Source organism: Notolepis coatsorum (genome assembly GCF_963971535.1).
Source record: "Notolepis coatsorum genome assembly, chromosome: 19".
Lineage (NCBI taxonomy): Eukaryota > Metazoa > Chordata > Actinopteri > Aulopiformes > Paralepididae > Notolepis > Notolepis coatsorum.
The window spans coordinates 16,254,099-16,326,187 of NC_140183.1; the positions used below are offsets into that span (position 1 = coordinate 16,254,099).

Sequence of the window (72,089 nt, forward strand, 5' to 3'; positions counted from 1 at the left end):
GCAATTAAAAAACAGTTTATACATAACATATACTTATTAGTATGTGTTAAAAACAAGATGGACAAGTACACAGGGATAAAAATAGCTAAAATAGGACTAAAAAGAGCTAAAAATGTGGTGTAAAAGAAAAAGAAACAAGTCCAATCATGAATGTGTTGTTAATTAATTAAATTAATTTGTTACTCCACAACCCAGCTCCTCCAGTCCACGGCAGTTGGCCCGTCCTGGTCCTGCTTGGTTGTGGAGCCTGATTGCCACGGGCACAAAGGACTGCCCAAAGCGCATGTATGTCCCTATGTCATAAATGTCACTAATAATTGAAAATGGGGGATTGATTGACGGGGGGGGGGGGGGCGTTCTCATCACACTCTATTTTGGTGCGATCGTGCTCTGATTCAACCCTGAATGGCTAGTATGATAAATAAAAAAAATAAATAATAAACTAGGTTTGGTCCAAGTCTTGTAGTGTACCTGCCTTTTAGAGAGAGAGAGAGAGAGAGAGAGAGAGAGAGGGACACACACAGAGACAGAAAGAGACTGAGAGACACACACACACAGAGAGACAGAGAGAGAGAGACAGACAGATAGACAGGGAGAGAGAGCCACAGAGAGAGAGAGAGGGAGAGAGACAGAGAGGGGGAGACACACACATAGACAGGCACAGAGACTGAGAGAGACACACACACACACAGAGACAGAGAGAGAGAGAGACACACACACACACACACAGACTGAGAGAGAGACACACACACACACACAAAGAGACAGAGACTGAGAGAGACACACACACACAGACTGAGAGACACACACACACACAGAGACAGAGACAGAGACACACACACACGGAGACAGAGACAGAGAGAGACACACACAGAGAGACGGAGAGAAAGAGACAGAGAGACAGAAAGAGAGAGAGACAGAAAGAGACAGAGAGACAGGGAGAGAGAGACAGGGAGAGAGAGACAGAGAGAGACAGAAAGAGACAGAGAGAGAGAGAGACAGAACGAGAAGGAGAGAGAGAGAGATTCCAGGCTCATCTGTCCCTCCTCAGGCTTGGTGTTTGCCACAGACCCATTTGAGGCGCGGCAGCTCTGTGAGGTGGGCCAGGTCTCTGGCTGAGGAGCAGCTGCACTGGCAGCTATAGGCCCGCGTCCCTCTCCTCCTCTTCAGCTTGGCACGCAGCCTCTCACGGTCCGGCATGTTGTTCCTGTTCGCAGAGAGAAGGGGGCAGGTCAGTGGGAAGAAGGGCAAACTCATTACCGGTACATGGGCCGACTGATTTTCCCTTCATCCGCGCCTCGTGTTTTTTGATTGCAACGCCTGTGACCAGCGATGTCCCCATCTCGTTCGCTCTATCGCTGATTGGGCTTTGTCCACACCTGGGTCACCTCGACCGCGGACTGAATAGAGCACAATAGAGCACAACACCTAGGACGCCTCCTCTCTGGAGAGGCGGTATGGACAATGCCCGATCAATCAGCCACCGTCAGCCACTCAGCCTCAACAACTTGCTGATGGCCACAAACACCCACATGTGTCTTTCTGAGTGTTCTTGTAAGCATATGGTGTTACATTGTTTCATACTTACATGAATAGACATATGGTGTTACATTGTTTCATACTCACATGAATAGACATATGGTGTTACATTGTTTCATACTTACATGAATAGACATATGGTGTTACATTGTTTCATACTTACATGAATAGACATATGGTGTTACATTGTTTCATACTTACATGAATAGACATATGGTGTTACATTGTTTCATACTTACATGAATAGACATATGGTGTTACATTGTTTCATACTTACATGAATAGACATATGGTGTTACATTGTTTCATACTTACATGAATAGACAAGTGTTACATTGTTTCATACTTACATAAATAGACATGTGGTGTTAATTGTTTCATACTTACATAAAGAAATGGTGTTACATTGTTTCATACTTACATAAATAGACAGAAGTGTTACATTGTTTCATAATTACCAATAGACAAAAGTGCCTCTAATAGGTAGCATGCATGTATGCAGCTATTTTGCCTCGAGTCCTTTGTTGGAGTACAAACTATTGAGGGTACAAGAGATGTAAGTACTGTAATTGTCTTTATGTACCTTCACTACCATGTATATATATGTAGCCTGTGAATATATAAACTATGAAATGTAAGATTTACTACAATTTGATTGATGGCAATTCGTTGTGTTTGTAGTATGGTCCATGGGTATTTAAGATGTGTTTGCAGTATGGACTATGGGTATTTAAGATGTGTTTGCAGTATGGACTATGGGTATTTAAGATGTGTTTGCAGTATGGACTATGGGTATTTAAGATGTGTTTGCAGTATGGACTATGGGTATTTAAGATGCGTTTGCAGTATGGATTTAAGATGTGTTTGCAGTATGGACTATGGGTATTTAAGATGCGTTTGCAGTATGGAGTATGGGTATTTAAGACGGTGACTATTTATTAGTCTGAGGAAGAGCCTTGTGCAGAAAAATCCTTTAATTAAACGGGAGCTCTTTGGTCTCCCCACCAGTCCCATTGGGTATTGGCACGTGCATGTTTTTCAACAAACTGGAAGAATCACAACATTCCTCGTTAACGTGACATCTGATACTAGCCGCATCTCTCACCTCCGGAAGTCATTCTCCGAATCCACGATATCTCATCAAATCATAAGTCACTTGTGGGATAATTACTATCCTCCGATCAGCAGAGGACCAGGATCATGAGTTAACCGAGAGGCTCTGAGGTATTCTCACCGAGAGCCCCCTGGCAGCCTCGCCGAGCCCACACGCTGTCCTCTGGTGATTGGCTAACGGTCGTCACGACGCAACACCGACTGTCACCCGGGCTGAACAACAAACAAACCAAGGGCGCGCAGCCAGGGAGATGAATAGCCGTGTCCCTGGGGAGACGTACAGCTGGAGTCAGTGTGCGACTTGCCAGCGGAGGGGTGGTGGGGAGTTCCTTCTCTACCTCTGTTCCTTCATTTCTGTCGCCGGTGAGGATATTCAATTCAATTCAATCGTTATCTAATCTCGAAGGACCATCGAGAGCAAGCTCTCATTTGCAACGACGTCGAGAAATACAACACATAATGAATACAAAGAAAGAAAACAGAAACATTCGACAGTCAATCAATTAAACATTTAAAATAAGACTAATAAGACTGTGGTGAAGTGGTTTGCAATTAATTATTTAAACTGACCAATAGATGCTAATGAATTGAGTTTTAAAGTGCATTGCAAAACATTCCATGTTTCTGGGGCACAGAAGCTAAAAGCTTCCTAATTCAGTGCAAACTCTAGGAACCTTAAGTGTAAAAGCCAGAGTGAGTATGATAAGGATATGATTTGTCCTCCCTGCTGGTAGTTTATAATATACCATCGTTCATTCTTGCATTGAATTAAATATATGGCTTTCTCAGAATCATCAGCAGCCTACACACCAGTTGCTTGCGTGCCCTCCCCTTTCCGAGAAGCTATGTGAGCCGTGTTGTTGGCCGCAGTTTGAGTAACTACAGCCCAGCACTTTCAGTTTCACTGGCCTCTGCACGACAGCTGAAGATGCACCCTGCGGATCTCGTGAAGAGTGAGATTCAAGTCAAAGTGAATTTCTCTCCGACATGCCAAGAGTTTTAATAAACGTCCTCTTTGTCAGAAGGCTCTAAGCAGAAAGGTTAGGTACCGAACTCGGTACCCGAGTACCGATTCATGCTAGATCAGACGGTACCAAATCACGGTACCTTTACATGTTTAGTATAAGAGTGTACTATATTACATTTACATTTAGTCATTTAGCTGACGCTTTTAGCCAAAGCGACTTACAAGTTCTGTACGACAAGTCATCAGGAAGGGTACAACTCTATCAGCTTTAACAATGTTCATCGAAGTGTTGCGTGTTACAGTGTAGGTTAGTTTATTAGTTTATTATAAGTGCATGACAGTAAGGTTAGTTATGGTTAGATATTTTTTTAATTATTACTTTCTTTTATTATTTCAGATAATGGTTGAAGAAGTGCGTCTTTAGTCGACGGCGAAAGATTGGACGGGTTTCGGCTGTCCTAACTGGGGTGGGTAGTTCATTCCACCATTGTGGGGCAAGGACTGAGAATAGGCGACTTCTCTTTGATGACCCTCCCGGAGCTTGGATAGGAGTAGGTCTGAGGCAGCCAGAAGATGCAGAGCGTAGGGGTCTTGAGGGTGTGTAGTTAGAGACCATTGACCGGAGGTAGGCGGGAGCGGTTCCCTTTGCCGCACGGTATGCTAGGTCGAGGGCCTTGAAGCGGATACGTGCAGCAATGGGGAGCCAGTGCAGGTCCCTAAGAAGTGGGGTGACATGGGCCGACTTCAGTAGGTTTTAGATCAGGCGGGCTGCTGCGTTCTGAATGAGTTGAAGAGGCTTGGTGGCAGTGGCCAGGAGGCCAGCGAGCAGTGCGTTGCAGTAGTCGAGGCGGGAGATGACTGTTGATTGGACGAGGAGTTGGGTGGCTTCTTTTGTCAGGAAGAGGCGGATCCTTCTGACGTTGCTCAGGAGGAATCTGCAGGTTCTGGTTGTTGCTGCGATGTGAGCAGAGAAGTTCAACTGGTCGTCGAGGACAACACCAAGGTTCTTGGCGGTCGGGGACGCGGTCACAGCTGCATTCTCGACTGTGATGGAAAGGTCGGTCAGGGGGGAGGATTTGGCCAGCAGGTGAAGCAATTTTTTTTTTGGCTTAGGTTCAGTTTGAGGTGGTTGGTCGTCATCCAGGCGGAGATGTCGGACAGACAGGCCGAGATCCGCTCAGAGACGTGGATATATGAGGGAGGGAAGGAGAGGAAGAGTTGAGTATCATCGGCATAACAATGATATGAGAAGCCATGAGACGTGATAATGTTACCCAGTGATTTAGTGTAGAGGGAGAAGAGAAGGGGTCCTAGGACCGAGCCCTGGGGGACACCCGTCCGCAGGGGGCGGGTGGCCGACAGGGTCCCTCTCCATGACACTTGGTAGGAGCGGTCATTAAGGTATGATGTCAGCCATGTCAGCGCAGCGCCAGCCACTCCCATTCCTGCGAGGGCCGCGAGGAGGATCTGGTGGTTGACTGTGTCGAAGGCTGCAGATAGATCTAGGAGAATCAGGACAGAGGAGAGGCCTTTCGCTTTTGCTAAGTGAAGTGCCTCTGTGACCTCAATGAGGGCCGTTTCTGTGGAGTGGCCAGGGATGAGGAGGGTTGGCAGAATAGAGATGTTCAGCTCTGTGGCTCACTACTGCCACCTTCTGCACAAATTACAAACCATCATCAAAAGGAAATGGTGTATCAAAGAAAATATATAATAATAATAAATGTGGCTAAATGTGTTTTTGACTACTTGTCATTTAAATTTCATTGCTATACTCCACTATATTCTATTTATCTCTAGACTCTTTCACCCAAAGTGACTTACAGCTGTGCAAATTATATACCAAAGCTGACAAATTATATACCATAAATGACATCTGGAAACATTAGGGCTGTAACGATGAGTCCATGCCGCCGACCGTGAAATTTCGCCAATTTGCATATTCATGACCAACGCATCGTATCATTACTTTGCCATGGAAATGACAGTTCAAAGTCATAACATGCGCAACATGTCATCTAACTAGTGTGCAATGAATTAATGAATCAGGTTGAAAATATAAATAACTTCTCTTAAACCACTGTTGGTGATTCTGCCTGAAGCCAGGACTCGACAGTGTGATTCTGTCTAAAGCCAGGACTCGACAGTGTGATTCTGTCTAAAGCCCGGACTCGACAGTGTGATTCTGTTTAAAGCCAGGGCCCTCATTTATCAATGTTGTGTACGCAGATATGTGCGTAACCCGTGCGTATGATCATTTCTAAGCAAAGTGTGGGACTTATCAATTTGAACGTGTGCTTGACTTTGTGCGTATATCTACGCACAGCTCCGACCGTGCGTACCTGGCGCCCGGTGGTAGAATATGGACTGCCGACACGGAAATAAGCTTTCGTGCATTACTTCCAACACTGGCGCGTGTTCTGTATGAACCGTAATTCATTATAGTTCATTGTAAAATAGCGACAGTAGTGTAATTATAACGGGCTCACGCGCGAACAAGAGGTTGGCCTGCTTGTTTGGCACGGGGGGGCAGACGCAGAACACCCACCTCCAAACGCGATTAAATATTGTTTAAAATAAAAAGCGAAATACTATTATTTTGTGTGTCATGTTTCCAAATAAGATTGGTCACAACGAAATGCTTTCTACTTCAATTCAATTTACAGATAAATAAACTTCATGGCTCATCTCCTACTCTGGGTATTCAGTAGGTGGTGTCAGAGCGGCAACTACCCATGTGACCTAAGGATAGTAGTACCACACTGGAAAAACATGACAATAATTTTGAAATGTTCAATTGCAAATGTGATCAATTGTTGTTGTTTTTTCTGGTAAACTAATTGTTTAGCTCGACTAATCAATAAAATAATCAACAGATTAATCGATAACAAAATAATCGTTAGTTGCAGCCCTAGGAAACAGCGAGAGGGACACATCACGTCCGTCCAACTTGTCAAACAGCATAACATTGTTATATGTCGAGGACTTGGATAATTTTGTCCTCTAGTGCTCTTTTGTCCTCTGCTTTTAACGACGGCTCCCCAAGCAAGATCCTTCTGGCAGAGTTAGCGAGTGGTTCCCAATTCTCCATGCTACGTACTATGGTATTTGCACATGATTTTCAATAAGGTATGTGTTATTACGCAAACACTGTATAGTATGAATACTAAAAGTAACATTTGAAGTATGGAGTGGAGGCTACACGATTGTTTCCATCCCACAGTTCTTTGCACCGGGACATTTCCCATGTTGTTTCTGTTTTCAGGTCAGCGAGAAAACTAAACGCAGAGAGGTGGTCTACACCCTCCCCAGACCGACGGAGGAGACATCTGGTAGTCTACACCCTCCCCAGACAGACAGAGGAGACATGTGGTAGTATACACCCTCCCCAGAACGACGGAAGAGACATGTGGTCATCTACACCCTCCCCAGACCGACAGAGGAGACATGTGGTCGTCTACACCCTCCCCAGACCGACGGAGGAGACATCTGGTAGTCTACACCCTCCCCAGACCGACGGAGGAGACATCTGGTAGTCTACACCCTTCCCAGACCAACAGAGGAGACATGTGGTAGTCTACACCCTCCCAAGACCAACAGAGGAGACATCTGGTAGTCTACACCCTTCCCAGACCAACAGAGGAGACATGTGGTAGTCTACACCCTCCCCAGACCAACAGAGGAGACATGTGGTAGTCTACACCCTCCCCAGACCAACAGAGGAGACATATGGTAGTCTACACCCTCCCCAGACCAACAGAGGAGACATGTGATAGTCTACACCGTCCCGAGACCAACAGAGGAGACATGTGGTTGTCTACACCCTCCCCAGACCGACAGAGAAGACATGTGGTAGTCTACACCCTCCCCAGACCAACAGTCTAGGAGACATGTGGTCGTCTACACCCTCCCTAGACCGACAGAGGAGACATGTGGTAGTCTACACCCTCCCCAGACCAACAGTCTAGGAGACATGTGGTAGTTTACACCCTCCCCAGACTGACAGAGGAGACATGTGGTAATCTACACCCTCCCCAGACCAACAGTCTAGGAGACATGTGGTAGTCTACACACTCCCCAGACTGACAGAGGAGACATGTGGTAGTTTACACCCTCCCCAGACCAACAGTCTAGGAGACATGTGGTAGTTTACACCCTCCCCAGACTGACAGAGGAGACATGTGGTAATCTACACCCTCCCCAGACCAACAGTCTAGGAGACATCTGGTAGTCTACACCCTCCCCAGACCGACAGAGGAGACATGCGGTAGTCTACACACCCTCCCCAGACCGACAGAGGAGACATGCGGTAGTCTACACCCTCCCCAGACCGACAGAGGAGACATGTGGTAGTCTACACCCTCCCCAGACCAACAGAGGAGACATGTGGTAGTCTACACCCTCCCCAGACCAACAGAGGAGACATGTGGTAGTCTACACCCTCCCCAGACCGACAGAGGAGACATGTGGTTGTCTACACCCTCCCCAGACCAACAGTCTAGGAGACATGTGGTAATGTCTACACCCTCCCCAGACTGACAGAGGAGACATGTGGTAGTTTACACGCTCCCCAGACCAACAGTCTAGGAGACATGTGGTAGTCTACACCCTCCCCAGACCGACAGAGGAGACATGTGGTTGTCTACACCCTCCCCAGACCAACAGTAGGGCAGTGCAACGACCAGGGGGGAATTGGCATAACAACTAAATTGGGAATATGGGAGAAAATGGTCAAAAGAAAAAAAAACGATACAAAACACAAACAGAAGGTGGCCGCTGAAGCCTCCTGGGGTGACAGTGACACAACTCTAACGTCCAAATGGAAGCTCACCTCAAGAAGAGGTAATCACAGGAGGGGTCCCACTCATAGTCATCGAAGGTGAGCACCCGGAAGTCACAGGACGTACACCTCAACTGGTCACACGTCCTGTGTGTTGACAGACACAAAACAGCTGGTCAAATATGATCCATTACAGTGTGTGTGTCGGAATCAGAATCAGAATCAGAAAGGTCTTTATTGCCAAGTATACTTTTCACTTGACTTACTTTTGCTTTGGACGTTACTGGTGCGACATTAGCGGACAGACATTAACAGACAGATAACACAATAAAGTGGTGGAGTAAAATAAAATGAAATATGAGCTAAGTTAAGCACAATAGAATAATATAATTATGAAATAAAATAAAATATAGGCTAGGGCTGTACAACTGTATATAAGAGGTTGAATAAAATGATATGGGATATAAACTCAATTAAATATAGCACAATAGATATAGTACAATTATAAGTAGAAAATAAAATAGGAATAGGTCAGGGCTGTACAACTGGGCAGATGTGGTCAATTATATACACTAATTAGAATGAAGTAACAATACAGTGGGCAAGCATATAGTCCAGTAGGGTGTGTTAATGTAACACAGTGGGGGGGGGGGGGGGGGGGGGGGGTTTCAGTGAGGGTCCCGAGCCTTGTTGATGAGGCTCACTGCAGGCGGTTAACCTTTCACTACCACACTACAGAAGGTTAACCCTTTCACTACCAAGGTTAACCTTCTGTAGTGTGGTAGTGAAAGGTTAACCGTCTGTAGTGTGGTAGTGAAAGGTTAACCGTCTGTAGTGTGGTAGTGAAAGGGTTAAACCTGTATTGTGTTCAGTGCCGCAAATCCAATGCAGATCTCTACGGCAGATATCTCCTAAAGTCTGCAAATAACACAGAAACAATCTTGATGGATAGACGGCATGAGGGGGAAATCTGTTTTTAATTTTGGTTCATTTGGTTTATTGACCTAAAAAGTTAAAGTTCTTGGTTTGTTTCTGGAATGATAAGAACCGGATGGATCAGCGTAGTCAGAAAAAACGTTAAAATAAATGTCCTCAACTCCGCCCTCTTTTCTTGATCCTCCAATAGACCACCGCAACGCTTCCGGGATTCTGAAATCAGCGAGGAGATAGCGGGGGGAGCAAATTAATGAATGTGGATGAGAACCTTGATGTAAGTGGTTGCAGCTACGGCTGTAGGGGTGCTAGAGACATGATCCAATAGACTTTTATGCGCCCGAGTCTCCTGAACACGGCGCAACCAATTACAAATCGATCAGAACTAAATCGGCCGAGCTAAAGTCCCTTTTTCAGCACCTACTCCCCATATACGCATGTGCAGATTGCCAACAGAGTCTGAATGGCGCACGAATGAATGTTGAATGTTCCATCAGAGGGGGGAGCTTGTGGTGGTAGTGTGAGCGGCTATAGACCACTGCACTTAAATATAAACATTAGTCTACCTGGAGACTCAATGAGGTAATTGTAGATGATGGAACATTCAACATTCATTCGGGCGCCGTTCAGACTGCGTTGGCAATCTGCGCATGCGTATGGGGAGTAGGTGCTGAAAAATGGACTTTAGCTCGGCCGATTTTGTTCTGATCGATTTGGAATTGGTTGCGCCGTGTTCAGGAGACTCTAGGGGTGTAAAGGTACACGTATCCGTACCAAACCGAACCGTTTCAGTGTGTACCGTACCGTACCAAACGGCTGTGTAGTGTACCGAACAAATACAACGGCATGTTAACCACTAACGACCGCCCACCGGGGGCTGTTTTTTTCACAATCTAATCTAATTATAATTTCTTTTATTTTTTTACAAGTCGATTATTAATTTCAATATAGAATATTCGTTGACAGCCCTACAAGTACAATTAGTTACTGCACACTACATCACCCCTGAGTGGAACATGGAAAGCCAAACGTTCCCCCAATGTACCGAAAACCCGTACCGAACCTTGACTTCAAAACCGAGGTACGTACCGTACCGTGGTTTTTGTGTACCGTTACACCCCTAGGAGACTCGGGTGCATAAAAGTCTATTGGATCATGTCTCTAGCACCCCCACAGCCGTATACAGCTCCTCCCTGATTTCAATGCAACGTGGAACTGCAGTGGTCTATGACAACTGTTGCTTGTCAGAGGAAAGCAACAGTTGTGATTGGAGGATCAAGGAAAAGAGGGCAGGGTTTGAGATAGGTCAGGAGTGGCATTCTTCCAGTGCTGAACGACTCCTGTGAAGATATGACTACATAAGACTACGGTACATGCATGCATGCACACAGACACACCTAGAAACATATGCACATACACATTAGGGATGTCCGATATTATCGGCCTACCGATATTATCGACCGATATCGGCATTAAAATGTGATATCGGAAAATATCGGTATCGGTTTTCATTTTTCTTTTTTACATTTCTATAGAAATAGGGCGGCTACGTGGCGTAGTGGGCAAGGCGCTCGCCACGAATGCGAAGACGCTGGGCTCGCCTGTTCGAGCCCAACGCTCCACATTGCTTTCAGTTTAGCTGGTCGTTCATACTAATACACATTGGCCGTATTAGGGGGTGGGAAACTGATGGGTGGGGATCGGGCGTTGTGGACAGCGACTCCTACAGGTCGGTTGGTGCGCCTGCACAGTAGAATCAGGAAGTGTCGGGGGCAGCGTGAGCCTCCCACGCGTTACTCCTCGCCACTGAGAGATCGAGCTGCGCAGGTGAAAAGATGCGACTGCTGTTACCTCAAGTACCGGAGGGGACTTGTGCTATGTATGACTTAGTCCACATTGCAGCCGGCTTGTGGGAGGCAAGAAACAGCGTTCGTGACAGGGGAGGGTTGAATTAGATGATACGAAATTGGGATGGGAGAAAAATATAGAAAATGGGAGAAAAAGTGGATAAAAAAAAACATTTCTATAGAAATGATGTCCGATATTATCGGCCGATATCGGCATTAAAATGTGATAACGGTTGATATCGGTATCGGAAATTAAGAGTTGGACAATATCGGTATATCGGTATCGGTAAAAAAGCCAATATCGAGCATCCCTAATACACATATATTGCCATGAATCAGGGATTATAAATACATAACAATGTTGAGAATGAGAAGTTTGGACTTTTTTCTTCTTTTTTTACAACTGAAATATATATTTTTTGTTATTAGTACTTAAGAGTTAAGTACAGAAAAAAACTTTGGGTACAGATACAGAATTCCAGGAACTGGTACTGGTATCGGTTCAAATGTGAACGGTACCCAACCCTACACCCCAGTCACATTAGAAAGGTTAAAGTTAAAATTAGATAGAAAAATACATCTTTAGGATTTGAAGTGAATCCGCGCACCTCTGTGAGATGGCTGTTCCCACGCCATTTGGAACAGAGCTTCCACCGAGGAAGACTGGACAGCACCTGCATTCAAAACAAACAATACATTACACTCAGTGTGACTGGGCAATGTGTCTCGTCAACTAGGGCAATGTTGTCTCGTCAACTAGGGCAATGTGTCTTGTCAACTAGGGCAATGTGTCTCGTCAACTAGGGCAATGTCACTGTATGGCTGGAGATTATTCTTCACATAGAACAACATTGCAATGTCTCAAACAAATGACAGGCCATCAGGATGCTCAATGTGGACTCACTGTAACATTAACTCAGCCATTCTACACTCACTGCACACGACATCCACACACTCACTTTAAACATCCACCTTTAACATTCACTTTAAACACTTTTTAAACATTACACCGTATTTTATCTATTTATTCTTACAAATTTGCAATACCTCATTTTTGTATTTTGTACATTTTAGTTTTGTATATTTTGTATAGTGTTTGTGCTTCATAAGAGTAAAAGACCAATCTCAGGAAGGTCATACAGAACATTTCACTATAATGTACAGTATATAAAAGCAAAACTTGAATGGGTGGGTCTAAGATGTGTACAGTATATGTTTTTTTGTATCCACTTTTTCTCCTCCTGTTTTTCTGTGTTTTTCTCCCATCCCAATTTAGTCGTGCCAATTCCCCCCTCCCCTTCCTGGCCGTTGCTCGCATGTGCCCCCCACTGGTCGGTCTAGGGAGGGTTGATAGATACTATCGCATGTCCCCTCCGATACATGCGGAGTCAGCCAGCCACTTCTTTTCACCTGCCAGCGCGGACTCTCATTGGTGAGGTGTAACGTGTGGGAGGCTCACACTACCCTCACCATCTCCCTTCCTTGCTGTGCAGGCGCCCTGACCGACCTGTAGGAGTCGCTGTTTACAACGACCAGATTACCACCCACCGGCTTCCCTCCCGCTGACTCTGCCAATTGAGCCAGTATGACGGCCGGCCAAGCCGGAGGCAATGCTGACAGCCGGATTCGATACCAGTGTCTCACGCGTTGGTGACGAGCGCTTAGTCCGCTGCGCCACCCAGATGTGTACAGTATATGTGTAGTCATATGTATATGTCTTAGGACAGCAACTGTTCAACTGTTCATTACTCCCTTACTTCTCAAGTAGACCTGGAAATTAACCAGGGACCCTGTAAGCTATTCTCATTAAACCATTGTCAAGATGTTCATAGCTACTGATGAACATTTTGTATTCAGAATTTAAACAGGGGAATGCTGCCCATTTCAGGAAGCCGCATATGTTCTTCCTGTGCCCCAGAACAGTTAGGTCAGTATTTGTGAACACTCCAATCGGGGATGTCACTGGTGATGTCACAGTGGTGCCAGGCTAATAACCTCTCTCGCAATGTTGACCAGACCAAGGAGCTGGTTGTGGATTACAGGAGGGGGAGGCCTGACCCCATCAATATCAACAGGTCTGCTGTGGAGAGAGCCAGCAGCCTCTAGTTCCTCTGTGTTCACATCAACAGGTCTGCTGTGGAGAGAGTCAGCAGCTTCTAGTTCCTCTGTGTTCACATCAACAGGTCTGCTGTGGAGAGAGTCAGCAGCTTCTAGTTCCTCTGTGTTCACATCAACATCAACAGGTCTGCTGTGGAGAGAGCCAGCAGCTTCTAGTTCCTCTGTGTTCACATCAACAGGTCTGCTGTGGAGAGAGTCAGCAGCTTCTAGTTCCTCTGTGTTCACATCAACAGGTCTGCTGTGGAGAGTCAGCAGCTTCTAGTTCCTCTGTGTTCACATCAACAGGTCTGCTGTGGAGAGAGTCAGCAGCTTCTAGTTCCTCTGTGTTCACATCAACAGGTCTGCTGTGGAGAGTCAGCAGCCTCTAGTTCCTCTGTGTTCACATCAACAGGTCTGCTGTGGAGAGAGCCAGCAGCTTCTAGTTCCTCTGTGTTCACATCAACAGGTCTGCTGTGGAGAGAGTCAGCAGCCTCTAGTTTCTCTGTGTTCACATCAACAGGTCTGCTGTGGAGAGAGTCAGCAGCTTCTAGTTCCTCTGTGTTCACATCAACAGGTCTGCCGTGGAGAGTCAGCAGCTTCTAGTTCCTCTGTGTTCACATCAACAGGTCTGCTGTGGAGAGAGTCAGCAGCTTCTAGTTCCTCTGTGTTCACATCAACAGGTCTGCTGTGGAGAGAGTCAGCAGCTTCTAGTTCCTCTGTGTTCACATCAACATCAACAGGTCTGCTGTGGAGAGAGCCAGCAGCTTCTAGTTCCTCTGTGTTCACATCAACAGGTCTGCTGTGGAGAGAGCCAGCAGCTTCTAGTTCCTCTGTGTTCACATCAACATCAACAGGTCTGCTGTGGAGAGAGTCAGCAGCTTCTAGTTCCTCTGTGTTCACATCAACAGGTCTGCTGTGGAGAGAGTCAGCAGCTTCTAGTTCCTCTGTGTTCACATCAACAGGTCTGCTGTGGAGAGAGTCAGCAGCTTCTAGTTCCTCTGTGTTCACATCAACATCAACAGGTCTGCTGTGGAGAGAGTCAGCAGCTTCTAGTTTCTCTGTGTTCACATCAACAGGTCTGCTGTGGAGAGAGTCAGCAGCTTCTAGTTTCTCTGTGTTCACATCAACAGGTCTGCTGTGGAGAGTCAGCAGAGTCAGCAGCTTCTAGTTTCTCTGTGTTCACATCAACAGGTCTGCTGTGGAGAGTCAGCAGCTTCTAGTTCCTCTGTGTTCACATCAACAGGTCTGCTGTGGAGAGAGTCAGCAGCTTCTAGTTCCTCTGTGTTCACATCAACAGGTCTGCTGTGGAGAGAGTCAGCAGCTTCTAGTTCCTCTGTGTTCACATCAACATCAACAGGTCTGCTGTGGAGAGAGCCAGCAGCTTCTAGTTCCTCTGTGTTCACATCAACAGGTCTGCTGTGGAGAGAGTCAGCAGCCTCTAGTTCCTCTGTGTTCGACCTCACCTGGGACGAGCTCACCAGACATCACAGAGGACCTCACCTGGGACGAGCTCACTGGCCAGGTGGGGAAGAAGCACAACCCCTCTTTCACCTCAGGCGGCTAAAGAAATTCAACATGGGGTCCTTACTGGTCTTCTACAGAGACACAACCAAAGCATCCTGACTGGTCTTCTACAGAGACACAACCAGAGCCTCCTGACTGGTCTTCTACAGAGACACAACCAAAGCATCCTGACTGGTCTTCTACAGAGACACAACCAGAGCCTCCTGACTGGTCTTCTACAGAGACACAACCAGAGCCTTCTGACTGGTCTTCTAATGAGACACAACCAGAGCATCCTGACTGGTCTTCTAATTAGACACAACCAGAGCCTCCTGACTGGTCTTCTACAGAGACACAACCAGAGCCTCCTGACTGGTCTTCTACAGAGACACAACCAGAGCCTCCTGACTGGTCTTCTACAGAGACACAACCAGAGCATCCTGACTGGTCTTCTACAGAGACACAACCAGAGCCTCCTGACTGGTCTTCTACAGAGACACAACCAGAGCCTCCTGACTGGTCTTCTACAGAGACACAACCAGAGCCTCCTGACTGGTCTTCTACAGAGACACAACCAGAGCCTCCTGACTGGTCTTCTACAGAGACACAACCAGAGCCTCCTGACTGGTCTTCTAATGAGACACAACCAGAGCATCCTGACTGGTCTTCTAATGAGACACAACCAGAGCATCCTGACTGGTCTTCTACAGAGACACAACCAGAGCATCCTGACTGGTCTTCTACAGAGACACAACCAGAGCCTTCTGACTGGTCTTCTACAGACACACAACCAGAGCATCCTGACTGGTCTTCTACAGAGACACAACCAGAGCATCCTGACTGGTCTTCTACAGAGACACAACCAGAGCCTCCTGACTGGTCTTCTACAGAGACACAACCAGAGCCTTCTGACTGGTCTTCTACAGAGACACAACCAGAGCCTCCTGACTGGTCTTCTACAGAGACACAACCAGAGCCTCCTGACTGGTCTTCTACAGAGACACAACCAGAGCCTTCTGACTGGTCTTCTACAGAGACACAACCAGAGCCTTCTGACTGGTCTTCTACAGAGACACAACCAGAGCATCCTGACTGGTCTTCTACAGAGACACAACCAGAGCCTCCTGACTGGTCTTCTACAGAGACACAACCAGAGCATCCTGACTGGTCTTCTAATGAGACACAACCAGAGCATCCTGACTGGTCTTCTACAGAGACACAACCAGAGCATCCTGACTGGTCTTCTACAGAGACACAACCAGAGCCTTCTGACTGGTCTTCTACAGAGACACAACCAGAGCATCCTGACTGGTCTTCTACAGAGACACAACCAGAGCATCCTGACTGGTCTTCTACAGAGACACAACCAGAGCCTCCTGACTGGTCTTCTACAGAGACACAACCAGAGCCTTCTGACTGGTCTTCTACAGAGACACAACCAGAGCCTCCTGACTGGTCTTCTACAGAGACACAACCAGAGCCTCCTGACTGGTCTTCTACAGAGACACAACCAGAGCCTTCTGACTGGTCTTCTACAGAGACACAACCAGAGCCTTCTGACTGGTCTTCTACAGAGACAACCAGAGCCTCCTGACTGGTTTTCTACAGAGACACAACCAGAGCCTCCTGACTGGTCTTCTACAGAGACACAACCAGAGCCTTCTGACTGGTCTTCTACAGAGACACAACCAGAGCCTCCTGACTGGTCTTCTAATGAGACACAACCAGAGCATCCTGACTGGTCTTCTACAGAGACACAACCAGAGCCTCCTGACTGGTCTTCTACAGAGACACAACCAGAGCATCCTGACTGGTCTTCTACAGAGACACAACCAGAGCATCCTGACTGGTCTTCTACAGAGACACAACCAGAGCCTCCTGACTGGTCTTCTACAGAGACACAACCAGAGCCACCTGACTGGTCTTCTACAGAGACACAACCAGAGTCTCCTGACTGGTCTTCTACAGAGACACAACCAGAGCCTTCTGACTAGTCTTCTACAGAGACACAACCAGAGCCTCCTGACTGGTCTTCTACAGAGACACAACCAGAGCCTTCTGACTGGTCTTCTACAGAGACACAACCAGAGCCTCCTGACTGGTCTTCTACAGAGACACAACCAGAGCATCCTGACTGGTCTTCTACAGAGACACAACCAGAGCCTTCTGACTGGTCTTCTACAGAGACACAACCAGAGCATCCTGACTGGTCTTCTACAGAGACACAACCAGAGCATCCTGACTGGTCTTCTACAGAGACACAACCAGAGCCTCCTGACTGGTCTTCTACAGAGACACAACCAGAGCCTTCTGACTGGTCTTCTACAGAGACACAACCAGAGCCTCCTGACTGGTCTTCTACAGAGACACAACCAGAGCATCCTGACTGGTCTTCTACAGAGACACAACCAGAGCCTCCTGACTGGTCTTCTACAGAGACACAACCAGAGCCTCCTGACTGGTCTTCTACAGAGACACAACCAGAGCCTTCTGACTGGTCTTCTACAGAGACACAACCAGAGCCTTCTGACTGGTCTTCTACAGAGACAACCAGAGCCTCCTGACTGGTTTTCTACAGAGACACAACCAGAGCCTCCTGACTGGTCTTCTACAGAGACACAACCAGAGCCTTCTGACTGGTCTTCTACAGAGACACAACCAGAGCCTCCTGACTGGTCTTCTAATGAGACACAACCAGAGCATCCTGACTGGTCTTCTACAGAGACACAACCAGAGCCTCCTGACTGGTCTTCTACAGAGACACAACCAGAGCATCCTGACTGGTCTTCTACAGAGACACAACCAGAGCATCCTGACTGGTCTTCTACAGAGACACAACCAGAGCCTCCTGACTGGTCTTCTACAGAGACACAACCAGAGCCACCTGTCTGGTCTTCTACAGAGACACAACCAGAGTCTCCTGACTGGTCTTCTACAGAGACACAACCAGAGCCTTCTGACTAGTCTTCTACAGAGACACAACCAGAGCCTCCTGACTGGTCTTCTACAGAGACACAACCAGAGCCTTCTGACTGGTCTTCTACAGAGACACAACCAGAGCCTCCTGACTGGTCTTCTACAGAGACACAACCAGAGCCACCTGACTGGTCTTCTACAGAGACACAACCAGAGCCACCTGACTGGTCTTCTACAGAGACACAACCAGAGTCTCCTGACTGGTCTTCTACAGAGACACAACCAGAGCCTCCTGACTGGTCTTCTACTGAGACACAACCAGAGCCTCCTGACTGGTCTTCTACAGAGACACAACCAGAGCCTCCTGACTGGTCTTCTAATGAGACACAACCAGAGCATCCTGACTGGTCTTCTAATGAGACACAACCAGAGCCTCCTGACTGGTCTTCTAATGAGACACAACCAGAGCCTTCTGACTGGTCTTCTACAGAGACACAACCAGAGCCTTCTGACTGGTCTTCTAATGAGACACAACCAGAGCCTCCTGACTGGTCTTCTACAGAGACACAACCAGAGCCTCCTGACTGGTCTTCTACAGAGACACAACCAGAGCATCCTGACTGGTCTTCTACAGAGACACAACCAGAGCATCCTGACTGGTCTTCTACAGAGACACAACCAGAGCCTCCTGACTGGTCTTCTACAGAGACACAACCAGAGTCTCCTGACAGGTCTTCAGAGACACAACCAGAGCCTCCTGACTGGTCTTCTACAGAGACACAACCAGAGCCTTCTGACTGGTCTTCTACAGAGACACAACCAGAACCTTCTGACTGGTCTTCTACAGAGACACAACCAGAGCCTTCTGACTGGTCTTCTAATGAGACACAACCAGAGCCTCCTGACTGGTCTTCTACAGAGACACAACCAGAGCCTCCTGACTGGTCTTCTACAGAGACACAACCAGAGCCTCCTGACTGGTCTTCTACAGAGACACAACCAGAGCATCCCGACTGGTCTTCTACAGAGACACAACCAGAGCATCCTGACTGGCCTTCTAATGAGACACAACCAGAGCCTCCTGACTGGTCTTCTACAGAGACACAACCAGAGCCTCCTGACTGGTCTTCTACAGAGACACAACTAGGGGTGGGAATCACCAGTTTCATCATGATACGATACGATATCGATTCTTTGGACAACGATACGATATTTGCCGATATCACAAAGTCTCTCACGATACAATACGATACGATTAGATTCAGGTGCCTGCGATCGATATGAGATGATATCATATGCCCATTTAACACATCAGTTATGAGACTCGCCACAGGATTTTCAAAATAAGAGTATCGATATGAATCGATCTTATTACATCGCATCGATCCGATTCGATCGTTGATAATTACATCGATGTATCGATCTGGATCGATGTATCGTCCCACCCCTAGACACAACCAGAGCCTCCTGACTGGCCTTCTAATGAGACACAACCAGAGCCTCCTGACTGGTCTTCTAATGAGACACAACCAGAGCCTCCTGACAGGTCTTCTACAGAGACACAACCAGAGCCTCCTGACTGGTCTTCTACAGAGACACAACCAGAGCATCCTGACTGGTCTTCTACAGAGACACAACCAGAGCCTCCCGACTGGTCTTCTAATGAGACACAACCAGAGCCTCCCGACTGGTCTTCTACAGAGACACAACCAGAGCCTCCTGACTGGTCTTCTACAGAGACACAACCAGAGCCTCCTGACTGGTCTTCTACAGAGACACAACCAGAGCCTCCTGACTGGTCTTCTACAGAGACACAACCAGAGCCTCCTGACTGGTCTTCTACAGAGACACAACCAGAGCCACCTGACTGGTCTTCTACAGAGACACAACCAGAGCCTTCTGACTGGTCTTCTACAGAGACACAACCAGAGCCTCCTGACTGGTCTTCTACAGAGACACAACCAGAGCATCCTGACTGGTCTTCTAATGAGACACAACCAGAGCATCCTGACTGGTCTTCTACAGAGACACAACCAGAGCATCCTGACTGGTCTTCTACAGAGACACAACCAGAACCTTCTGACTGGTCTTCTACAGAGACACAACCAGAGCCTTCTGACTGGTCTTCTACAGAGACACAACCAGAACCTTCTGACTGGTCTTCTACAGAGACACAACCAGAGCATCCTGACTGGTCTTCTACAGAGACACAACCAGAGCCTTCCGACTGGTCTTCTACAGAGACACAACCAGAACCTTCTGACTGGTCTTCTACAGAGACACAACCAGAGCCTTCTGACTGGTCTTCTACAGAGACACAACCAGAACCTTCTGACTGGTCTTCTACAGAGACACAACCAGAGCATCCTGACAGGTCTTCTACAGAGACACAACCAGAGCCTCCTGACTGGTCTTCTACAGAGACACAACCAGAGCCTTCTGACTGGTCTTCTACAGAGACACAACCAGAGCCTCCTGACTGGTCTTCTACAGAGACACAACCAGAGCATCCTGACTGGTCTTCTACAGAGACACAACCAGAGCATTCTGACTGGTCTTCTACAGAGACACAACCAGAGCCTCCTGACTGGTCTTCTACAGAGACACAACCAGAGCCTCCTGACTGGTCTTCTACAGAGACACAACCAGAGCCACCTGACTGGTCTTCTACAGAGACACAACCAGAGCCTTCTGACTGGTCTTCTAATGAGACACAACCAGAGCCTTCTGACTGGTCTTCTACAGAGACACAACCAGAGCATCCTGACTGGTCTTCTACAGAGACACAACCAGAGCCTCCTGACTGGTCTTCTACAGAGACACAACCAGAGCCTTCTGACTGGTCTTCTACAGAGACACAACCAGAGCATCCTGACTGGTCTTCTACAGAGACACAACCAGAGCCTTCTGACTGGTCTTCTACAGAGACACAACCAGAGCCTCCTGACTGGTCTTCTACAGAGACACAACCAGAGCCTCCTAACTGGTCTTCTAATGAGACACAACCAGAGCCTCCTGACTGGTCTTCTACAGAGACACAACCAGAGTCTCCTGACTGGTCTTCTACAGAGACACAACCAGAGCCTCCTGACTGGTCTTCTACAGAGACACAACCAGAGCCTCCTGACTGGTCTTCTAATGAGACACAACCAGAGCCTCCTGACTGGTCTTCTACAGAGACACAACCAGAGCCTTCTGACTGGTCTTCTACAGAGACACAACCAGAGCATCCTGACTGGTCTTCTACAGAGACACAACCAGAGCATCCTGACTGGTCTTCTACAGAGACACAACCAGAGCATCCTGACTGGTCTTCTACAGAGACACAACCAGAGCATCCTGACTGGTCTTCTACAGAGACACAACCAGAGCATCCTGACTGGTCTTCTACAGAGACACAACCAGAGTCTCCTGACTGGTCTTCTACAGAGACACAACCAGAGCATCCTGACTGGTCTTCTAATGAGACAACCAGAGCCTCCTGACTGGTCTTCTACAGAGACACAACCAGAGTCTCCTGACTGGTCTTCTACAGAGACACAACCAGAGCCTTCTGACTGGTCTTCTAATGAGACACAACCAGAGCATCCTGACTGGTCTTCTACAGAGACACAACCAGAGCCTTCTGACTGGTCTTCTACAGAGACACAACCAGAGCCTCCTGGCTGGTCTTCTACAGAGACACAACCAGAGCCACCTGACTGGTCTTCTACAGAGACACAACCAGAGCCTTCTGACTGGTCTTCTAATGAGACACAACCAGAGCCTTCTGACTGGTCTTCTACAGAGACACAACCAGAGCATCCTGACTGGTCTTCTACAGAGACACAACCAGAGCCTCCTGACTGGTCTTCTACAGAGACACAACCAGAGCCTTCTGACTGGTCTTCTACAGAGACACAACCAGAGCATCCTGACTGGTCTTCTACAGAGACACAACCAGAGCCTTCTGACTGGTCTTCTACAGAGACACAACCAGAGCCTCCTGACTGGTCTTCTACAGAGACACAACCAGAGCCTCCTAACTGGTCTTCTAATGAGACACAACCAGAGCCTCCTGACTGGTCTTCTACAGAGACACAACCAGAGTCTCCTGACTGGTCTTCTACAGAGACACAACCAGAGCCTCCTGACTGGTCTTCTACAGAGACACAACCAGAGCCTCCTGACTGGTCTTCTAATGAGACACAACCAGAGCCTCCTGACTGGTCTTCTACAGAGACACAACCAGAGCCTTCTGACTGGTCTTCTACAGAGACACAACCAGAGCATCCTGACTGGTCTTCTACAGAGACACAACCAGAGCATCCTGACTGGTCTTCTACAGAGACACAACCAGAGCATCCTGACTGGTCTTCTACAGAGACACAACCAGAGCATCCTGACTGGTCTTCTACAGAGACACAACCAGAGCATCCTGACTGGTCTTCTACAGAGACACAACCAGAGTCTCCTGACTGGTCTTCTACAGAGACACAACCAGAGCATCCTGACTGGTCTTCTAATGAGACAACCAGAGCCTCCTGACTGGTCTTCTACAGAGACACAACCAGAGTCTCCTGACTGGTCTTCTACAGAGACACAACCAGAGCCTTCTGACTGGTCTTCTAATGAGACACAACCAGAGCATCCTGACTGGTCTTCTACAGAGACACAACCAGAGCCTTCTGACTGGTCTTCTACAGAGACACAACCAGAGCCTCCTGGCTGGTCTTCTACAGAGACACAACCAGAGCCTTCTGACTGGTCTTCTACAGAGACACAACCAGAGCCACCTGACTGGATGCATCACCGCCTGCTATGGGAACTGCTCTGCCCTCGACCACAAAGCGCTACAGAGGGCCGAGGGAACAGTCCAGAAACATCGGTGGCTGTGAGCTTCCATCCAGGTGTGTCGGCAAAGCCAGCAGAATCATCAAAGACCCCGACCAAACCCAAAACGCAGACCGTTTCAGCCGATGCCGTCTGGTAAACGTTTACCAGAGTCTCAGGACTCGACAAGACTCTGGGACAGCTTTCCCCTCGGCAGTAAGGCAAATAACCTAGCGGCCTCCTGCCTGCTGCCTGTCTGTCTGCCCCCTCACTGCACTGAGTCACACCGCCACATGGACTCTAGCTAGTCTGGGACAGGGGTTCCCAAAGTTTTCAGGCCGCGACCCCCGAAATAACGGTGTCAGAGAGCCGCGACACCCACTATTATAGGAGGTAAAAAAATATATACTTTTTTTTTTTATATATATATAAATGGAAATGTATGGTTGAAACATGAAAACGTTCAAACGCACACACACTAATAAGCATTGGAGGCTTTTAACCAGGGCCGGACTGGGGAAATCATTCAGGCCAGGAAATATAGTGCGAAATATAGCCCCAGTCAGGCCACTTTTTAAGCGGGGGGTCTGGGGGTCCCCCACCAGGAAATGTGTTGTTACAGACTTAATTTCCTGCATTCTGGTGCAGGAATTGTTTTATTTGTACCCTTTAAATGCCAGTGTTTGTGATGGCATCACAAATTATTGTTAAAAAACATGCTAGCATATGTATGATTAGCAACAACACTGATTTTGATGGATTTTCAGTTTTTTGTAATGTCAGATTGAAAAAAATACTCACTCTTACCATAAGGGACTAAATTATCCTCTTCAAAAACGCCATACAAATATTACTATATGTTGAAATAATTGACCACTTTTTCTTTCATAAATCTTTTATTCAACTTCAGCCCTGATCATAACACCACATATATTATATTAATTTTATAATTCTAACCCTTTAAATGCCTGTGTGTGATGGCATATAGTAGATTTTTCTTGGGGGGGATCAGGGTACAAAATAGTTACACGGCCAGCGCCACTGGCTTGTAGATTTATTCTTTGGCGATTAGAATTTAAGGTCTGCCCGCCACCTGGCGGCTAACAAAATACACTGCATCTACCGCTTCTCCTCCGCTCCAATAGACTCCCTCCAGGCCGCTCACAGTGGTTTAACACTGATGTAATATACACATGTAGTACAATGCCAAAGCAACAGATGGCGATGTACAAACATGAAGGCCATTTTCAACCAATGAGAAGGGTGAACCTGTGATATCCTGTTCAGGCTTTGTCACTCACATCCTGTTTTGACGCCATTGTTGTTGTCGTTAGCTTACATGCTAATGTTAATGGCAGCGACCATAGCATTGTGGCTAGGCTAGCTATCATCGCTTAATAGAGCTAGTGAATGGATAAACAACGTTATTTAACATTGCAGAATGGGTACAATTACAATGCGGCTCAATACAAACAATTGTTAAGGGGCCCAGGGGGTGTAGACTGTTGTAGTTTGAGCTAATTTACACCATGCTCCAAAAAAAAAGAAAAATCTGCCGAGCGATGTGACGCGGGGAGCGCTCGATTCAAGGTGAGCGGTGAGCGAGCGGAGAGCGACTTGGGGGCGGGGTCAACATGAGCGATTAGCGGAGCAATTCGTTTCCTTATATCGCTTCCTCCAGGGTTCCAACTTGTGTTGACAAAATGCAACCCTGTTCAGCTACGGGGAATCAGCGCTCTCTCTCTAGACTAGAAAGGTGCACTCAGTAGAGCACAGATGTCCGCCAGGGCGGCAGCCACACATAATAATAATAATAATAATAGGGGAGCTCCCGTAGCTCACCGCATATCTCGGCGCTATTTCTGCGTCGGGGAAAACCGTGCTAGTCACGGATCTGGGGGACACGAGTTCGATTCCCGGACCCGCCGTCATTTCTCAGAATGTCTTCCCCTGCTCTACATCCCATTTTCAACCTGTTTCTGTCGGTCATGCTTGACCAGAAAAGCGATAAACGCTAAAAAATTAAGTTTAAAAAAATAAAAAATAATAATAATAATAGATTGGATTTGTAATGCACTTTTTGTTCACTGGGATCCCAAAGTGCTACACTACATGGTTAAAACAGTTAAAAAAATAGAAATAAAATGTGTGTCCCGACCCCACTTCTATGTTTCAATAAATTATTTGCATTTAAAACTATCAACACCGACTCCTGATTCCTTCAGTCCACTCAAAATTATGCTAATATTCCTTATGTCGTTTATGATATTAATTGAAAATAGCATATGAGAGTATTATATGTAATAATAACACATGGCGATATACTAAAAAGCTATTTATAATTTTTGGCTAGTAAAAAATCTGCCCGGCTGGTACATTTAAAAATCTACCAGCCAAATGTCTGGTAAGTCAAAAAGTTAAGTTTGTTCCCTGGGGGGGATTATTACAGGCTAGCATGTGTCAATGATTAGCAACAACACTGATTTTGATGGATTTTTTGTTTTTTGTAAGGGTCCCGCCTCCACCAATCACATGCGGCTCCCTTTGTGCATGTGTGTGAGCAAGAGAGAGAGAGATAGTTCTCCAACTTGTGTGAGTTGCAGTGATCTCCTGGTTGTTCCCCACCTAGGTGATCTAACTATTGCGCCGCTGCAACTAGAAACACTGGCCTGGCCTGCTTAGTTTAGTGGCCTGACTGTATATAAAAAAAAATTTAAATATTTTTTTTAAATGATCTGACGACCCCCCACGGCGGCTTGCGACCCCTCTATAAATATAATAATATCAAATATTATATGACCCAGAACTGAAAGCTTGTCTGTGTGAAATGGACTTACTTCCTGCCTGCCGTCTGAGCCGAGACCTTCTTCCCAGCCGACGGTCCCTGTGGAGAGAGAGACGTATAACAGTCTGCAGTGACAAGAGAGAGACGTATAACAGTCTGCAGTGACACAGAGAGAGAGAGACGTATAACAGTCTGCAGTGACACAGAGAGAGAGAGACGTATAACAGTCTGCAGTGACACAGAGAGAGAGAGACGTATAACAGTCTGCAGTGACACAGAGAGAGAGAGACGTATAACAGTCTGCAGTGACACACAGAGAGAGAGACGTATAACAGTCTGCAGTGACACAGAGAGAGAGAGAGAGACGTATAACAGTCTGCAGTGACACAGAGAGAGAGAGACGTATAACAGTCTGCAGTGACACAGAGAGAGAGAGACGTATAACAGTCTGCAGTGACACAGAGAGAGAGACGTATAACAGTCTGCAGTGACACAGAGAGAGAGAGAGAGACGTATAACAGTCTGCAGTGACACAGAGAGAGAGACGTATAACAGTCTGCAGTGACACAGAGAGAGAGAGACGTATAACAGTCTGCAGTGACACAGAGAGAGAGACGTATAACAGTCTGCAGTGACACAGAGAGAGAGAGACGTATAACAGTCTGCAGTGACACAGAGAGAGAGAGACGTATAACAGTCTGCAGTGACAAGAGAGAGAGAGAGACGTATAACAGTCTGCAGTGACAAGAGAGAGAGAGAGACGTATAACAGTCTGCAGTGACACAGAGAGAGAGAGAGACGTATAACAGTCTGCAGTGACACAGAGAGAGAGACGTATAACAGTCTGCAGTGACAGAGAGAGAGAGACGTATAACAGTCTGCAGTGACAAGAGAGAGACGTATAACAGTCTGCAGTGACAAGAGAGAGAGACGTATAACAGTCTGCAGTGACACAGAGAGAGAGAGACGTATAACAGTCTGCAGTGACACAGAGAGAGAGAGACGTATAACAGTCTGCAGTGACACAGAGAGAGAGACGTATAACAGTCTGCAGTGACACAGAGAGAGAGACGTATAACAGTCTGCAGTGACACAGAGAGAGAGACGTATAACAGTCTGCAGTGACACAGAGAGAGACGTATAACAGTCTGCAGTGACACAGAGAGAGAGACGTATAACAGTCTGCAGTGACACAGAGAGAGAGAGAGATATAACAGTCTGCAGTGACACAGAGAGAGAGAGACGTATAACAGTCTGCAGTGACACAGAGAGAGAGAGAGAGACGTATAACAGTCTGCAGTGACACAGAGAGAGAGAGACGTATAACAGTCTGCAGTGACACAGAGAGAGAGAGAGAGACGTATAACAGTCTGCAGTGACAAGAGAGAGACGTATAACAGTCTGCAGTGACACAGAGAGAGAGAGAGACGTATAACAGTCTGCAGTGACACAGAGAGAGAGAGAGACGTATAACAGTCTGCAGTGACACAGAGAGAGAGAGACGTATAACAGTCTGCAGTGACACAGAGAGAGAGAGAGACGTATAACAGTCTGCAGTGACACAGAGAGAGAGAGAGAGACGTATAACAGTCTGCAGTGACACAGAGAGAGAGAGACGTATAACTGTTGCTGCCAGCTGAGCAGCCAGCGTGTCACCTCTCCCGGCTCCGTGCCAAATGAAGATTTATTTTTGCTCATCCCGTGAACCGAACAATACACACACCCCGAACCGGGGAGGTCGTGCCGAACGGTGTACGGTTCGAATACGTACCGTTCCACCCCTAATCTCTACTATGTCATGATGAAGATACTAGACCATCTCTACTATGTCATGATGAAGATTAGTCCATCTATAACTACATCATGATGAAGATACTAGACCATCTCTACTATGTCATAATGAAGATACTAGACCAGGGGTGGCCAACCAGTCAGAGACTAAGAGCCACAAAAATTACTGTGGTACCACAAAGCCACACCATATACCAGTGTTTCTCAACCTTTTTTTCAGTCACGGCACCCTTCATGTGTTTATAGGTCTCACCCTCTGGCCTCTGAAGTTGCTAATGTCTTTTTTATTTGGGCCTCACAGGGTTAAAAGTACCATGTGAGACCCACGGTTGCAAAATTACAAAATCACTTTTAGCCATTAAAAAAAAAAAAAAAAGTCTGTAAATGTTTATTTAAAGAATGTTAAGCACATGTATAGTCAATTGGTCCTGTTGTTCAGCCTCACAATGCTATTTGATAGTAAATGTGTTTATATGTCCCACCCTCTGGCCTTTGAAGTTGCTAAGGCCTAACAAAATTAATAGTTGGTTTCAGGTTGGTTGTCAGTTTGGCCATGGGTAGGTAGGGAATTTATTTTATTTTATTTTTTTATTTTATTCTTTCCCATGGCGACTATGGATAGGGAATTTCTTTATTTAATTAAAATGTTCACAACAACATGGATGCATGTACTCTGCCAGCATGTTTAATATCCATAATACTAAATGTTTGACTAAGATTTCTATGAAACTTTATTCTTAAAAAAAAAAAAAAAAAAAAAAAAATCTGATTTTTTTTTTCTTTTTATAATTTTTTTTTAAAACTCATAAAATATATTGGGTCGCACGTAAATCGGCAGGGTCGGTCGGCAACCTGAAACCAACTATTATTTTTGTTAGGCCTAATGTCTTTAATTTGGGCCTCACAGGGTTAACCTCTTAAGCCCGAGATATACAGTAAAAGTGTATATTTTCAGCATTAGGTTTGTTTACCAATGATTTTAACTGTTATTAGTGAAATCTCAGGGCATTGAGTCGGAAACCGGCGCATATTGACAGGAGGAAGTGGAGCAGCCAAAAGTGAGTGGTCTTTTAAAGGAAGAGACTCAGGGCTTTCGAATTTCGAAAAACTACCCTACCCAGCTCACGCCAGCCCGTCAATCATCTGACTTCTGGATTTACTTTTTTATTTCTCTTCTTTTTTGGGATTATCTCCCACAAACCTGAACGTTATTGCCATAAAACAGAACACAGTTAGTTTCTCTACCTTTCTGTGAACGTCTAGCAGGGACAGGGGAGAAAGTGCTTGTGTTACTACAACATTCTATTATTTAATATAGTGTGTTTTTCTGACAGCATGATAGCAGGGACAGAGGAGAAAGTGCTTGCTTCATTCATTTTTATTCAGAAAAAGCAACTCAAAATCGACATGCCGTCCTGCATTTGGATCATACAGATGTGATCAGATTAGGAACAGCAAGTTAGACATTACAGCAAGTTTATATGTAACGGAGCTGATCGTCACCTTTTTGCGTTGTGTTTAACTTCGATGCCCCGAGGGAGTTTAGAACCCGGGTCTGCCGCGACACGGGCGACAGCACAGACCGGTATACCAAGTGGTGAATTCACACTTAGTATCGTGTCTAGTGTCTTTTTAAGTTTAACTCGCAGTACCGCTACTCGCCAGTCACTTCACAACGCTTGAAGTGCATCGTGACCAGTGTTGTGCTAGTTACTGAAAAATAGTAACTCAGTTACTTTACTAGTTACTTCATTTCAAAGTAACTTCGTTACTGTACTAGTTACTTACACCCAAAAGTAATGAGTTACTGTGAAAAGTAACTATTTAGTTATTTAAAAAAAAAATAAAAAATTGCTCAAGTCCCATGCCCCATATACTCAAAATCGGTTGATCAACTTGACAGTTTCCATTCACATCACCGAACTCTGCTAAGCAATGTGGTCTAGAGCGTTTCATTATATATTCCCTCCCCGCTGTATGTATATTTCTCTCCCACCCACCCACCCCCTCCTAATGTACAGTCCCCTCCCCATCATATGTATATACTCTGTCAGGATCTAGGGGTAACAGTACTGTATATTTGAATACCGCTTATGTCACAAATGTATCAGTACTAAATACCTATATGTCCCTATGCCATAAATGTCAAGTATGTTGTGTATGTCATAAATGTCTATATGAATTGAAAATGGGGGACCCTGATGGAAACAAGACAAACGTCTTTCTCAGGTCTGCATCCCCTTAACAATTGTATGTATTGAGCCGTACTGTATTGTACCCATTCTGCAATCTGTTAAATAAAGTTTTCATTCATTCATTCATTCATCCATTCATTAATTCATTCATAACCATCTTGCAGCGTTGTTTAAGATATCAATCAAAGCATTGCAACGTTAGAATAGTTAGGATATCAATTGTGCATGAAAGGACTATATTTATATTGTTTGATTAGTATTATGAGATTCCCTGGCAGATTTCGTACAGTCAAAATCCGTTGATCTTGAGTTTCAGTGAACACATTGCACTCACCGTCAACAGTCTGCGGTGGTCGAGATGTAACGTTAGTCCAGTTGACTCCAGCAGCCCTTCAAACATGTTCTTTATCTCGTTTCCATGTTGTATATTAATTATCTCTCCAAGTAGTTGCTAAATGGTTTGTTAGTTCGTTATTATTACTGCGTTCTTATTATGTAGATTCATAGCGAGCGTCCTCTTGTTGTTTACTGTAGAGAGCGTCTATTTCTTTCAGAACGTCAGTGGCCAATCAGAAGTGCGAAAACCAGAATGAGGCTACGGAAAGAAATAATAATAATAATAATACTTCGTTTTATATAGCGCCTTTCAGTCTACAGTAAACAAAACAAACGCAGGCGAAATAAGGACGCTCGCTATGAATCTACATAAAAAGAACGCAGTAACGAACTAACAAACCATTCAGTAACGTAAGTAGCGTTACTGAATTTCAAAAGTAATGCGTTAGAGTACTAGTTGCGGCAAAAAGTAACTTCGTTTCTGTAACGCGTTACTTTGTAACGCGTTAGTCCCAACACTGATCGTGACTGACAGTGCCTCGCACTACCATCCATCTGTTACATATATACGTTAGGATTATTAGGATACACATTTATTTGTCTTTCCCAGTACTCCAGGGGATTCTCCAACGCAAAGAAACTCGTAATGAATTCCTATGTGAAGGGATAGGAAATGTCCATTGTGTTAAATTGTGCACCAACCCCGAAGCCATTTCCTGAATCAGTGGCTGCGGAGCGAGGCTTCGGACGTCATCACATACGTCACCGATACACGCTCCACTTAAATATGCCTGGATTACTCGACACAAGCATCGATGCCTCGCTTCAAACGTCACATCACTAGTCCTAACTGTTAAGTGGTCTGCACACGGCGGGCGACCGACGTCGCCTGGCGATGCGATTGTCTGTCGCTCAACGACAATCGCCTGGCCCCCCACACCAGAGCCGACCGACCGTTCACAGGTATAATAATAATGTGTCGCTCTGTTTAGCTGGGGGTGTGGTTATTACTTGTTTCCCCCCGGAGGGAGATATAGGAGGACAGACCGGATGTTAGGTTATCGTGAAGCAGGTAGCTGTGGTAGCTGTGTTGTGCTCTACGAGGGAATATTAACCTGTAAAACCCACATTGAGCTGGAATTAAACCACCATATATACGAATACAACCTCTCCTCATTCTTCCTGACATTACTGCATGCCTGATCGCTACAATACGTTCACTACCACCGATTGGACAAGTAATGTTATGCAGCTGAGAGAGAACGTTTTTTTCACGGAAGACTCTGTTCTGTTCTCAACCATGATTTTCTTTGGACAATAAACCGTATAAACTACATCAGCCGCAGCCTGGACATTAAACTCTGTCAACATCCACAACTTATTTTGTTACCAGAGTATAAAAACACTAGTAGGTGCATCGTAGCGCATTGTTAATTTATTAGTTAATGACAAGCGGCCACTATAGCTTCTACAACTAACGTTATTTATTTAAATTGTTCCTGTTAATAATAATTAATAGGGATGCCCCGATCACGTTTTTTGCCACCGATACCGATCACCGATCGTCGTGAGCCATATCGGCCGATACCGATCCGATACCGATCGTTTTTTATTAAAAGAAAATTAAAAATTATTTTATATAATTTTTTTATTTTTTTTATAAAATATATATATTATATAATTATACTTGTACTTGTATTATCTGCGAGACATCGCCACCACGCAACAAGCTCCACTGTCTGTGTACTCGAGTATCCTCCAGCTACGGCCAGGATTCTACGGAGCTGCAGCTGGTCCCTATACTCGAGTAGCCTCGAGCTACGGCCAGGATTCTCCTGCGCTGCAGCTGGACCCTATTGGTAACATTACTGTGCTTTGGTCATATCACATTCAACATGCCCTCAGCTCGAATACGCGTCGAATCAGTGTTATAACACATTGATATCAGGAGCTATCTGTAGCTACTGCTAGCCGGATATATAACGTTAATATTTAGTATATTTTAGTTCAATGGGACATTTCGTTTTGAACAGTGAACTAACTTGCGCTAACGTGAGCTAACAGGTATCATACACGTCTCTACTAGACTATTGCTGGAGCATTTGTTGATATCAGGAGCTATCAGTAGCTAGCCGGCTAGATACCGTTCGGTTAGACAATGCCTCATCATGTATTAAACTAAAAGTGAATAGTTGACTGGGTCATTTTGTAACGGTAGCTAACGTTAGCTCAGGGAGACGCCGTCCTCCCGTCCCACTAGACTAGACCCGTGTTTACATGCGTGCAGGAGGGGCTGGAGGGATGAGCAGACGCCGCACCACCCGGTGTCTGAGACAGAACTCAGCGAGTGAGATCGGTTTTGACGATCGGCGAAAATAAAGCATTATCACCGATCACCGATCGCATATTTATACTGATTATCGGCCGATAACGATCGGTGGCCGATCGATCGGGGCATCCCTAATAATTAACATAAGTAGCATGGTAATAATACGTAGGTTATTGATCAATGAATGTATTGATACATTAATGGTGTACAAATGATACACCAGTAGAAGTCATGTTATTTCCTCATTGTCCTTTCTGTGTCGCCTCAAAAAATAGGATCAAGGCGATTTTTAGCCAGGCGACAGAAGTTGCTGCGCGATCGTAGCTTCAAAATCTCTTGCTGTGTGGGTTCTCTCATTCATAACAAAGGAGGCGATACAATTCTGTCGGTCGGCTCACAAAAAAAGTCGGTCGCTTGGCTAAAATCACCCTCCGTGTGCGGAGCGGGAGCCCTTTACACCGGTTCTTGACGGTTAATGTTGTTATTAGCGGTTTAAGAGTACATTTGTAAGTATATTAGCTATAATGTCATTGTAAACTGTCTTTGAGTTGCAGTTCATGCAGGACAAATTGTAAGAAAAAAAACTGCCAAAAAGGTGTAGTGAGAGCATCCATTTTTCAAACCCATGTCTTCCAATTCTAACTTCCCACCTCTGACCATAAACGAATGCAGCATGTCTGTCCAGACTTGACAAGACACGTGCGTAATCATAGCATGAAAGAAGACACACCCACCTTTTCATTGATGGAAAGACAGTCATCGTCCAATAAAAACTCTTCTAGAAGAGCGTCGATATCTTCTGTATCACTTCCTCTGTGCTGTTCAGATCTGGTGGCACTAAATGAGGACAGAATTAATTGATTGATTGAAAACTTTAATTAACAGATTGCAGAATGGGTACAATTAGGGCTGGGCGATATAACAATAACGATAAATATCGCGATATATTTTAATAATCGATATCGAATATCGAAATAAAAAAGAAATCGAAAAATCGTTTTTTTTTTTTTTTTTTACCTGCAACAGGGCAGTTTTAAAACCAGAGACAGTGGACAGACTTGTCTTTCTTGCCTGCAACTTAAAGTAATGGCTTTGCTTGTCCAAATGACAATACTGACCAAATTCAGATTTCTTTTTCTCTTGTCCATTTATTTTGTTTGCTTTCTAATTTAAAATACATTTTGAAACCGTCTGTACACAGTAGGCTATGTGTGCTAGCAGAACTAGACTCCAGTCACGACGAGTCACAGTGCACATGCACATGCACATGACTTTTTTGGTTTGTCCACCAAAAAAGCGCCAAAAGATCGAAAATAAACTAGAAGGGCCAGAACTGTTCAACTCCTCTGGAGCCACAGCCAGCAGAGAAGCCGGTTTACTTTAGCTTTTAAACCAGCTGCAGCCTGAGAACTGGAGTGTGAGGGGATGTAACACTAAAGATGGCGGCAATGACAAAGAATTGCTGCAAAATAATCTATTGTTAAAAAAAAAAAAAATTATACTTATAACAATTCGATAATTATCGATATCGAGAAATAAAATAAAATTATCATATCGTTATCGCGATATGATTTTTTTCCATATCGCCCAGCCCTAGGTACAATACAGTACAGCTCAATTAATACATACAATTGTTAAGGGGATGCAGACCAGAGAAAGACTTTTGTCTTGTTTACATCAGGGTCCCCCATTTTCAATTCATATTGAATATGAATATGTGAATATATGAATATGGATAACGTTAACCCTTTTGCCTTGTTAACCTTAGTTAAAGGGGAACTTTATCAAAAAACAATGCTGATTTATGTTGCACATAATCTCGCACACATCCAAAAACTAAACCGTTTTGCACACATTTATTTAGTTTGTGTTGTGTTAATTACAGCGCAAAGAATGATGGGTAGCAGTCCCATCATCAAGTATTAGCCTAAAGGTATTGCTATTCTTTAATAACGTTAGGCTACATCATTTCGTGGAGCTGCAATTAACACAACACAGTGATTCAGGCTGCGGTTACATTAGGGCCAGTTTCGTTTTCAGTTTCAGTTTAGTTTTTCAGAACGCTACGTAATGGCAGGCAAGTTAGACATCGTTTTGCCTCCTGAGCACCAAGTGATGTATACATGTAGTACAATGCCAAAGCAGTAGGTGGCGATGTAGTTCAAACATGGCCATTTTCAACCAATCAGAAAGGTTGAACGTGCCACTACACTTCCTGCTAAAAAACAACAATCAACCATCTTTAAATACCTCGCATGAGCCATTTAGCCAACGTGAACGTAGCATTTATTTTTCAGCAAAGAAAGTGCAATAAAAGTGCAATAAACAAAACGGATACATTCACTGTGTTCTGCCTCTCATTTGTTGATGAAACAAAACCAACATCAACACAATTTACCACCAAGAGCGGATAGTTTAGTCTCACAAAAAGATCTCCGATGTTGTTAGCTACATGCTAATGTGAATGGCATTCTCCATGTATATAGTTAGCATCGAGGCAATTAACGTAGTAACGTTAACGCTAGTAGAAATGGATGAAAACTTTATTTAATAGATTGCAGAATGGGTACAATACAATACGGCTCAATACAAACAATTGTTAAGGGAATGCAGACTGTTGTAGTTTTGGACTGGGCTCCTTATAACAATAACTTGACAACACATGGTAGCACTAGCCGCAGCTACTTGGGACAGCTCTGCTGTGCACATGGGCATTGGGCAGAACGGCTCCGTATCCGGCTTGCGCAAATTACATGGCACCATTGTCGGCGAGTTTCCAAAACGAAAACACCCTTTGAGCGTTGCCACTACGCGTTTTCCTGCCAAAGCTTTTCTTTTTAACTTGGACATGCAAACGTAATCATTCGAAAATAGAACGTTGCTGTTTTACCCCAGTGTAACCATGGCCTCAAACAATGTCCCCGACACCACTGGTGTCCATATTCAAACTCATTTACTCTCAATAACTGGCAAACAAAATGAATGTGTGCAAAACAGTTTAGAGCTTTTGGCATGGTGTACCTTTCTGTGCGTATTTATCCACAATCTATAGCTCAACATGAAAATATTCACAATTAAATCGTAACGGTAGCAAAATAACAATGTTTATGTTTTTGTTTGCTGGGAAACTACACTACCATTTGGCGCTGCTGACTGACGTCACCACAGCGATGTCAGTCACAGACCTAGAGGATCAGATTTCCCTTACATTCCATAAGCTTAACAATTCGTACAATGGGAAAATAACTGACCCTGAATCTGTGGCTAGTATCTGTTTCACCCAACACTAGTGTTACAGGCTGGTCTACAGCTCATTGTACAGCTACACTTGCAAACAACTAGTGCTCCGTGATCATAGCCATTTATCTCTAAAGCGAACCACTATTTGTAAAAGCCACAACCACATTTGTATTTATAATTTAAATCGTATAACGTTATTTCGCTGCATATTAAATCACTGTAAATACTAATGTAAATCATTGTTTCGTTGTACATATTGTGTATAGTTTATAACGTTATTTTTACATGGCGTTAGTAGCTAGCTAGCTTGCTAGCCCCGAAACTCTTTGTATACCTTTGTTGTTACAATAGCCAATAATTCATTTTCCCAATGATAAACCACGTGAACGTTGGAAATTACTCAATAATCAACTAGGCTGCAGTAAAAAACTTAACCAGATTCTCAAACATAAACATAAAGACGGACAACACGCTCATCACAGACAAGCTGGATGTAGCCAATTACTTAAACATCTTCTTCACAAACATAGCCACAACACTGGTAAACAAACTACCCTCCTACTCAGGGCATTATGGGGTAGAACACATAGTAGCATACTACAAAAACCTAGGGGTCCACAAAGACGACTTCAAACTTGAAATGGTAACAACCGATGAGGTACTCAAAAGTTTGAGCGCCCTCCAACCTAACAAGGCCACTGGCCATGACAACATCCCCTCCAAATTCCTCAGAGACTCAGCAGCCGCCATCACCCCAGTCATCACACTAGGGCTGGGCGATATGGCCAAAAACGTTATCGCGATAAAATTATTAAATTCTTTTCATATAACTCGATATCGATAATTATCGTCGATATAATGTCTGTCAAGTTTAATTAACTTCTTATGCCCGGCGCCGATGGACGGGCTATTAATAGACTTGTTTTTCTGCTGCGAATGTCTCGAGTTGATGTCGTCATCAGTCCGCGCACGTTAGCAGTTAGCCAGAGCGAGCAGTGTATCCCATGACAATGTACTAAATATCCCTAAAATACTCTGTTCCGCCCCAATACATTGCAACGACGTCCACCGTATACCACACACTACTATAACCGTGGCATCAGAATTCACGCCACACACATACTCGGCACGTAAATATATAAAATAGCGCCGTGCAAGCTAATTATCCTAGCCAGCCATATTTCCAATGTATTAAATATCCCTAAAATACTCTGTTCCGCCCCAATACATTGCAACGACGTCCACCGTATACCACACACTACTATAACCGTGGCATCAGAATTCACGCCACACATACTCGGCACGTAAATATATAAAATAGCGCCGTGCAAGCTAATTATCCTAGCCAGCCAAACTATACAATTGCGCCGTGCAAGCTAATTATCCTAGCCAGCCATATTTCCAATGTACTAAATATCCCTAAAATACTCTGTTCCGCCCCAATACATTGCAACGACGTCCACCGTATACCACACACTACTATAACCGTGGCATCAGAATTCACGCCAAACACATACTCGGCACGTAAATATATAAAATAGCGCCGTGCAAGCTAATTATCCTAGCCAGCCTTGAGTCCTACCTCTCTACCCAGAGGTGCAGCGCGGGTCTCCTTCGCTCTCGGCCATCTCCTTCACTGATTGGTTGTTAGTGCGTGTGCTCATATCCAAGCTTGGAAAATCGATATATCGAAACTTTGCGACCACGTTTCATGTTTATTTCGAGGAAATAATTTATCGCGATAGTTATCGTTATCGTTTTATCGCCCAGCCCTACATCACACACATAATAAACCTCTCTATAAAACAGGGACACGTCCCCAAGGACTTCAAAATTGCGAGAGTGACCCCTCTGCACAAAAAGGGCAGCAAATTAGACCCAGGCAACTACCGCCCTGTTTCTATTCTTACCTCCATCTCGAAAGTCATGGAGAAAATAGTCTACGAACAGGTCGAAAAGTACCTGGCGGAAAAAAATCGAATCTACGAATTCGAATCTGGCTTCAGAACGTCCCACGTGACTCCACTGACTGACACATGCCTCCTCTATTTGAACGACCACATCAAACAAGAGGTGGACGCGGGCAAATACTGCGGCATGGTCATGCTGGACCTACAAAAGGCCTTCGACACTGTCAATCACTCCATTCTGATTGACAAGCTAAAAGCAATTGGTTTTGATAGTTTATCAGTGAGCTGGATGCAATCCTACCTGGAGGGGAGAGAACAGATGGTAGAGGTAAACGGTACTCTATCCCCCCCCTCACAGTGAGCTGTGGTGTTCCACAAGGAAGCATACTAGGACCGCTACTGTTCCTAATTTATGCAAATGACATGTCGTCAGCCTGTGACTGCAACTTGTTCCTGTTTGCGGACGACTCAGCCCTGCTGGTCTCTGACAAGAACAAGTTGCAGGTTGAAAAAACCCTCAGCTCGGAACTAGGCAAAATCTGCATATGGCTCGCTGATAACAAACTATCATTACACATGGGCAAAACAGAGTCCATTCTCTTCGGTTCAAATAACAAACTCAGCAAGACCGACGGCTTCTCAGTTACAGTGGGTGACTATATTGTCACAAGGAAAGACGAAAATTACCTACCTGGGTTCCATCCTAGAGGCAAATCTTTCCTGTGAGAAAATGGCATCCAATGTAATAAAAAAAAGTCAACCAACAAACTAGATTCTTGTACCGGATCTACTCTCTGGTAAACAAGAGAATACCCTGAAGACTCTGGCAGGAGCACTCATTCAAGGGTACTACGACTATGCTTGCACCTCATGGTACCAAAGCACCTCAAAGGCGCTAACAACAAGATTACAAACATCACAAAACAAACTGGTCAGACTACTACTTGACCTTACCCCCAGAACCCACCTCACCCCTGCCCACTTTGACAACCTAGGATAGCTTAGAGTAGACGCCAGAGTACAGCAACTTGCAATGGGCCTGGTCTACAAGATACACTATACGACTAAGGTACCCATGTACATGTCGAAATACTTCCCAAAGGTCAGTGAATACCACGATCACAACACCAGAGGGAGCTCCACAAATCATGTTAAACCCAGATTCGGCTCAAACAAGGGACTAAACACGTTTCGCAATTATGCCACATCAATGTGGACCGCCCTACCCAAAGCTGTAAAGGAATGTGAATCCCTACCCACATTCAAAACCACTCTTAAAGAGCACCTACGGGAGGCTGCAATTCGAAACTGGCCACCGTAAATGCCCAAACCCCCCACCACCTCCTAATAGACAGTCTCCTCCCCACCGCATACCCATATTCTAGGGGTAACAGTACTGTATATTTGAATACCGTTTATGTCACAAATGTATCAGTACTAAATACCTATATGTCCCTATGCCATAAATGTCATGTATGTTGTGTATGTCATACATTTCTATATGAATTGAAAATGGGGGACCCTGGAAACAAGACAAACGTCTTCTCAGGTCTGCATCCCCTTAACAATTGTGTGTATTGAGCCGTACTGTATTGTACCCATTCTGCAATCTGTTAAATAAAGTTTTCATTCATTCATCATTCATTCATTCATTCACACGTAGGTATCGTCACCATAGAGGGCTGGCGGAGTAATACATCGTATGGTAAACGAGGGTTTACGTTTAGGTAAATATCCAGGTGAACTTAACGTTAACCCACTTTCTAGTTAGCTAGCCAACCTAGCATACCCGTGTTTTCTCTCTCCTTCGGTTTCCTTCACGGGTTTCCCAGACGTGCTCGAGTCCGTGTGAGTTGGTGGTCTGGTGGAAACGTTGCGACAAAACTTTGACTCAACTTCATCGAGAAATTCATCCAAGTCGTCCTCCATATTATCCCTGCAAGAAACAGGAGAATTGTGAGGCCCGTCAAGCGAGCAACAGAATTGTTTGCACTTCCTGTCAGAAGTTTTCAAAATAAAAATGTAATTCGAACTCCGATGGTATGCCTAAATGTGGACTATGCAGCTTTGGGAGATAATTGAAACTATGAGAATTAAAAAAAAAAAGACAAAAAACGATATGGTATATTTTCACGAGTAAAATATGAACTGTCCTGAAAATTGGGTCCCTGGAACACTGTTTGAAGCTGCCTGAAAAGTTGCTGTTTCACTGAAGTTGTTTACAACAGTAGGGTCCACAGTTTTGTTAACAAACATTGAAAGAAGGCTTACATTTGGTTCAAAATGATTTGTTTTTATTTATGATGACATAAGATACAACACTTTTAAGGATTGCGTATTATTAATTTACAGAGCTTTGAATATGGCCCATTTTCTGTCTCCACAGGCAAGCCCTAGGCTACAGGCTTAATTAAGGATTGTACAGGACATGGTGCTTGTTTCCTTTTCCATGTGGTGATTTTTTAATTGTATCTACAGTATATATTCAAGCTTACAGACAAGTGGACACAACAAGTGAGAGCTTCACTTGTCTTCTGAGAGGGAAAATTGTGAAAGTGTGGGTGATGCCTGTGCACCGCCGGCCAATGGGAGAGGGTCTGTATTGTCTCTGTATTGTCTCTTACCACAGCAAAACGGTAGGCAAGGCACCTTGGTTGAGAAATGCAGGCTTCAATCTATGTTGTTCAGTACTGTTTCAAGATGCACAATGAGATCTTCTGAGAGAATTGTTGAATAGATACACAAATGTTCTAGAATGTTTGATTACGATATCATACTGTAATGTACTATTATGACATCATACTGTGACATCACAAATGTTCTAGAATGTTCTATTATGACATCATAATAAATACAAGGTTAGGAAGAACTTAATGGTACAATTCTACACAGCCATAATACAAAACATTATTTCATTATCCATCACTGTATGGTACGGCAACACACCAAAACACACACTACACAGACTAGACAGGATCATAAAAAGGGCATCCAAAATCATCAACTGCAAACTCCCCACTCCATACACAAACATCACACCATCACACAAGCACACAAAATCATTAGTGACCCCCTGCACCCAGCTCATCACCTCTTCCAACACCTCCCCTCTGGTAGGAGGTTCAGGTCACTAGGTAGTCGCAGGGTAAGGTTCAATAACAGTTTCTTCCCCAAGGCCATACAACTGCTTAACTCCAACTCCTCCTAAATTTACCCCCTGCTGTTATGTTTCTTCTGGTCTAGGTTACATAGAACTGACATCTATAGTTTTTCGTACTGTACTGTTTCTGTCATGTATTTGTTCTAGGTGGTGTTTTCTGTACTGTACTGTTCCATGTGTCTTTTTATGTTTTTGTGGTGTATTGTCGCAGCTACCATGCACCTTGCTTGAATTCCACTGGCCTGGCTGGGTGGCAATAAAAGGAACTTGAACTTGATACTGTGACATCACAACGGAACATGTTTTGAGTCCCATTTGAATAATATAAATAATATGTTTGGTAAGGCTGTCCCCGAAGCCTGTTGTGAATAAAGTGATTCAAACTTCGTCAGGGTTTTTCGAACGGATGTTCGAACCTTCGTTTTTAATTAAAAAATTAAAATTAAAAAAGAATAATTTTATAAAAAAAAAATTTATATCCTCAAACTAAATCCTCAATTTGAATAAAGTGATTCAAACTTCGTCAGGGTTTTTCAAACGGACGTTCGAACCTTCGTTTTTAATTTTAAAATGTAAATAAAAAAATAGACAAATAGACAAAAAATAGACAATTCTGCGCTGGGAAATTGTGAAAGTGTGGGTGATGCCTGTGCACCGCCGGCCAATGGGAGAGGGTCTGTATTGTCTCTATGACAAACGGTTCAAAAGATACAAAAAGGGGGCACAGCCTAATGATTGGGGGAGTGGTCAACCTCCTAGACCAATGAAAGAGGATATCCCTACTGAGTACAATGGCACAACCCGCAAGTCTCTACGACAATAATGTGGTCAAGAGGCATGGTTTCTATCTTTAGCCTTTAACCGGCGTGGTTTATTCATTCACATGGTATGAGCAGCAGCACATGAGGTCTCCTCTCACTGAGAGGCTAGTGGAGAAAGAGGTAGAGGGGGAGGAGACATCTCTATTTATACTCGCCACCTGGTGGTATCTTGAGTGGCTCCGCCTAGAGTGCCCTCTAGTGGAAACAGTTATATATGCAGTTAGACAGTTACTAACAATCCTACATAGAACCTCTAACCTCAACACACTGGAATCTGATATTAGGCACATAACAAGAAAAATCAATAATAATCTCAACAGCCAAACAAAAACTAAAAAATCTGATCTGAGCAATAAATCAGAATTGAGCACTAAAGGTAAAATAGTGTTCTGGTGTTCATCTGTTGTGTATTATAGTTAGATTACTGCTTTAAATCTTATTATAAAAACCAGATTACTGCTTTAAATGTTATTATAAAAACCGACATTTCTCGAGCCTTTATTTTGAAGGCAAAACCAGGCAAAACCAGAAGTACTCATGTGGGCAATTGTTCCTGCCATGACAAAGATAAACAGGAGTGACTGACTCATAAGGCTAACTATGTGCTGTAGTTTACAATTGTTTTTCTAAATAAACCACGTACATTTTTAATATGCCGCTAACGTTGCTGATTATGTTTGACTGACAATTATTTTGATAGGAGAATCAATGGAGAGCTTATTAGCCAGGGTGAGAAAATGACGTTGTCGGCAGGATTCGAACCTGCGCGGGGAGACCCCAATGGATTTCTAGTCCATCGCCTTAACCACTCGGCCACGACAACTGAATCTATTTTTTGCTTTAGGGGCGGAATTTAAAGGCACACTTCTGTACATGTCGTTTTCTAGCTAACCGACTGAATTAATCAATGAAAACTTTTTTTAACAGATTGCAGAATGGGTACAATACAGTACGGCTCAATACACACAATTGGATGCAGACCAGAGAAAGACGTTTGTCTTTCATCAGGGTCCCCCATTTTCAATTCATATGGACATTTATGACATACATGACATTTTTTTTTATATTTTTTTTTATTATTATTTTTTTAAACATAACATCAAATTAGACACACAAGCATTAACAGTAAACATCCAATGAAATCACCATTTGAATCATTATAAATGTAGTTTACGAGATACCTAATACTTGCTATCTAATACCCTACATACATGCTCTTGCTCGCTCACCCCCCCCCCCCCGGACCCCCACTTGGATAATCCATCCATTTTCATTCGTTTCTAACCAGGCACTACAATTCATATGCTAGCTTTTATCCTCTCCACCACGTCTAACCAGATTGCAATGTTGGTTTCACTGACACCTAAAATTCTTGCTGTAGAAATTTCTAGATAAATCACATCGAGATAGGTAAGAACCCATACCTTCCGGCAATTTTTTTCCGGTTGAAACCATCGTGATGCTATCAGCTTTTAAGCAGCTGTGAGACCGGATAAAACTAGTCTCTTTAGCTGTATAGGGGCTGCAAACTGAAAAACATCATTCAACAGCAATACAGAGGGGTGTACAGGTATGTTCAGAAATAAGAATTCTGATAATTGCTGGGACACTTCTTTCCAGAATATCTTAACCGGTGGGCAATCCCAATACATGTGCATAAATGTACTACAGCAAGGGACAGAGCAGGACAACACAGAGACTCTACAGGAAGGGACAGAGCAGGACAACACAGAGACTCTACAGGAAGGGACAGAGCAGGACATCACAGAGGCTCTACAGGAAGGGACAGAGCAGGACAACCCAGAGGCTCTACAGGAAGGGACAGAGCAGGACATCACAGAGGCCTCCACAGGAAGGGACAGAGCAGGACAACACAGAGGCCTCTACAGGATGGGACAGAGCAGGACAACACAGAGGCCCTCTATAGGAAGGGACAGAGCAGGACAACACAGAGGCCCTCTATAGGAAGGGACAGAGCAGGACAACACAGAGGCCCTCTATAGGAAGGGACAGAGCAGGACAACACAGTGGCTCTACAGGAAGGGACAGAGCAGGACAACACAGAGGCCTCCACAGGAAGGGACAGAGCAGGACAACCCAGAGGCTCTACAGGAAGGGACAGAGCAGGACAACCCAGAGGCTCTACAGGAAGGGACAGAGCAGGACAACACAGTGGCTCTACAGGAAGGGACAGAGCAGGACAACCCAGAGGCTCTACAGGAAGGGACAGAGCAGGACAACCCAGAGGCTCTACAGGAAGGGACAGAGCAGGACAACCCAGAGGCTCTACAGGAAGGGACAGAGCAGGACAACACAGTGGCTCTACAGGAAGGGACAGAGCAGGACAACACAGTGGCTCTACAGGAAGGGACAGAGCAGGACAACACAGAGGCCTCCACAGGAAGGGACAGAGCAGGACAACACAGAGGCCCTCTACAGCAGTGTTTCTCAACTGGTGGGTTGTGACCCAAAAGTGGGTCGCAGGGCCATTTTGACTGGGTCGTGGATGTGTGTGTAAAACAAATTTAAAAAATATTTTTTTCTTTTTTATAATATTTTTTTCACTACCTATCTTTGTGAAAGGGGCTTCTCAGCTCTGGTCCAGCTGAAGACAAAGCAGAGGTACAGATTGGACATTTGAGACTTTGAGACTCTTGTCAGGAGCAAACAACATCCCCAGTTATCCCATTAGTTCCCTGTCAAGTCAAGAGCTTGTTAATGTGTTAAGCTAAGAAGTCTGCTAAGAAGCATATTATTTATTATTATTATAATTTTTATTTCATTGGGTTTTTAGCCCTAGTTGCACTTTTGTTGCATCCCCAGTTATCCCATTAGTTCCCCAAACTTAGGTCTGTTATGTTAAGCTAAGAAGTCTGCTAAGAAGCATAATATTATTTATTATTATTATTTTATTTCATTGGGTTTTTAGCCCTAGTTGCACTTTTGTTGCAACCCGTTGTCCCATTAGTTCCACAAACTTACTGTAGGTCTGGTATGTTAAGCTAAGAAATCTGCTAAGAAGCATATATTATTTATTATTATTTTATTTCATTGGGTTTTTAGCCCTAGTTGCACTTTTGTTGCACTTTTTTGTGTTTATTTCATGTTTTTAACAGTGCATGAAAGATTGTGTATTACTGCAAAAAACATTTAAATAAATCATAGTGGTTAAAAAATTTGGGTCGCGACTTAATGACTAAGGAAAATGTTGGGTCCCGAGGCTAGACCAGTTGAGAACCACTGCTCTACAGGAAGGGACAGAGCAGGACAACACAGAGGCTCTACAGGAAGGGACAGAGCAGGTCAACAGAGGCCCTCTATATAGGAAGGGGCAGAGCAGGACAACACAGAGGCTCTACAGGAAGGGCAGAGCAGGACATCACAGAGGCTCTACAGGAAGGGCAGAGCAGGACAACACAGAGGCTCTACAGGAAGGGCAGAGCAGGACATCACAGAGGCTCTACAGGAAGGGACAGAGTAGGACAACCCAGAGGCTCTACAGGAAGGGACAGAGTAGGACAACACAGAGGCTCTACAGGAAGGGCAGAGCAGGACAACACAGAGGCTCTACAGGAAGGGCAGAGCAGGACGCGTCTAGTTTTTTACCAACCCCATTTCCAGTTCCGCGTTCTGCGATCTGATTGGCCACTGACGTTTCTGGTCGTGTGACATATGCGGCCAATCATGTGACGCCTGTTTCTTTCACCGGTTAAGCTTAGGCACTCTTTCGAAGTTGGTTAAGGTTAGAGTTTGTCTTAGAGCAGGGCAATAGAACACCAGCCCTGATTCCAAACTCTAACCTTAACCAACTTCGAAAGAGTCGCCTAAGCTTAACCAGTGATAAACTAGGCGTTAGGTAGTTTGCATGCTGTTCGAGGCGGAAATGGGCAAAGACACAGGCGTCACGCGATTGGGCGCACATGTCACATGACCAGAAACGTCAGTGGCCAATCAGATCGCACCAGAAACGTCAGTGGCCAATCAGATCGCAGAACGCGGAACTGGAAATGGGTTGGTAAAAAACTAGACGCGAGCAGGACATCACAGAGACTCTACAGGAAGGGACAGAGCAGGACAACACAGAGGCTCTACAGGAAGGGACAGAGCAGGACATCACAGAGGCCAACACAGAGGTCTTCCTGAGGAGACTCAGGTCCTTCAATGTGTGCAACAGACTTCTCACACACCACTAACCGCCTCGGCCAGTCCTTCGTACCAGTGGCCATAAGGAATATCTTATCTTATATCTCATTTAATCTTACAGCTCAATTAAATGATAAGGTAGCAGTCCAGAAAGTTGTGTGTTGAGAGAAAAGGCAGAAAGAAAATACAGTGAATCTGAAAGAACCATAAGTTTGAGTAAAGTGACAGATGTTTTGTTGTTTTGGCTCAGTACTCCAGCATGCTGGATTTGAAAGGGAACAATGACTATTAAGCTTTACTTTGAGGGTGTTTACATTATTCATCAGATGAACAGTGTAGGCCTTTTGTATCACTTTTACATATAATGCAGACCTATGAATAGGAATATGAAATTCTGTCAATAATAATTAACATAGTGTAGTGCCATCCACTAGAGGGCGCCAGCCGCCAGGCCAAAAATAAGGATTTGATACCTGTATCATTGTACACATACACTATAACACTGTACATACTGTACATCTAATTAGCACTATTACTCAGTAGTACTCATTTATATATTTTATACCCAATTGAATCACCTGCACGTTGTACATTACTATTGCATGTTACTACATTTGCACTCTGGTTAGATGCCAAACTTCTTTTCGTGCTGTATAATGACAATACATTTGAATCTAATCTAATATATGTTTGTCCAGTCCCATGTAGTTTAGGGTCAGAACTACATTTGGTATATCTGTAAGGCTGAGAGTCTAGTTTATTTGTTTGTTGATTATGCTGATTCACCAGTGAATTCAAACCGTGTTTATTGGGGAACTTTACCTGCTCAACCCTTGTGTGGTTGTTAGCATATACTGTATGGTTAATATTTGTTCATATTTAACCTCTGCTGGATCACATTTATCAATAAAAGTACTATTTGTTTTTTGTGACGAAATGTGAAATGTGGAAAAAAATATTTATTTGTTGTATTGATTCAGATTCAGATTCAGAGTTTTATTTGCCACATGGAATCATACACTCAGAGTTTCTTCATTACACAATCATAAATAACATTCCATGGACAAAAGGAGCAGGAAGAAGAATAAATCTTATAATTACCTGCCCCTTATTCCTAAACAAAAAAAAAGTATTTTCTTAATGGTCGGTGTACAACCTAATTTATACAAATAATAATTTATACCATTATACAGAAACTCACAATCCACAGTTAAACAAAGAAAAAATGAAATAATAATAATAATAATAATAATAATAATAATAATAATAATAATAATAATAATAATAATAATAATAATAATAATAATAATAATAATAATAATAATAATAATAATAATAATAATAATAATAATAATAATAATAATAATAATAAAGAATAAGAATAAAAGAGAGAAAAAAAGAAAAGATCTCACTATTCAGATCACATTTGATTTTCATACTGACTAAATATTTCTTTTTTATAGTTTTTTTTTAATTGATAAACACTATTACATCCCTTAAGCTCGCTATGGAGAGAATTCCACAACTTTACACCAATAACTGAAGGACACATCTGTTTAAGTGTGATACGTGCAAACTGATGTTTAAAATTGTATTTTCTCCTACTAAACTCACTTTCTAAATGAAAAAGATTTTTTAGTTTTTCTGGCAGTGTATTATTTCTTGCCCTAAACATAATTAACATTGTTTGAAACTTAACCATGTCTTCAAGTTTAATTATTCTAGATTTAATAAATAATGTATTTGTGTGTTCTCGATAATTGTATTATGTTCTTCACAGAAAATGAGCCAAGGCCAATGAGTCTCATTGTATCATTTCTCTTTTAGTAAACAATGAAAACAGAAAACAGGTCCCACAGACCCGAACGCCACACGAGAGTTAAAGTCACGAAAACATAGAAAACACAAACCCGGAAAACACCACCAGACACTACATGTGTCCACAGTGAAACCACGTGTCTGGCCTGGAGGAGACACTACATGTGTCCACAGTGAAACCATGTGTCTGGCCTGGAGGAGACACTACATGTGTCCACAGTGAAACCACGTGTCTGGCCTGGAGGAGACACTACATGGGTCCACAGTGAAACCACGTGTCTGGCCTGGAGGAGACACTACATGGGTCCACAGTGAAACCACGTGTCTGGCCTGGAGGAGACACTACATGGGTCCACAGTGAAACCACGTGTCTGGCCTGGAGGAGACACTACATGTGTCCACAGTGAAACCACGTGTCTGGCCTGGAGGAGACACTACATGGGTCCACAGTGAAACCACGTGTCTGGCCTGGAGGAGACACTACATGGGTCCACAGTGAAACCACGTGTCTGGCCTGGAGGAGACACTACATGGGTCCACAGTGAAACCACGTGTCTGGCCTGGAGGAGACACTACATGGGTCCACAGTGAAACCACGTGTCTGGCCTGGAGGAGACACTACATGTGTCCACAGTGAAACCACGTGTCTGGCCTGGAGGAGACACTACATGTGTCCACAGTGAAACCATGTGTCTGGCCTGGAGGAGACACTACATGTGTCCACAGTGAAACCACGTGTCTGGCCTGGAGGAGACACTACATGGGTCCACAGTGAAACCACGTGTCTGGCCTGGAGGAGACACTACATGGGTCCACAGTGAAACCACGTGTCTGGCCTGGAGGAGACACTACATGTGTCCACAGTGAAACCACGTGTCTGGCCTGGAGGAGACACTACATGGGTCCACAGTGAAACCATGTGTCTGGCCTGGAGGAGACACTACATGTGTCCACAGTGAAACCATGTGTCTGGCCTGGAGGAGACACTACATGGGTCCACAGTGAAACCACGTGTCTGGCCTGGAGGAGACACTACATGGGTCCACAGTGAAACCACGTGTCTGGCCTGGAGGAGACACTACATGGGTCCACAGTGAAACCACGTGTCTGGCCTGGAGGAGACACTACATGGGTCCACAGTGAAACCACGTGTCTGGCCTGGAGGAGACACTACATGGGTCCACAGTGAAACCATGTGTCTGGCCTGGAGGAGACACTACATGGGTCCACAGTGAAACCATGTGTCTGGCCTGGAAGGTGACAGCAGTCATAGTAGTCCTGTCTACTATGATCCCCCCTTGAACGGCCCTTCTAGGGTTTCTCTCCTCCACATTGCCCGTGGTGATTTTTTCCTATTGCTAGGTTTTTAGTGAGTTTTTCCTTTCCTTCGCTGGGGTATGTCTGGGAGTGTTGTTTTGGATTTCATGACAGGGTTTTTTTGTTCTTGATTTATTGTGATGTTTCTTCTTGACTTGTTTAAAGAAGACTTGTCCGGCCCATGATGGGGACATTAAGGGTTAACCCTTTGGTAGTGTGGTAGTGAAAGGGTTAACCTCGTAGCATACACCTATTGTGAAATCCCCCTGAGGGTTTGAGTGGCATCACCTACGTGTTCTTTGAATATGGCCAGTTTGACTGGTCTCTTCAGACAAGCCCTACAGGTGTTTCTTTAAATACCACCAGCAGTCCATCTTTCGAGGATAGCCCTTCACCAGCAGTTTCCCTACATCTACATGTATCTACTCAGTTTGAGTGGCAGCTACACTGTTGAACTTGACCCCCCCCCCCCCTCCTGCTGGGTGACTCCTCCTTCGATTCAAGTTGGATATACTGGTAAATGGTGCATTTATATAACAGCTTTACAATTTGTTCCTCACCTTTTACCCGTTCACTCACACACTCACACACCGACGGCGGAGGCGACCATGCAAGGTGCCGACCTGCTCATCGGGAGCAATTAGGGGTCAAGTGTGTTTCTCAAGGACACTTCAACACGCTGCCGGGTGGAACGGGAATCGAACCGAAAACTTTCCGATTACCAGGCGACCGCTCTACCTCCTGAGCCACTGTCGCTCGGGAGGTTTCGATTTTTTAATTGACTATTTATATACTGTATGTATTTATTTTTCTATTGCCTTGCTCTTGGTTTTTTTTTCATACAAAAAGGGTGGTTGTATGTTAAAGGTGACGCAGTGTATTGACATGATGTTAACTGGTACTGAGCGATGGGAGGAGGGCAGGTGGATTGGATTGGTTCCGGTGAGGGAGCGACAGTCTCTCTTCTACGGCACCAGATGAATCAGGGCCAACCCGGGCCAGCACTGGATAAGTGAGCAGCACTAGTCCACTTTCCCAATCCATAATAGTCCCCAGGAGTCCAGGGATTGGAACTGGGACTTGTCTATTAAGTTCAAACACATATATGGTTCATGGTGGGTACTTTCGACCACTTAGGACCCAAAGTGTAGATCAACACCAAGTCCTTCTTTTCGAGCGGTTTAAGCGCCGCCTCCAGAAAGGTCTCTTTATACGTCGTCTTTTTCCGTTGCCTCAGCATATTCTTCAGGAAGGTCTGCAGTGAAGACAACGGGAAAAAATGGAATACAAAATAAGTTAAATGAAATATTGTTGATTTACCTCAAAATCTAGTCCAAGTATGCAAAAACAGAAAAACACTCAAAAACAGAATTTGCATGCAGATTTGTCTACATTTTGGTGCAAGAACTAGAGTAAGTGAGTTTGAATATGGCCACCACCAGTGATGTCATCAGGGACATTGAATCATTGTGTCAATTACAGCTCCATGGAATGATAAGGTAGCAGTCCCTATAAGACAGGGTATTGCTATCTTCTCCGTCTACATCATTTCATGGTGCTGTAATTAACAGAAGGATTCAATATCCTCGATGACATCACTGGTGGCCATATTCAAACTCATTTACTCGCAATAACCGTCAAACTAAATGCATGTGTGCAAAACTGTTTAGAGTTTTTGGATGTGCGTGAAATTATGTGCAAAATAAATCGGCATTGTTTTTTGGTGACGTGCCCCTTTCATGGATAATGTGATACTATTTTCAATCAGTTGATACAGCTGATAACACAGGAGTTCTAAGTGACTTACATAGCTTATTAGGAAAGTAACAAGTGCAACGGCAAGCACCACTATGGACAAAACAACCAGGTAGATGTCCTCCATCAGGACGACTGCCTGGACCTCAGGACAACCTGTGAATAGAAATATCAAATCTCAAGTTATTTAGTCGTTCCCCCTGCACACAATATTATGGTCAAAATCAACAATTAACACAAGTTCACTGTCGCACACAATTTCGTTCACAAGCATCTTCTATGTTAACTCTTGGTTCATGGTGCCTAAAAATTATTTTGTTTTGATTTATGACAATGTAAAATAGAATCATTCTAACAATTACATGTATAGTAAATGTTCTGCAAACTAATTTCAGGCTTTGCTAATGTAACCAAATCGCCCTCATCTGAAACTGGGTAGTGCACCTTTAACATGATTTTCTCACACTTGATATTAAACAGAACAAATGCCCATTACATATTATAATATGTAATATAAAATAATAAAAGGTATCATTAGAACGTTGCCATTCTCCCCTTTCCAAACAGTTCACGATATAAAACAGAACGAGTCGGTCGAGGCCCAAATTCAATTCCTCACGAGTTTCAAATATCAATGAGAGGAGCGACGAGTAACGGTGACAGAGGACGTCCCTGACGCGCGAGGCTACCTGTCACGGTGAGTTGGACCAGTCCCTCTTGGTTCTGCTCTCCGACCCGCGCGGCCAGGTGACACAGGTACCTGCCGCTGTCCTCGAACGTTACGTTGGGCAGGACGATGTCCAGAGAGTTGTCCAACAGTTCCACTTCTCGTTCCAAACTGAGGTACCGTTGTGTGCGGCCTTCGGGGAGGCTGTGTGTCAACAGACCACTCAGCCCCGGGGAAGGGCCACCCTCGCTCACCTGGAAGATCAGACGAGTGGGACTTAACGGTATGTTCAACAAACCACAGGACCTCAAACCATGTAACCGTTTAGATGGGATATGTTGTTAACCCTTTCACTACCACACTACAGAAGGGTAACCCTTTCACTACCACCCTACAAAGGGTTAAACCTTTCACTACCACACTACAGACAGTTAACACTTTCACTACCACACTACATAAGGTTGACCTTTCACTACCACACTACAGAAGGTTGACCTTTCACTACCACACTACAGAAGGTTAACCCTTTCACTACCACACTACAGAAGGTTAACCCTTTCACTACCACACTACATAAGGTTAACCCTTTCACTACCACACTACAGAAGGTTGACCAAGCATTTCACTTAATGTACATGTACTTTATACGTGACAAATAAAAACAAACTTGAACTTGAACTTTGAGCTACTTTGCATCCTTTTCAGTCACTGCCTGAATCAAAGATTGTTAAATGATTGTGTTATGTATTGTGTGATGATTACTGAATAAACTACTACTACTACTACTACTACTACTACTACTACTACTACTACTACTACTACTACTACTACTACTACTACTACTACTACTACTACTACTACTACTACTACTACACAAACAGAAGCTGTTTACTCACCTTGTACCATCTTAAAGCCCGGTACTGGACTCCATCCTTACGATGAGCTATACATCTCAACACACTGTCTGCACCACATGTAGATGTTGTTTCTTCAACATTGTCCATTACATTCACGCCCATGATACAACTTATACCTACAGGACAAATAAAGAGCCTTGGTTACTTATAAATGAACATTTATGCAAAGAAATATTATACAAAGTAAAACAAATTGAATGTTTGGATTGTTTGGATTGTTTTGGTTGTTTTGATTGTTTTGGTTTTGACAGGTCTTTCAAAAACACTCTCAAAAAACACCTACGGGAGACTGCAATTCTAAACTGGCCCCTGTAAATGTCCTAACACAACCCCCCCCAATGTACAGTAAATGACCAAGTATGGTCTTGTCAATATTCCAATGTACAGTTTTGCTTGTTCAGTTGTACAGTGTCCCCCACCCACTCCTCCTACCCACCCCCCCCCCCCCAACCTCCTCCAATGTACAGTTTCTATGTCAAATGTATATACTCTCTTTTCTGGACTCTTTTCGTATCACAAACAGTACTGTATGCAAATATGGTATGTCATAAATGTATAGATGTAGCAGTACTGTCTATCTGTATGTCATGTATGTCATATATGTTATGATGAATTGAAAATGGGGGACCCTGATGTAAACAAGACGAAAGTCTTTCTCTGGTCTGCATCCCCTTAACAATTGTATGTATTGAGCTGTACTGTACGGTACCCATTCTGCAATCTGTTAATAAAATGTTCAATCAATCAATACAACAAGTAGGAGAATCAACTTAAATTCTTAAGTTTATTAATGTTACAACACACCTGAAGTCGTTCTGGAGCTAAAAACGTGAAAGAAATGGTGCAAATGATTATCATCTTTGTTGTATATGAACCGTTTTGAGTGATAGCCATAACTCACCAAATGCGAAAACGTGCAGAGATCTGAAGGTAAACATATTGTCGATCCCTTGTAGATGATGGGGAGAATATCCTGCAGTGTAAGCGCTGGTCTCTCGGCGTAGACGTGAAGTGAAAGAGTCGAGGTTTACATCCTACTTCATACTCAGAATCGGGAAGTGAACGTGATTTGGTCACAATCAGATCTAGTAAACCACGGGGCTTTCCCCCAACGTAATCAAAAGTGAAAGTACATGACGTCATCAACCATTTTACAATATAATTGTTTTGATGATTTCCGGAATCTACCATAATGACTGTGCTTAACGGCGGGTTGAGATCTGGTGACTGGCCCACGAAGATGGGTTACACTGTTACACATACCGATATTTCGTTATTATGACATAATACATGATGAATTGAAAATGGGGGACCCTGATGTAAACAAGACGAAAGTCTTTCTCTGGTCTGCATCCCCTTAACAATTGTGTGTATTGAGCTGTACTGTATTTTACCCATTCTGCAATCTGTTAATTCAAGTTTTCAATCAATAAATCAATCAATAGTACATCAACATTAAACTGCTCATCAAGCCATTCAGGGACCCATGGATGGAGAATACAATTTAAATTCGGATAGGAATAATTCATTCATGACAGGATGAAGGTGGTCACTAAGAATGACTTATGTTTGAACCCTTATCCTTTTGTTTTGTTTCACAGTCACATCTGCTGTGGTGGTGGAGATAAAACCGTACCACTGTTGCAAGGACCAGAACGTGTCCCTGTTGGCCCCCGAGACGAACCCCAGATGCGAGCAGAGCTGGGTCAAAGGTCATGGCCGTCCTCTCTTGTTCAATAGAAATAAGAATAATACAGAAAAAGAAAACACACAAAAATAATAAAACCGTGACACTTTCAGTCCACTGCGGGCTTCGTTGTAACTTCTCCAAAACGAAATCAATCACCTTTCTGGTGATTCAAGAACGCAACGAAAAATGTGGCTTACAATACAACAAATAAAACAAAACAAACTTCCGAAAGCAAAGAGACAAAGTACTAATAAAAAAATTCTAGAGCTCTCTAGTCTCTAATCAATAATCTAGAGCTCTCTAATAATTAATCTAGAGTTCTCTAATCATTAATCTAGAGCTCTCTAATCATTCATCTAGATCTCTCTAATCATTAATATAGAGCTCTCTAGCCATTAATCTAGAGTTTATCTTGACTGTCTATTTTGCTGCTGTCTATTTTATGCTTGTTTTATAATAATTGTATGTCTTAAAGTGTATCATTAAAGTGTATTTACCCCATTCACTACCTGACGCGTCTATATACATGTGGCTGTGTCACAAAATACTGTTTCCTGTCTCGCAGGCCATCGCCCACTTCAACGACAGTAAAGGGGAGTGCGCCGTCCCCTGCCTGGCCGTGTCCTCTGGAAACCTCAGCCTGGGCGGGTGGGTGTGATGCCAAGGCCAACGTCACGCTCGGCTCAAGAGTGTCTGTTCTCACGTGAGCCGCCTCTTCTTCTCCTTCGTCTTCACTCTTATCCTGTAGTAGGCCTATACTAGTTCAAGTTTGAGTTTTTATTTGTCACATATAAGGCACACGTATAGGGAAATGCTTGGTTCTGTATGACCTTCCTGAGAGTGTGCTTCATACATACAGTAAAAGGTTAAAGAGTAAAAGACCAAACACTATACAAAACATACAATATACAAAACTAAAATGTACAAAAAACCTAAATGCAAAGATGTGGTGTAATGTTTAAAAAGTGTCTAAAGTGAGTGAATGTTTAAGGAGAGTGTTTAAAGTGAGCGTGTGCAGCATTGTGGATGTTGTGTGCAGTGACTGAGTGTAGAATGGATGAGTTAATGTTACAGTGAGTCCACATTGAGCAGCCTGATGGCCTGGGGATAGAAGCTCTATATAGCTATAATAATGTGTGTACTCTCAGTTTAAGTTTAAGTTTAAGTTTCTTTAATAGTTGTCATACAGAAGTACAGAATACTTTTATACAAAATGCTTCTTACTGTTGCGCTCCAGAGACTGTGCAAGACAAGATAAGTATGAAATAAAATAACATAGTAAAATTAGAAGTAAAAAAATGAGGTCACAGTGTTCAGTCTAGACATATGTACAATGTTCGATGCAGAATAGACGTAGTTACCATACAATATACAATACTGTGCAGTGTACTAATATACAATACTATATAGTGCAAGGCAGAAATGGAGAAATGGGACGAGGTGCAATTTAGGTACAATTCACAGTAGGTGTACGAGTTGTAGTGCAAATCCTTTATCAATAAATATAAAGTGTAAGTGTGTTTGTGTGATCTAAAGTGTGGAGAGTGGGTGCTGCAGTGTGTTGTTTGTTTGAGTGAGTGTGTGCGTGTGGGTGTGTGTGCTGTGTGCATTTGATGGTTGTTGCATAGTGATTATTGTTCGTTTAGCAGCCTGATGGCCTGGGGCTGGCCTCATGTGTCTTAACCCTTTCACTGCCACACTACAGAAGGTTAACCCTTTACTATCACACTACCGACGGTTACCGTCGGTAGTGTGATAGTAAAGGGTTAACCTTCTGTAGTGTGGCAGTGAAAGGGTTAACCTGCTGTTGTGTGGCAGTGAAAGGGTTAACCTTCTGTACTCTCATGTGTCTTAAAATCAGAACGAGGCACTGATGGAGAAGTGGACCCACTTCTATCCCGAGGAATGTCCTGCCACCATTGACTCCGCGCTCGTCCCACCTGCAGAGAATCGCCACTCCCACTACGGTACGAGCTAAGAAAACACATACACACGCATACAGCGCTGTGGGATGGGATTCACCCCGGTGAAAGTGATATAGCTGAAATGTTGGCGCATTAATTGGGGGAGCCAGTGGCTCAGGAGGTAGAGCGGTCGCCTGGTGATCGCCTGGTGATCGGAAGGCTCCAGGCTCGATTCCCGCTCCTCCCGGGCAGCGCGTCGGAGTGTCCTTGAGCAAGACACCTTACCAATAATTGCTCCCGACCTTGCATGGTAGCCTCCACCGTGGGTGAGTGAATGGGTGAATCTGAGGAACAATATTGTAAAGCACTTTGGATAAAAGCACTATAAAAATGAATTCCATTTACCATTTAATAAATTGTAGCTATTTGCATATTAATATTAAAAGCAATCACACACACACACACACACACACAGGTAACACACCTGTAATGTCTCTTGTGATCATAATTTCCACTTCTTTCATTTGCAGGAGCTGGGATTTCATTTTTGGTGTTCATTCTGGCCATTCTGACTTTCTCTTGGAAATGGCACCAGAAGAAGAAGAAGGCTGGATGTGGCCTCCCGCAGTAATGAGGCTGGTCTTCCTGATGACCGCTGTCTTCCATGTCACCAGAAGAAGAAGGCTGAAGATGGCCACCCGCAGTAATGACGCTGGTCTTCCTGATGACCGCTGTCTTCCATGTCACCAGAAGAAGAAGGCTGAAGATGGCCACCCGCGGTAATGAGGCTGGTCTTCCATTAGAAGACTAGCAATAAGCAACGACTAAACTAATTTTGTCATGCTTTTCTTTTCTTTTATCGTTTTAACCTTTATTTAACCAGGTAAAATGGTTGAGATCAAGGATCTCTTTTTTACGAGCAAGACCTGACCAAAATGGCAGCAATAAAAATGATAAACCAAGTTACAACATACAGGACAAAACACAGACAGACAAAAGGATAAAAGGGAGAAAGCACGTAGCATCAGCATTATGTATCAATGCATTTGCAAACTCTCAATTCAGACGTTGCAAAGTCTGTGACATGAACAAGGTGACGGGGGCCTGTAGCTTCAGAACTCTTTTAGAAGTCTGTTCCAAGTAGAAGGAGCAGAGTACATGAAAGCCCTCTTACCAAACTCAGTGTGAGTTCTGGGGACTGAGGCATAAAGATAATCCTGAGATTGCAAACTGTAATCTAGATTAGCAGAGATAGGGAGATATGTACAGCGGTATAAAGGTAACGGACCAATAAGTGCTTTATAAATAAAGGTATACCAATGGAGAAGCCTACGAGCAGACAAGGACAGCCAGCCTACCTTGGCATATAAAGTACAATGATGCGTCGACAGCCAGTAATAAATCTTATGACACCATGATAAGTAGAGTCAAGCATATGCAATGAGGTAGAACTTAACTTTAATATGTTTGTTTACTTTTGTAATGTTTGTAAAGCACTGGTGTGTAGCCAGTCTTACATACAGAACCTATATCTATCATAACCACTAAGAAATCTATTTTATTGGTTTTAATTACAGAAATCTATTAACATTTTTCTGGGAGGTTTTAATGTAAATGCTCTGCTCTTTTTACGCCTGTCTATAATTATGCCAATTTTACAGCACTTTGGGCTGCAATTCCTGTATGAACGGTGCTATACAAATAAGGGTTATTATTATTATTATTATTATTATTATTATTATTATTATTATTATTATTATTATTATTATTATTATTATTATTATTATTATTATTATTATTATTATTATTATTATTATTATTATTATTATTATTATTATTATTATTATTATTATTATTATTATTATTATTATTATTATTATTATTATTATTATTATTATTATTATTATTATTATTAATATCATTATACCTAGTAAGGCAGCTATAATGCTTTTATATATAAATAACTTAATACTATAAATTACTTAGATTAATAATAGAATATTATTACTATAAGGCTTCATAGACACAGTGTGGTCATACATCAACTACATTTCTATTCAATTGCAAAGTACTTAAGGTCTTGGACAAAGTACTGTGTCAAACCCATAGCGTTCAGTTCTCTACTACCATGATATTATTGTGTGTGCCAACGAATGAGGACTAAACAAATGCAACAAATGCAAATAGTCCTCAAATATGGCACAACACATTACAGTAAACGTAGTGGAAACGATGCTTCACGTGGAAGGTAACAGTGGCTGTTGTCGTTCCACACCGCTCATCAATTGCAATCATGAAACTCATCCATCTGCCTTTCCCTCCGTAAAGGAAAGAGCGGATAGTCTTTGTCTGACTGGCGGCAAAACACTCTCCCTTGAACACGATGGCCAAGGAGCAAAATCCTTCTTCCGTCAAAATGTGAATTAAGTGAGAGAAAAACTATTATAAACAATTAGGATTGAAATTACATATAGGTCCAAGGTTGACAAACCTTAAACCGACATGCATTAAATGGACCTCTCAAAATGTTATCCTCCTGCCTGAGCACTGTGTCTTATTATATATATATTATATTACATTATATTATATTAAATATAATGTAGCAGGGACCAATAATGACTCTGATCTGAGATTAGATGAAATCATGTGATCCGAAATCTTAAAATCTTACTTTTCAACATCTCTTGTGCAAAAGGGCATGTATTACCACATTACGTATTGTTGCTAGAACACTAAATAATAACATATTATTGTTTACAATGTTTTTTTATGAAAAAAGGGGGAAATGTCTAACCTTACCGTTTCTAGATAGGTAATTCTTTCTTTTGTTTTCAACAATCAACTGTACCCACTATCCAACAAGTGGTTTATTACGGGTAAATGTATACATTCGCCAACTGTACATTGTGTACATTTACTGGTTAAAGATAATGTGAAGTGAAAATAACTTTTGTCTCGTTATCCCATGTGCAACTACTGTGTGTTGAAAATGTACTCTGTATGACAACACCAGAGGGAGAGGATCATTGAACTCAGTAACATTGAATGCAACATGGGAAGTGAGTAAAATTACTAAATCTGTTTTGTAAATCTTAAATCTGGTTTCAGTCAGCTGATACCGGGGGCGTGTTAAAACTGCCTCTGGCTTTTGTTCTGATAATTGAGCTATTAACTGGCAGACAACAAACCCGACCAATCTTTCGCTGTCGACTAAAAACACACTTCTTCAATCAATATTTGAAATGAAGGAAAAAAAACACTAACCTTCTTACTGTCTTATACTATCATGCACTCTTCCTAATATACTAATATGCCTCTACTAATATGCACTCAACACTGCAGCACTCAAGTTTCAACACTTTGATGAACATTGTTACTCAACTGAAAGAGTTGTACCTTCCTGATGACTTGTCATACAGAACTTGTAAGTCACTTTGGATTTTCCCTAAAATACAACCTGGAAGAACCACTACTTCTTAAACTATTGCACTTTGTTGATATCAACTTTATAGTATAGTTTACTTTATCTTATCATATCATATAATAATAAATAATATATTAATAATAATATGTGATATTATATCAGAAAGGAAGGGAAAACACATAAATAACTGGCTGCCATATTTTTGTATTCCATACAATTACTGTATTTATTTGATTTATTTTACCAAATGTATGTATTTACAAATGTATGTATTTACAAATGTATGTATGTATGTATGTATGTATGTATGTATGTATGTATGTATGTATGTATGTATGTATGTATGTATGTATGTATGTATGTATGTATGTATGTATGTATGTATGTATGTATGTATGTATGTATGTATGTATGTGTATGTATGTATGTATGTATGTATGTATGTATGTATGTATGTATGTATGTATGTATGCATTAAGAACAACAACTAAATGTGTTAAATATGTTATTGCACTTCATCACACACTGTGCCTTCTTCTGTTCACTATGCTCTGTCAATGCACAAATAAAACCATTCCTTTGGAGTTTCTATAATGAAATTGTCATTTTTGAGTAATAAATAAACAGAATAGTCTAGCAAGTATGTTGAAACCTAGATGTATTTGCTTTTCGCTGTTGAAACAGTGAGTGCGTATACAGCCAAGATATGCGGGCGTGTCCCATGAGTTTTGAATCCACAGAAGAGGAATGTGTAGCGGAGGAGGTGGATGATTGACACTCTCCACTTCCTCAAACACTACCTGGTCCTTTGGCACTGAACACTGAACAGCTACTTCGACCGGGCAAACGGACTACTGACTGATACGACTCTGAATCGTCACACAAGCATATACACACAAAAGCACCTTAAGTGACTTACACACCACACAAGCACACTTATTACATGCACACTGCTGCTAACATATACCTTGTATTGTATACGTTTGTATAGATAGAATATACGTTGTGTATTATGTTTAGTCTATAGTCTAGACTCTAGTTTATAGTTTTAGTTTATAGCTATTTATACAGTTGGCATAGCATAGTTTGTATAGATAGAATATACGTTGTGTATTATGTTTAGTTTATAGTGATAGTTTATAGCTATTTATACAGTTGGCATAGCATAGTTTGTATAGATAGAATATACGTTGTGTTTAGTTTTATAGTTTAGTTTATAGTTTTAGTTCATAGTTTATTTATAGCTTATCTAGTTAATATTTGTATGTATAGTTATAACTTATAGTTTGCATAGATAGAATATATGTTGTGTACTATGTTTACAAATCTACTACGGTTGAGGAGCCGGGAAAAACAAGCATCTCACGTTTTTCTGAATGTATGTACATTTAAAAAATCTGCGACAATAAAATAATCTGAATCCGAAAACAGCTGCTCAGGTGTGAATCACCAGAGGCCCCACGATACCATGTGATCACCATACTAGGGTCACCATATTGTCATATCACAATATTACGGTATATTGCGATATTTCAATATATTGCGACGTATCACCTTTTTCCAACTGCAAATTATGTTCCCAACAGAAAACTTTATATATATATATATACATCATCTGTTTTATCTAACAAGTTAACATTTTCAGTCTGTTCACCTTATTCCAATAATTTTTATTGCAGTAAAATGAAAAAAAAATGTATATCGATACTTGGCGTCACTGTATCGATATAATATAGGCACGCAAAATATCGCTGTATGGTTCACACCCACCCATCCATATGGGAGCTGCTCAGTGACCAGCAGGAGGAGATTGTGATTGTAGTTGTACACTGTCACTGTGAGTGGTGTAGCAAGGTGTAGGTCGAGTCCCAGGTAAATAAAGATGAAGAAAAACCTGCAAACACATGCTTCATGATGACTGGTGTTAAAATGCGGACCCTTTGCTCATTAAACCATCAATGACCATGCCTTTAAAACGGCCCAGTTTAAGCAAACACATTCGGAAGAAACCCCAGAGAATGTTATATGTCTAGAATGATGAGGAACAGATGGATTATTTAGCAAATGATATAAAAAGACCTGTGATGACTAATAAATTGAGGACTCGGCTTAAAAAAATGGGACATTTATCTAAAACAGATATTTCAGAACACAGTACACGTAGGTCCGATGCTTTACAAAAATATTTACATATTGTAGCATTTTTTTTTTATTTTCAATGTGTCCATAGTTGACCATACTTGAAACAAAACAAAAACCTGACTGACAGGACATATCTAAAAGCATACCAATTAACCGTTCTCCTCTTTGTCAAATGTTACTCTTTGTTCTAAATAATTTATTTTCAAGGTTTTGTCCCACCAAGGAAAACACAAGCACAGAAAATACAAAAGATGTTAAAGTTCACTTGGAGCCTTGTGTGGCTCAGATGGAATGTCCTCTTGGTTGGTTTCATCTCTGTACAGAGTCCAGCTTCTCCCACCACACCTGTCCCAACGTCGGAGTGCCCCATGGAACTATACTTGGCCCCACTCCATTTCAATACCAGTTGATTTGAAGAATTGAACCAGACATGGATCTGACCCAAACTAATGCCATAAACATAATAAGCATTATTCGCATTCAAACCAATAGTCAAGGTCAATTCCCCCAGTCAACGTGAACCTCTGTGAAATGAACTGCGATGTCGCCATGAGGTGGTTCTCCAAACCCCTAAGCGTAGGGCAGGTCGTGACGGCCACCGCGATGCTTCACGGCTGGGCTTACATCTTGGGACTGAGAGGTCCCTTCACCAGGCCCTGCTCTTTGCGCATCACAGGCGCGTGAATGCTGCAGTCTCGTGCCTCGCAAATTCCAGGTATTCCTGCGTTGCCGGCCATGCCAGGGATGCCCACTGGGCCGCGGTACCCACGTGGACCGCGAGGACCCTCCATGCCGTTTTTGGGATCCGCCGGGTGACCTGGTACACCTGAGAAGGAAAATATATCATAGCACAATAATGCAGCATGGTGTGTGATAGAGAATATATCATAGCACAACAATGCAGCATGGTGTGTGATAGCGAAGTACTCCTTTATACCTAGACCATGTCTGCTAAACATACACAGATAGGCTCTACTGTTTCTTTATAGATGTTGTCAAATGGGTGTTTGATTTGTAATTGCTGTGTAAATTAAATAACTAAATAATCCTCCTTGCCTATATTACTACCTACTATGCTAATATGTCTTTACTACTATGCACTCAAGACTGTAGCACCCAAGTTTCAACACTGTTTGACGAACATTGTTACTCAGCTGAAAGAGTTATACACTTCCTGCTGACCTGTTGTACAGAACTTCTAAGTCACTTTGGATAAAATGACCAAATGTAAATGTAAATGTAAATTATGGCCTTTGTTCTATTGCTATACTTGTGTATTTGTTTGCTGCACTGTGTGTGGGGCTGTGTGTAATTACACCTGGCTGCTAAACAAATTCCCCTCAATTAAAAGAACTGTACAATAATGAAAATAAATCACCAGAATTCCCCAAGCCCTTTGAATTTACCACAGTAATTACTATGGTAATTTTGTTAGTGTAAATTGATCAGTTTTCAGGCATTGTATCAGGAAAGCATCAAACCTATGAGGCCTTGGTGTCCATCATGTCCTGGCAGGCCTTTACCGACATCACCCCTAGCTCCTTTGGGTCCTTTTTGACCTGTTGGGGAGAAGAAAAGCTGCACTCAAATCATCCATGGTAAACACCTGACCATGTTTAATCATCCATATCAACCACCTTACCATGTTTAATCATCCATATCAACCACCTTACCATGTTTAATCATCCATATCAACCACCTTACCATGTTTAATCATCCATATCAACCACCATACCATGTTTGATCATCCATATAAACCACCTTACCATGTTTAATCATCCATGGCAAATACCTTACCATGTTTAATCATCCATGTCAAACACCTGACCATTTTTAATCATCCATATCAACCACCTTACCATGTTTAATCATCCATGTCAACCACCTGACCATGTTTAATCATCCATGTCAACCACCTGACCATGTTTAATCATCCATGTCAACCACCTTACCATGTTTAATCATCCATGTCAAACACCTGACCATGTTTAATCATCCATGTCAAACACCTTGCCCTGTAACCTGTATGGTCACAGGTTCGATCCCTGGAACAGCCAATGTGTCCATCCTGGTGGAAGTATCATTAAAGGAGAACTACGCCCAATTTAAGAATTCATACATGTTATGTCTGAGATGGCCCAAAGATGTTGGTGAACACAAAAAACTCACATCTGTGATGTCATCAAGTATAGCGTCCGGAGCTGCTCCATAGGTAATTCATTGGGGAAGATGATAAAGGTGACACCGAGCACATCCAGGGGAAGGTTCTGAGTTCATATGTTTATAGGTACATGTTGTGTTTCAGAACTGAGACACTACTATAGAATAAAGACGATTTGGATATAAAAAGAACAATAAAAAGAAAACAAACATTCTGTGGGTCCAGAAAATCTCCCATTCATTGTCAATGGAGCAGCTTTGGCTTTGGAAGAGAGAGTAGCTCATAGTAGCTTCACAAAACGTTCCTAGGCCATGGAAATAACATGTTGGAATTCTTAATTTGGGTGGTGTTCCCCTTTAACTGAGACACTGAACTGCTGCCTGATTTCAGGGGTGCTAAAAATGGCTTAACTCTGTGTTCTGAGTGACCCCTGGTTTGCAAGGAAATATTCCAAATGACACGATGTACTGGGGATTGAGTGCTCTAATGTTCCTAAATGAACGATGTACTGGGGATTGAGTGCTCTAAAGTTCCTACACAGTCAATGTACGGACTAATGTCACGGACTAATTACTATAGAAATACTCAAATGAATCACTATAGAAACATAATTTTTCTATAGTAAAACCACAGGAATACTATAGTGAATCACTATAGAAACATAATTCTTCTAGTAAAACCACAGGAATACTATGGTTATTCACTATACATAATTGTTCTATAGTAAAACCACAGGAATACTATGGTTATTCACTATATAAACATAGCTTTTCTATAGTAAAACCACAGGAATACTATGGTTATTCACTATATAGACATAGCTTTTCTATAGTAAAACCACAGGAATACTATGGTTATTCACTATATAAACATAGCTTTTCTATAGTAAAACCACAGGAATACTATGGTTATTCACTATAGTAAAAACAGAAGAATACAATAAATCACAACAGTATTTCTGTGGTAAATATCAATAATGCGTATGAAACAAAAAACAACAAAGGAATACTATACAAGGTTTTCCTATGGTTGAGTTTGGTTTGGATGGAGGTCCTGGACGTAACGTTACCTCTGTCACCCTCCGGTCCCTTCAGTCCTTCCAGACCCCTGTCTCCCTGGAGACCCCTGGCCCCCTTGGCTCCGGCCTTGCCTGCTTTGCCCTGAGAGACGGGGGCGTGTGGAGAAAGGAAAACGAAAGAGTAGAAGTGGAAAGCTTTATTGTCATTGCACAATACAGTACAACGATACCTACATACACACACTACCACACAACACATCCATGATGTACCCATAGACACACTACCATACATACATTAGTGTACCCACACTACCCCCTGCTACACGTGCACTTATTCACAAGAACATTCAAAAGTATTTTAAAACATCACAGTAGAAAATAAATATTGCACATTGAAAATATGGCACCTTAGAGAATAACATTATTGCATTATTGCACATACAACAAGTATATATTATAGTGAGGTAGATGTAGATGTGGTGGCAATATGGGGGGGGGGGTGATTGTTCAGTTCAGAAGCTGTTCTGCAGCCTGGAGGTGGGGCTTTGAAGGCCCTGTATCGCCTCCCAGATGGCAACGGGGAGAAGAGGTGGTGAGAGGGGTGGGTTTCATGCTTCAGGATGCTGCTATAGCTCTGCGGAGGCAGCGCATCCTGAAGATGCCACCCAGTGTGGGCAGGGGGACACCGATGGTTTTTTTGGGAGGTGTTTATGACTCTCTGGAGGGATTTCATTTCATATTCTGTGCAGTTTGCGTACCATGCTGTGATGGAGTATGTTAAGATGCTCTCAATAGAGCAGTGGTAGAAGGCCTTAACTGTGATGGAGTATGTTAAGATGCTCTCAGTAGAGCAGTGGTAGAAGGCCTTAACTGTGATGGAGGATGTTAAGATGCTCTCAATAGAGCAGTGGTAGAAGGCCTTAACTGTGATGGAGTATGTTAAGATGCTCTCAATAGAGCAGTGGTAGAAGGCCTTAACTGTGATGGAGTATGTTAAGATGCTCTCAATAGAGCAGTGGTAGAAGGCCTTAACTGTGATGGAGTATGTTAAGATGCTCTCAATAGAGCAGTGGTAGAAGGCCTTAACTGTGATGGAGTATGTTAAGATGCTCTCAATAGAGCAGTGGTAGAAGGCCTTAAGCAGCTCAGCAGACTTTTTTTTAAGTGTCCTTAAAAAATAAAGCCGCTGTTGGTTTTTTTTTTTTACCAGTGCAGTGGAGTTGGTCGTGATGTGGGTCCCTAGGAACTTAAAGCAGGGGTCTCTCTCCACTTCCTCACATGCGATGGCTGGGGGGGGGGGGGGGTCCACCCTGTGTCTCCTGAAGTCAATGATGATCTATTTTGTTTTTTTTACGTTTAATGTGAGATTGTTGTCCGGGCACCATCCAGTTAAATTGTGGACTTCATCTCTGTAGGCAGACTCATCATTGTTGGAGATTCGTCCTACCACTTTTGTGTCATCTGCAAACTTTACTATAGTGTTTGAGGGGTGTATGGAAATGCAGTCATAATCATATAGTGAGTAGAGCAGCGGACTCAGCACGCAGCCTTGAGGTGCGCCAGTGCTGAGGGACAAACTGGAGGAGAGATGAGACGCGACTCTTTATGCTAGTATAACTAAAATACCATTTTATCACATGAGGTGCATTTAGTTTCCTGAAGAGTTGCTCTTATTGGGGGCGACAGTGGCTCGGGAGTGACTTTAACATTCCAGCTAATTTTGTTCGAGCCCAGCGCTCCACATTGCTTTCAGTTTAGCTGGTCGTCCGTACTAATACACATTGGCAGTATTAGGGGGTGGGAAACTGATGGGTGGGGATCGGGCGTTGTGGACAGCGACTCCTACAGGTCGGTTGGTGCGCCTGCGCAGTAGAATCGGGAAGCGATGGCCCCCTCCAAAGTGCAGACCCCTGACGCTGAAAGATCGCGCCGCGCAGGTGAAAAAATGCAACTGCTGTTACCTCGAGTATCGGAGGGGACTTGTGCTATGTATGACTTAGTCCACATTGCAGCCGGCTTGTGGGAGGCAAGAAACAGCATTCGAGACAGGGGAGGGTTGAATTGGATGATACGAAATTGGGATGGGAGAAAAATAGAAAATGGGAGAAAAAAGTGGATACAAAAAAAACATTCCAGCTAATTTAGCATAAAAAGCCTATCGAATGCATACCCAAAGTAAATTGAAAGGTATTCTTGAACCATTTGTAGCACATACATAAGTCTGGTCTCTTTTGAAAGACTTTTTCGAAACTGACGCTCGTTGGCTGTTTGGTCTTATAACCCGACATTGGAAGCACGTAATAAGTCGAGCAGGGTGTCAATCAACCGGCGGCGATTTTAGCTTTCAAACGATGTGCTGCTTCAGATATACTAAAACAATGGGACGCCGACAGACAACGGTAAATGTACTGTTTAACGTGTCCATCACGGCCCATATGTTAACAGGTTAAAGTTTTTTATATCCCGATTCTCATCACACATGCATTCAACAAATGTAACAAACATCCAAAGTCAAGTCAGAAACTCACAGTTTTGCCTGCCCCTCCTGTCGGTCCCCTGCCCCCCGGAGGTCCTATGAGCGTCCGGTTGTTGACGGGGCAGCCCTGGGCACACTTGGCCCTGATGGAGGACGCATACTGGGAGATCTGCGCTGTGACCACACCTTTGCAAAGCTGCAGCACCTGCTCATCTGTAAGACCGGGGCCCTGGACGGGAGGAATCAGTCGGTCAGTTAATCAGTTGTCAGTCAGTTGATCCAACTCTCAACTTGCAACCAGAGTGGCGGGCCAACTGACGCTACATTACAACATTACGTTACATTACTTAGCCCTTCATTCAACCTAAATGTAAATTCTGAGATATGAAGACCTGAAACTGAAATATGCAATGTATTTAATCTCTGTGTACTGTCAGTTCTGGAGTTGGAAGTTGCATTTCTTCACTTTTTGACGTAGCTAGGCTAGCTCCCTACTGCTTTCCAGTACTTGTGCTAAGCTAGGCTAGCATGCACCTGGACCGCTCTCTCTCTCTCTGGCTACTGGACACACTGTGATGAAACCGATCTTCTTCTCGTCTGACTCTGGGGGAAATGGCAAACAAGTGTGTTCCTTTAGGCAGTTGTATGTTTAGCCGCTAGCGTTCATTTTAAATCCTCATCTAATCTCAATACTGAAGCTTACCCAACGATGAAACAACATTGGTTGAAAAACCGACGCCATAAACATTCATTTCAGTCCCTGTTTGAGATGTTGATAAGATAAGATAAGGTATTCCTTTATTGATCCGCAGGCATCATCATAGCAGCATGGGGAGGGGGGAGGGGAGGTACAGGTATGGGCAGGGTAATAGTAGAATACATAAATACAGGCAATACAATTATAGTACAGTAGACAAGTTAAAATAGGGAGTATAAAATTAACTCTGAATATACGCATATGAGCAAGTAGGCAGTGTGATCAAAGGTGCAGATGAGGTTCTGTATGCCCTATCAGTTATATTATACATTACAATAAATATGGTTACAATAAACACTAGAATCTAAATATATGTAACAGAGCTGATATCGTCACCTTTTTGCGTTGTGTTAAACTTCGATGCCCAGAGGGAGTTTTGAAACACTTTGAGTGCCAACGACGATATTTCTCGTTAGTTCATGCCAACCGTTCAGTGCCAACGATGAGAGATATCGTTTTTATTTTTTTATTATTGATTTCCATTAATTTTTCATCAATCTAGCCTCACATTACCAGTGGGGATCTGTCTGAACTCGAACAGGGAAAATACCGCCCCCTATCGTCTCTCCGGATGGTACTGCACCCCTTTGGATTGGATTGAATGAAACGCATGGAGAAAAAAAATTCCTGCTTCCACATTTTACTTGTCAGACATGTAATCCGAGCCTACTGGAGTCATCGCCCACCATCAGAACAGCGGAAAATGTGTGTTTCCAGTACCCAGCGTTGGATCAATAAACGCGATCGATATTTGGAATGGCGATCAGGAATTTGAATAAGCTTTTTGGAGAACATCTGATCTGAGGTAAGGAATCTATTTTACCAGTCTTGGGGTAATCAGAGTTTTTTTCACATATATCTCAACGTGTCCCCTATATGTGTATGTGTGTGTGTGTGTCTGTGCTGATCAGGAAATAGATAATCGATTTTTCAGCCCGCTTCTATAGCGTGCATAAGTACACATACTATCGATAATCTAGCGTTTATTTGAAAACGATTCATAAATAGGCCGAAAAATGACAACGTGTATTCCAGAATATTCCAGTAAAGGGCGTTTATCACAGAATCTTCAGAAATGTTCTGGAACTTTCAAGAAACAAGCGTTTTTCAAAATGGTATAAAACGGAAATGAACCGATTAAAAAACTATCCGTTTCGACAATGTTGACTGCAAACAAGTCATTGATAAGCGACGGCCATATTATACACATAGCCATAATTTAAGATATAGTTTATGCGTTCGCAAATATGAGAGCTCTATCATTGAAGTGGGTGGTGGCACGCAACAGGGTTCCGGGGCACCAGACCCGTGGCACTCAAAGTGTTATGGGAGAGTGAGTTTAACTCGCAGTACCGCTACTCGCCACAGTCACTTCATAACACTTGGAGTCCATCGTGACTGCACCTCGCGGTACCCAGGGGTGCAGTGCAGTCACGATGGACTCCAAGTGTTGTGAAGTGACTGTGGCGAGTAGCGGTACTGTGAGTTAAACTCACTCTCAAGGGGTGCAGTCGTAATATCAGAACTGCCTGGACGCCACGTGCACGCGCATACATGTTCCCTCGCGTGTGCACAGACCAGCTCAAGCAAACCCCCCACAGGGCTTGTATTTTGGTCTTGCACTTCTCTTGTTGTGAACGCATTTTTGTGTGCGCGCGTGCACATCCGTGCGCGCACTTCTGCTCAGCGAACTGCTAGGACGGCGTGGTACCGAGTGGTACCACCACTGCATCACTGGCGGTACCATCTGTTACATATATACTAGGGGTGTAACGGTACAAAAGAACCACGGTACGGTACGTACCTCGGTTTTGAAGTCGCGGTTCGGTACGCGTTTACGGTACAGTGGGGGAAAGTTTGGCTTTCCATGTTCCACTCAGGGGTGATGTAGTGTACAGTAACTAATTGTACTTGTAGGGCTGTCAACAAATATTCTTGTTAATTTCAATGAACACCTGGCCCTTTGCGCAAATTATATTTTGGGAAGCGGTGAACTTGGGAATTTTGAATTAAATTCTGCACGCAAAAAGAAGTTCTGCTTGTGTGTTCGTTAGTGTTTAGTGTTTAACGTACCCTTGTATTCGTTCGGTACACAGCCGTACTGAACCTAAGGTCCAGTACTGAAACGGTTCGGTACGGATATGTGTACCTTTACACCCTTAATATATACTATGAGTAAGTAAAGTATACACTATACAGTATACACAGGTGCAGTATACTGTACATAAGGTACCCTGATGGACACACTGATGAGCTAGCTGGTGTTGAAGCGTTTGCTGTGCCACTTAGACACAATCTATATCGGTGGATTAAAAAACAACAAACAAAGAAACAGATCTGCAGACGGTGTTACTCACAGTGGCACCAGGTGCTCCTTTGGGTCCCGAGCGTCCCTTGACACCCAGGTCTCCGCCTGAGCCACCCTTCCCTCTGGTGCCCGGGATGCCGGGGGGTCCCACGTGGCCCGGGCCACCGGCGCGGCCGACAGTACCTCTCTCTGCTTGCTACCAGCGTGGAGAAGGAAGAATGAATGAATGAAGTTTATTTTTTGGTCTTGTTTACAGACAAATCAAAAACACACCCGGGCCGTGTGGACTTATAAAAAGAAAAGAAAAAAGAAAAAAATCACAAATGTACATAATATTCAAGGCAAGCTCACACACAAAATCCAAAATCAACAACCCAAAAAAAGGAATAGGCTGAAGCACATGCTTATTTTTCCCTATCCTTTACAATTCTTAAAAACTAAATATATTTTAATATAAGAAAAAATAAACTTAAAATATGCTGCAAGATATAATTTTTGAAAAAAACTAAACAATGTTTGATGTTTTACTCAAAACTGTACTCCTGAATTATTTGATGCTTTAAGGCTTTTTTAAATCAACCCTGAGAAGTACACAACTTCAACCCGTCACTAAGGCTATTCCATAATTTAACTCCCTAAATTAACATCTAGCTTTTACATTAGTTCTTACCTTTTTACATGTTTTAAGAATACATAACCCTCTTAAATTATACTGTACTTTCCTTCTCTTGGTTTAAAGAGACATTGTATACAAACTGGTAGGTTTTTACTCTTAGCACGAAAAATGATTTCCAAATCAAAAGGAGAAGTGGGGGGGGGGGGGGGGGGGGGCGAGGAAGGAGCAGAAAGTGTGGGATAGAGGAGACTAGCATGTGAGACATTTCCAAAACCAAAACCAAACCCATTTTTCATGCTTCATCATAATTACTTCTACCTCTCAGCGGCACGCTCTCAATCAGCGCGTTTACATACACATTAAGATTGCAATATTATAACGGTCGTATGAGTTGGCGCATGTAAACGGCCTATCCCGCTTACAATAACGGGGATAAGTTCATATCTTGACATGAATGAGTAAAAATAAAAATGGAATATGATCTCTGGGAGGATGTTAGTGAAGATACTGAGGCATATATTGTAAACACATTATCACATTTACTGTCTGTGTGACTTCCAGTTTCATGGAAAATAATCAATGTACTCATGTATATGTATGTATGTATGTATATATATGTATGTATATGTGTAATCTGGATATAGAAATGTATATAAACGCTTTATCTTGTCTATTCCCTGAAAGCGGATATTAGCTGGTATCCACAATATTAATGTGCATGTCAACGCACTTCACTTTTAAGACAGCATGTTTTTTGTATTTGTATTTTTTTGATCAAGGCTACCTGGTAAGTATCGACAGTGCCACAGCCTGAGCCTTTGACAGAGACAAGAGGCTCCTCGTCTATTATTAACGCTATCATCTACCCTCGGGTTTGACTCGACACATAACAGGTATTTCTAGGAAACAATAGTGACATCATGTGAGTGGGTTGGTGTTTTCTTTGACGTCATGATGAATAGAAAAGGTCAATAAACACCTGTCCTTTGTCCCCACGGTCACCAAAACCTCCCTGTGAAGAAAAGGAACAGGAAGAATGAACTGATGAGGGGAAACAGTGGAAAGAGGAAGTGAAATGATACGCAGATGATAGTGTCACGTTTAGCGCTACGTTGCGAATGAGTTACCTTCGTTCCCTTCACACCCTTGATGCCCTGTCTTCCCACTGCGGCCTGTGGAGAGAGAAAAGCGCAGCGTGCCACAAATAAGGAAGTTGTCATGACTGTCTCAGGACCGGAACCCAAGAGTCACAAGGCAGACGCGGAACTAACACAACAATGACAACTGCTGACTGCAACGTTGTCTGATTCTCATCACCTCAAAGAGTCAATACAGCAGGGGTCAGCAACCTTAGGCACGAGTGCCACCATTGGTACGCGGTATCTTAACAAATGGCACGCTAGCAAGTGTGTAAGAGAGGAACCTTTTTGTAAATGGTGAAGTGTCTTCTCATCCCTGTGCAGAGTTACCTCTTTCAGAGCCATTGGCAGTTGCACAGCCTGTTATTTATGGTAGATTGACTGATATATCAGGGATATTTCAGGGTCAGAGCCAATCAGAAGGGTCTGTTGTTGTTTGCCAAACATTGAGTGTTAAACCATTTTGAGACCAAACGTGAGAAAACTTTAAAGGATGAGGCAGACGAGGCTGGAATACTGGATGTGTCCAGGTATGGCAAGCAAGCATCTCATAAAGACGGCAGCATTCTTGTAACTGATTGATGTCTCTCTCCAGTCTTTTTGTGCTATCATGCTGTCTTCCCTGTTCCCCCCATGGTCTCATGTTCCTTTTGTTTTTGTTTCTTTGTTGTTTCTTTGTTTTTGTTTCTTTGCTTTTGTTTCTTTGTTTTTACTTTTGCTCCCGACTATTGTCAGCGACTTCGGGTTATTGAGAAGCGCTATATAA

The 72,089-nt window shown here is 43.2% G+C and overlaps 3 protein-coding genes across 3 annotated transcripts in view; all 3 read right to left on the reverse strand.

Annotated features, from left to right (window-relative positions):
• Positions 1-368: 368 nt before the first annotated feature.
• Positions 369-39,024, reverse strand: cfap418 (cilia and flagella associated protein 418). The gene is made up of 6 exons (XM_084337048.1): positions 38,880-39,024; positions 32,675-32,777; positions 25,342-25,388; positions 11,785-11,850; positions 8,448-8,543; positions 369-1,207 (listed from the first exon to the last, which is right to left on the reverse strand). The coding sequence occupies exons 1-6, from the start codon at positions 39,017-39,019 to the stop codon at positions 1,048-1,050; spliced, it is 612 nt and encodes a 203-aa protein (XP_084193174.1). The 5' UTR covers positions 39,020-39,024; the 3' UTR covers positions 369-1,047.
• Positions 39,025-48,066: 9,042 nt separating this feature from the next.
• LOC311246088 (uncharacterized protein) lies at positions 48,067-52,693 on the reverse strand. Its single transcript, XM_084336162.1, has 5 exons — positions 52,590-52,693; positions 51,668-51,804; positions 50,794-51,025; positions 50,157-50,260; positions 48,067-49,604 (listed from the first exon to the last, which is right to left on the reverse strand). Exons 1-5 carry the CDS (start codon positions 52,624-52,626, stop codon positions 49,443-49,445), a joined length of 672 nt encoding a protein of 223 aa, XP_084192288.1. The 5' UTR covers positions 52,627-52,693; the 3' UTR covers positions 48,067-49,442.
• An 8,775-nt stretch (positions 52,694-61,468) lies between these two features.
• LOC311246390 (uncharacterized protein) overlaps positions 61,469-72,089 on the reverse strand; it is a gene marked incomplete at both ends in the record, with an annotated part of 53,924 nt that continues 43,303 nt past the window's right edge. Inside the window, 7 exons of the mRNA XM_084336549.1 lie at positions 61,469-61,674; positions 62,330-62,407; positions 64,079-64,169; positions 66,556-66,732; positions 69,618-69,764; positions 71,164-71,196; positions 71,312-71,356. Coding sequence (XP_084192675.1) covers positions 61,469-61,674; positions 62,330-62,407; positions 64,079-64,169; positions 66,556-66,732; positions 69,618-69,764; positions 71,164-71,196; positions 71,312-71,356 — 777 coding nt within the window. The remainder of the gene's footprint in view (positions 61,675-62,329; positions 62,408-64,078; positions 64,170-66,555; positions 66,733-69,617; positions 69,765-71,163; positions 71,197-71,311; positions 71,357-72,089) is intronic.

Excerpts from the sequence above, each read along its gene's own strand:
- cfap418 (XM_084337048.1), bottom strand. The coding sequence starts at position 39,019 with ATGGAGGACGACTTGGATGAATTTCTCGATGAAGTTGAGTCAAAGTTT. Across the intron at positions 25,389-32,674 it reads GTCTTTCCATCAATGAAAAG|GGACCGTCGGCTGGGAAGAA; the intron begins GTGGGTGTGTCT and ends CTCTCTCCACAG. Across the intron at positions 8,544-11,784 it reads GGAACAGCCATCTCACAGAG|GACGTGTGACCAGTTGAGGT; the intron begins GTGCGCGGATTC and ends GTCAACACACAG.
- LOC311246088 (XM_084336162.1), bottom strand. The coding sequence starts at position 52,626 with ATGTTTACCTTCAGATCTCTGCACGTTTTCGCATTTG. Across the intron at positions 51,026-51,667 it reads GGGCTTTAAGATGGTACAAG|GTGAGCGAGGGTGGCCCTTC; the intron begins GTGAGTAAACAG and ends CTGATCTTCCAG. Across the intron at positions 49,605-50,156 it reads TTACTTTCCTAATAAGCTAT|ACCTTCCTGAAGAATATGCT; the intron begins GTAAGTCACTTA and ends TCTTCACTGCAG.